Consider the following 72,089-nt stretch of genomic DNA (forward strand, 5'->3'; position numbering starts at 1 on the left):
CAGATTGGCTTCCGTTTTTTGGATGAGAACATCTTGGTTCTATTTGGGATGGCACAATTCATGCATGAGTGGATGTGCTCGTACAATGCCTTAGTGTAGGAATCAGCAGTTGAACTTTCAGTTCCTGTCTGCATGGGTGTCATGAAGTTTGTCACTTCTGACTTGAGTAGCATGAAGTTGGCTTTGGAGAAGTTTTTTATGGAGGTTTCCTTACTGGGGGTGGAGGTGGGATGCGGATGTTAAAGGTGATTAGCTCATGGTCAGACCTGACTAATGAGGGGGTGACCATAGACGTGGAACATCGATTTCCCATGTTGGCAATGACCAGGTCTGGGATATTGGAGCCCCTGGTCGGACTATGGATTAGTTGAAACAGGGCATTGGAATTTATGAATTCCAAGAACCGTTGGGCAAAGGTGTTGGTACATGAGTAGTTTTCCCAGTTAATGGCAGGGTAGTTAAACTCACCCAGTATTAGAGTGTTTGGTTCTATCTTAATATTTTCCAGTATGTTTAGAAAGTTGTAATGAGAATCTTGGGGCATGGTGGGGGATCTGTAGCAAGCTACAATTTGGATTGCTGTCTTACCTAGTGTTAGTTGCACCTGGAGAATTTCAGATGCATTGTGTTGGGCAACTAGCCTGGTGGTGTGAATATCCTTGGTGAATATTGTCACTCCTCCACCTTTAGTGTTTCAGTCCTGGTTTGGTGGCCGAAAAGTGTGGTAAGAGTTGTAGCCCTGGTATTGCAGGGGTGGTCTCTGGAGCCTTGAACCAGGTCTCAGTTACTGCACAGATATCGATGTTCTCCATTTTTAGGAGTGCCTCGAGAGAGTGCATTTTGAGGGATGAAATTTGGTTTACGTGGATTGTAAGTCTGTTCCAGAGTAAAAATATCCTCTATGAGATATACCTATCCCTTCAAACCTTCTATTACATTGGTGTATATACATAAGAAAGCAATACATACATTCAAAGCATATTATGAAGAATGATATATTAGTTCATATATTTTTGTCCATTTTCTCAAATATTTCCATTATTTTCATCAAAGAGTTATAAAGTGATGTAGGTCTGTTAGTTCTGCTCTTTAATGTAGATATTTCCATATGTCCAACTGTTAAAGAGAAGTTTTTAAATTCTTTGAATGTGGAAGAAGTTGCACTTTTCTAGTGAATGGTAATGATTTTGTGTGCTACTTCCATCAAAGTCCATAGGATTTTGAAATATTTTTTTGGCACAGTCTGGGATGAGAGAACCGAATGAAAATCATCGATTTTGTTCGTTGGTAATTATCATTAAAGACAATCTGGAAAAAAAATTATTAATATTATTCCAATACAAAGTGAGACATTTACATTCATAGAATACATGTTGACAGTCAGCTCTTGTTTTAGTTTGACATAATTTGTGTGGTGTATAAAAACTACAGTGTAAATATCTCCAGGTGAATAATCGCCAGTATAGTGACAATGTTGATTGCTTAAAGGATTTTAAGATATTCTTTTTTTCTGCTTCATTAGGAGGTTGGTTATTTATCTGTGTGTAATAATCCCGGTAGGTGTCTACAAGGTAAACTTATGTTTTTTTTAACAATTTTTTAAATATTCGACAGGTAACCACTGCCTTGATAAGGCTGATTTGTGATTATAATAAGCATTGTCGCCTCACAGTAAGACGCTGTCTGGTTCGAGTCTCAGCTAGAGCGTCTTCTGCATGGAGACATGCGTGAATGGGCGTACCTTCGTTGAAGGTTGTGCATCAGGGCTGGTAACCCAGCACGTAAAAATCAACTACCGATCATTAGCGGACCGGATTTCCACTGTGGCGACCCCTAACCAGGAAAAGCCGAAAGACACAAACAATTCAATAAATTTTGGAATAGTATGTCTGACTGTTACTTGCATTTGTTCTATTCTATTTATAAGGTATTGCCTTAGATTTTGCATAATTGGTCATTAGTTAATATTTTCCCTTGTATTACCAGTTGATGTCAATAGCTTATTGAGCCTGTCTTGAGTGTATTAATTTTCTGAATTTGGGGTGTATCAAAAATAGTGGATGTAAAGGCTATTGGAAAGGTCATAAAAAACATGAATTAATATTTGGGACTTTGTTTATGTATGTTTTAAATTATGTTAGTGTAATATTTATATATTTTGATGGCAGTTTGTTATTTTTATGTTTTCCTACTAGGTATTTTTTCAACATCCAAACAAGAGGTGATGGTAAAATGATCTTCTATATGGTTGTGATTAAGTTCCATATAGATCTGCTCATGTATTTATTTCCAAATAGGTTTGTAGTAAGCATTTAACCATAAAGTTATATTTTTGACAACAGATGATATAATTTATGTATCAACATCTGGTAAACTAATTCCCCCATCTTCCCAGTTTGGTAACTGTTTATTTAAAGCAATTTGGGGTTTGTTTGGGAATCATAAAAAGTTTAATAATAGTTTGTTATATCTCTGAATTATATACTTGAGAGGTGGCAGTGAAAAACTTTGTATTAGATATATATAATACCTTGGGAAAGATGATTGATTTAATAAGAAACAGTCTGTCTCCCATTGTAAATATGTATTTGTTCCATATAGATATTATTTGTTCTGTTTTGTCTAGTGTCTTTTTATAATTGGATATAAGTGAATCATGTAAGTCTTCAAGCAGATCTATGCCTAAATATAGTATTTTGCTGTCCACTGCTATGTATTTGGAATATATTTTGTTTATATGTTTTTTTTTAGTATTACATTGCATAATTTTTGTTTTGTTTTCATTAAACTGTAAACCCGAGACACTGAAAATTATTTATATCACTAAAAACCTGCAAAGATTTGTTAGAGTCAAAGAGGGTTAGAAGTATGTCATCTGCAAAGAGTTCAATTTAAGGTTTAAAGATTTATTAATGTAGATGCCTTTAATATTATTATCTGATCTAATTTGGTTTGTAAAGGGTTCTATAAGCAATGCAAATAACAATGGAAATAATGGATAACCTTGTTTAGTTCCTTTTTTAATTTGTATGGGACCTGATTTATGTGATCCCAGTTTAACATATTCTATGGAGTCTTTATATAATGACTGGATGAGAGTCCTAAAAGTTGTGGGAAAAGTATATGCTCCTAAGATTATTGTTAGGAAGTTTCAGTTAGAATCAAAGGCTTTGTTAATGTCTAAAGAAATTATGTTTAAATCTAAGTTTGTATGTTTACTATAATCTATTAATGATGGAATTCTTTTAAGGTTGTCACATGTATTTCTTTCTTTGCTAAAGCCTGTCTGATCTTCATGAATTAGCATGGGGAGAAAGTGTTTGATCCTGTCTGCATATATTGCCATAAACATTTTGTAATCTATGTTTAATAAGGATATTGGCCTCTGTGATGAGCATTGTTTTTCATCTATGCCTGTTTTAATTATTGGGGATATCAGTGAGTATTTCCAAAAGGGAGAAATATTTATTGTTTAACTATGGTATATACTTTTAAAAGCAAAAATATAGCTTGATTAGGTATTAGTTTAAACATTTCTGGTAGTATATTATCTAGGCCAGGTGCTTTATTTACTTTAAGCTTTTTAATTTGTGATTTAAATTCCAACATAGTAAGTGACTTACTTATAATATCTATCTGTTCTTGTGTTAGTCTAGTGGGAATTTTGTTTTCAAGGTAATTTTTTTTATATCTTCGGTGGGTATTTCTTGAGTATTTGAAGAAATATCAGAGTTATATTGAAATCTAAAGGATTCTTTTTTTCCGATAATAAATCTTTATTGTTTTATCATTTTCAATACAAATTCCAAACAAATACAAGATTGAAAATAAAAAACAACTAATGTATCTAACAATAACACCATAACATATATACAATATTTACATGAATGCTTCTACCTGCAACACAAGTTTATACAAAACGATATAAAAATAATTGAGATTGGTTCAAGTATTACACAATTTGTTTTTTCAAAGTTCTCTCACAGAGTATAAATAACTCATAATAGATTTAGGTTTAAAATATTACGCTAATATGATATTAAACAGTTGTTCCCATATTTTTGGGTTATTGATATTTTTATTGTGTTGATGTAGAAGTAATTTGTGGGCTAATATATGTCTCATAGCTAGAATTTTAAAGTTATCCCACGAAGTTTGGGATGGGTTTAACCAATTAGTAGCTATATATAGAGTTTCATTAATAAGAAGATATTAATAATTATGATGCTTTGTGATCTAGAAAGTTCTTTTGGAGGGATATGCAAAATCATAAATTTCCATGAAAGTGTTGTACTTTGATAACCCATCTTTTGAAGTTGTATTTTTAAAGAGTTCCACAGTTTATAAATGCATTTAAGCTCCAGAACATATGAAGAAGATCAGCAGGTTGGTCTTTACAGAATGGACAATTTGGGGAGTTTTTAGAATTGAATTTATGCAGGCTAAGGCGTGTATAATACCCATTATTCCACATCATAAGCTGAGTATACATCAACTTTTGAAGAGAGATAGATTTTGTTGTTAAATCTATTGCTTTTATTATTTGACTTTCTTCTATCAGTGGGATTTTCTCTTTCCAATATTTCGATAAAAGAACCTTATCCTGAAATTTAAACTCTTTTATTAATTTATTTGATACGGTTATAAATTTAACATTTTGTTGAAGAGCTTGCCACAAAGTTGAGCATTTGGTTAAATCCTCATCTCTGGGTTTAAAATTCTTAAAGTAGCTTATAGAGAGTTCCCTAATTTGTCTCAATATAACTAGATAATTTTTAGGTAAGTTTAATTCTTGTCTTATTTGATTAGCTGAAAATTTGAGATATATGTAGATGTCAATTAAAGTTAAATTAACTATTAATGGGAAATTTTTAAGATCTATTAATTGATTATTTAATCTGAAATTAGGGTTCCTATGAAAGACTTGAAAAACCATCATATGTTGAGCAAGATCTAATGATTGAAATACATTTTTTATAGATGTTATATATACTTTAATGTGGTCCATTATTCCATATAATTTCAGCTTATCTTTTCCTAGAAATGGTAATGCTTTAGGATTAATACTCAAATTTAATATATGTTTATAATTCAAGATTACCCATGTTGGTGCCCACTTAGTGCTACATACATCATAATTAGCAATTCTTAGGAGTCTATTACAGTTTATTATTAAATAGTAAATTTCAAAATTTGGCAAATCCAATCCCCCTCTATTTTTTGGTGTCATTAATTTATCATACGATATCCTTGTTTTCCTTGGCTGCCAAATAAATTTAGCCGATTCTTTATGAATTTGTTTAAAAAATTTCTTCGAAATTGCTACTTGAGCAGATCTGAAAATGTATAATAATCTTGGTAATATATTAATTTTAATAATTGAGACCTTCACCAATACTGGTAATCTTAAATTATTCCATCTCCCAATGTCAGATATTATTTGATCCCAAACTGTTTTAATGTTAATAGTATAAAAATCTTTATCATCTGTAGAGAAAACAATACCCAAGTATTTAATATTATCTTTAAACATTACCTGTCCCACCAGTGGCAAAAGCGAGAAAAGTTTGGGAGTTCTTAAGGGGAAATATTTGTTTTTTAAGATTAATTTTATAATTAGATATTTCTGCAAAGTCATCCACTGCTTTTAATAATTTTTAGTGTCTGAAATTGGAGTTGTACAATATATATTGAGATCATCCGCAAACGCTGCCATTGATATTTTTCTTCCATAAATTATTGGGGCATTATGGTATACCTTCTGTTTAATATATAAGAATAAGGGTTCTAGATATATATTAAATAATAACGGGGACAACGGACAACCCTGATGTGTTCCATTTTTAATCTGTATTCTTTTAGAGAACATTTTATTAATGTATAAAGTTGTATAAGGATTGCTATATAAGATTTTTAACACTCGAACAAATTCTTGGGATATATTAAAATATGGTAGAGTATCCAACAAAAAACTTATGTCAACCCTGTCAAAAGCCTTCTGTGCATCAATAATAAGCGCATAAATATTAAGATTTTTCTGTTTAGCATAAGCTATCAGTGTATGAAGTGTAAGTATATTGTCACTAGTTTGTCTAGTTGCCATAAAACCGGCTTGTTCCTTAGATATTATTTTATTCATTATTGTTTTTAATCTACTGGCTAGAATAGAGGTCAAAATTTTCACATTTATATTTATTAATGATATTGGTCTATAATTGTCAGGGTTTTGGGGGTCAGAATTAACTTTAGGTATAAGAATAGTTTTTGAGGCATTAAAATGAGGATCATTTATTTTAATCTTAATTATATAATTAAATACACACGAGAGTATTTTACCAAAAATATCATCAAAAACTTTATAAAATTCCACCGTCAAACCATCAGATCCCGGTGCTTTATGTGATTTCATATGTTTAATTATATATATCACTTCTTCATCAGATATCGGTTTAACCAAATCCTTCTGCATATTGTCATCTATTTTTGGAAAATTAATTGTTTGTAAGAAATCATCATTGGTCCTATGTGAGGATAGATCTTTTTGGTCACTATATATATTCGTATATATCTGTTTGAAAATATTAATAATATCTTCCATTTTAGAGTAAATTGTATTCTTAAATTGTATTTCCGTAATTTGTACTGCTGTTCTCGATTGATTAATAATTATAGCTAATGCCCTTGATGGTGTTTGAACATGGTTGGCATACCTCGCTAACATTCTATGTTCCTGAAATGTCAATCTACTATTTTGAATTAAGAAGAGGTCTTTTTGGCATTTAAGTAATTCCATTTCTGTTTGAGTATTATGATTTTGAATCAATTCTTGGTCAAGTGTCTTAATTTTAGCTTCCAATTCCTGAATATCTCTAATCTGTATTTTTTTTATAATATGAAGCTTTTTGCAAAAAGATCCCTCTTACTTGTGCTTTAACTGTCGCCCATTCAATATCAAGTGTATGTTGTTGTTTCTCTGATCTAGCCAATAGGTCTTTCAGGTAATCTGTAATTTCATGTATTATTTCCTCTTTATTTAACAGATTTGGGTTAAGAGACCAATTATAACCTCTTTGCCGCATGGTATCTCTAGGTTCTTTCGCAAAACGTAATGAGATTTTTGAGTGGTCTGATAAATAACGTGCGTGTATAGAGACTAAAGGTTCAAAATTAATCATTGTTGCTGAAATAAAAAAAAAATCCAATCTGGACCACATTTTATGACATGTTGAATAAAAAGTATAATTATTTGTATTACCAGGGTTATTTAAATACTTAAAGAGGTCATATAATTGGAAATCTTCCTTTATATCATTTATTGCTATTACTGCTTGTTTATTAAATGCTCTTTGTGGACAAGATCTATCCAACTTCGGATTTTGATAAGAATTCCAGTCCCCTCCAATAATTATATAATATTTATCATATTGTGACAAAATCGTATAAAGTGATGCTATGAAATGTTGTTGATTATTGCAAGGTGCATAAACATTTAAAAGTAAAATAGGTTTATCAAGTCGAGTAGAAGAAAGAATAACATAACACCATCTTCCTTCTTTATCTGATTTAGAGTCTAAAATCTTCTCTTGATATTGATTTTTAATAAGTATAACTACCCCAGCACTATTAGTTTTACCTTCTGAGGCGACAATTTCTCTAATCCATTTCCTTTTCTTAATGTCAGCCCATTGATCATTAGTTAAATGCGTTTCTTGAAGAAGTATAAATGACACCCTAGCCTGCAATAATAAATGTAAAAATAACTTTCTTTTCTTTAAGTTCTGGAGCCCTTTTATGTTCCATGAGTCTATTTCCCACATTTAATGAGTTATTTTGTATAATAGAGATTTAAAGGGAAAAACATAATATAAAGTCAAAGTGAGTTTAAAGACATATGTAATTTGGAAGCATTCTTGACATCCTGTCCTATACCAGTGCCTATCCACTCTATCTCCGGACCAGGACATATATAGGTCTTGTATAACGTAAAAAACTGAAAGTGTCAAAAAAGTAAACATGTGTAATGTCATCGGGTTACAACAACTCAAAAACTTCCCATAGATAGGACCTATATAAACTAATTTTATTTCTACAAAGTCTAATCTGAACATTCCCTACCAAACACTACTGTGGATCTACATCTCTTTTGTTAACTGTTATTTAAGTAAATCATACTGAAGATATAACATTAACATAAACTTTCAGTCATTTTGCTTAGCTAGCTGTACATAAACAACAGGAATCAAATAAGATAATCGACAATTTTCATTCTGAAAAATAAGAGTCCAACATAGGGACAACATTGTTCTCTATCATATATGTATCAAATGAAGAGAGAGAGAGACAAAAAAAAAAAAACACATCTTATTCATACTGTATTGTAACCCTATATAAAAAGAGGTACAAGCATAAAAACAGAAAATTAATTAACTTTCCTAATGAATAGGTCCTTCATTATTTATATACTTCAGGTCAGCTCTATCTCCTAATATTATAAAATTATGTCTAACTAGTGTAGTATATAGCTATGTCACATCTAATTAAAAATATATGAGTTTAATTATATGTTCTATTTACATAGAATGTTAATTGTAATTTCTATATATGTATCCCTCACTAACATTAAGAAAAACTCAACATGTCCTTTCAGATTAGTTCTGAAATAGTAAACCAATATCTACTTATTTTAAAAAAACAAAAAAAAGGAAAAGAAAAAAAAAGGAAAAGAAAAAAGAAAGAAACAAATATTCCCTGAACCCCAGTTATTTATTATATACTACAAGACTTTTTTGTTATATGAAAAGCAAGTATAATCAAATGTTCCTATGTGCTTAAATTGCTGTAAAATATCATCTTTTAATGTTAATCATACTTTCCAATGCTTAAAACAGTTCACTTCGGATTTCCAAGACTGGAAACCTTACAGAACCCTCACGATGGGGGGACAGTTAATGCAGATGGACTTCTGGAAGTGCCACAGTAAAAGCCTTCCCCTTAGCAGCATCCAAGGCATTTCCTGTCTCCTCGTCGATGTAAACACTTCTTGAAAGTCATAAAACTTTGGAAAACAGATGCAGATAACCAGGATCAACAAAACAAAGCCCTTATCTATTCCAAAAGAGGCCTAAAGCATTTAAAATGAAAACAAAGGGTTACCAAGACCTCGAGCCACAGCAACAGATGAATCCGACCTCGGACAGCATGTTAGACTCAACGGAAAGCCAGATCAAGTCTCAGAAGCAGGTAAACACTTAAAAACTTTCAAAAAGATGACTTTTGCCTCATTTATTGTTGAAACAGAGCATTTAGACCCATCTATTGTAAATATTAACATATTAGGATATTTAATTTGAAATTTAATATGTTTATCAATAAGAAACTTACAGTATGGAGATAAAGACTGTCTAGCTTGTCTGACTTGTAAGGGCAAATCCTGTGCCAGAGAAATTCTACTATTATTCCACATAATATGTCCACCACTTTTTTTTGCTTTTATAAGGATTTTGCTGACATCTTGGTAATTAAGTATTTTAACATACACAGGTCTTGGGCTATTCGATGCTTGTGATTCTCTCAATGCTCTATGTGCCCTTTTTATGATTATTTGTTTTACCATGTCAGAGTCATTAAGAAGCACTGTAAGTATTTGTGTTATAGATGGGATAAACTCATTATACTGTATGGATTCTGGAATTCCTCTAATAATTATATTGTTTCTCCTGGATCTTGCTTCTAAATCAGTAATCTTTGTTTGAATAGCCAGAATGTCCAGATCATGTGTATCTAATTTTTTTGCAAGTAAAGTTAGTTATCTTCATTTTCTGATATCCGAGCTTCAGTCTTGTCCATTCTTTCAAGAATTTGGGTGCAGGAAATTCCAAACGTTTGTATTTGGGTAGTAAGTTCTTTCATAGCTTCTTGAATGCGTAACAGAGCAGTCTTGATGTCTTCCATGTTTAACACTTGATCAGCTTTAGTTTTAATCCCTGGCTTTTGTTGTTCCTGTTGCTTTATAACTTTTTGTCTTTTGGAAATTACATCTTTCTCCGGTGACTGTAGTTCTGAAAGTTTTGTTTTAGTAGTAGTTGTGTCCATATGTTTTTCCTCTTTCGACATTTTATCTCAGTACGTTTCTGTAAAGTGTAAAGAGCAAATGGTTTCTTTGTTTGATTCTCTCTTCAGAGCCAGCTAATCTACTATAATCCTGTTAAATATCGTCTTATTCTTCAGTTTTTTCTCTTCCTGCAGGATAGTTGAGTGAAGTTATAATTATTTTTTCGAAGATTTGTTGTTAAAAAGTTCTTGGTATCACTTCAGGGTTTAGATTTTCTCAGGTTATATGAAGAGCTGCAGTTCAGCAGTGTTCACAGAATGGCAGCCATCTTTGTCTGAAATCTGAAGGATTCTAATATACTATTTAGATCTGTAACTTTTTTCTTTGTATTAGGAATATATAATTCTTTTATTTGCTTAGACTTGATTTTTTTTGGTTCTGTAGTTAGCTAGCTTTAGTGTGTTGGATTTGTGGAATAAGAATTTAGTTTTAACTTTTCTAGATTAATCATGGTCTTATGGTGTAATATTATAGCAATAACCCACGCCTGGGTGTGGGTAATGCTGGATTTACCCACGGTTGGCATGGTTTGGTCCCGAGGGCGAAGCCCGATGGACCAAACAAAGCCACCCGTGGGTAAATCCAGCATTACCCACACCCAGAAGTGGGTTATTGCTATTATACCATGACATTATTTAAGAAAAGAAACTATTACTTTTCTTAAATAATGGCATAGTATAATGCCTGTTTACTGTCCTTCCGCAGATGTCTGGCATCCGCGGCAGTTCTGATGTACTGCGTGCCTGCGCAGTACATCAGAGCTGTGGGCAAAAGCAATGGAGAAAGCAAGATCTCCGCTGCTTTTTACTGTTTTAAGCTATGTTAAATGGGTTTAACATAGCGAGACAGTTTAAAATAAGCAACAGAGATGTCCGTTGCTTATTTTAAAACTGTCTCGCTATGTTAAACCCATTTAACATAGCGAAACAGTAAAAAAAGCAACGGAGATCTTGCTTTCTCCATTGCTTTTTTTTTTTAAAACCTGTCTCGCGATGTTAAATGGGTTTAGCATAGCGAGACAGCTTTAAAATAAGCAACGGAGATCTCCGGTGCTTATTTTAAAGCTGTCTCGCTATGTTAATCCCATTTAACATAGTGAGACAGTGTTTTAAAAGTAGAGTTATACTAATGGAAAAAAGTCCAGGCAACCGGACCTTTTTCCATTAGTATAACTCGATTTACAATGTGCATGCTGGCCAATCAGCGTGCACGTTTTGGGGGGGTCATGGTATAATACTGCATATTTGTTATTTATTTGTAATAGTTCTTGAACTAGATCTGTATTTCCTTCCTGAATTTCTAATTTCAGTTTATCAGCTTTCTTTTGTAATTCTAGTATATCTTTATTCCATGTTTTTCTTTTATTTATGTACCAAGATATTACTTTCCTATGTATATATGCTTTTAATGAGTCCCAAATATATATATCTGAAATGTCCTCTGTGGTGTTAGATTCAAGAAAAGTTTTAATTTCTTTTCATATAATTCTTTAAAGTCTGTTAATTTTGTGACATAAGAGGGTATTTTTGTAATGGGATTAGTGTTTGCATGTATGAGCTCTATATCAAAAACTAGAGCATTATGCTCCGATAGCAGGCAGTTTATAATTTTAACATTTTCTATTTTTGTTGTTAAATTATTAGATATGCATATCCTGTCAATTCTAGAGCTATTCTTATGCCTATGTGAGTAAAAGGAATAAATAAATGAGTCTGGGTCAGCAAATTCATTTATGTCTTTTTATGTAAGCTGTGTCTGTGAACTTTAAAAATGCCTTTGATATAGGTAATTTTCTTCTTGTGATTTTTGAATATGTATAACTGTCATCTGTTATACAGTTGAAGTCTCCTGCTATTACTAGGCTACCTTTAGATAAATTTATTATTTCCTTTAAAATTATGTTTTACTGTTCCTACTCCAAGTCCTGGTATCCAGTATAAGGTATCTAAAGTGTATACTTTTCCATTTAATTTCATAGACACTAGACAAAACATACCAGATGTGTCTTGATAGGTGTTTATTATTCTGGGAGATATGGTTGCATTACAAGTTAGTATGGCACTCCTCTCTTCTTTTGTTTGCATTGAGAGCTTACTAATAAGGTGTAGTTATTGATGTTGAGATTGTTTTTATCTTTATCTAATAAAATGTGTCTCTTGAAGAAATACTATTTGTGGCTTGTGTAGATTTATATACTTGTATAGACTTTTCCTTTTACTACTATTATTCAGACCATTCACATTTATAGACAAACATTTCATGTTTTAGTTTATGTTTGATTTTGTGTGGCAGTATATGCAAATAGTTTTGATCCTTGATTTGCTTTGTAAGTATGATTTAAGTTTTTCTTCATGTAGAGGTTCTGTATGTTTCCTGTAGACACCAAATCATTATAAAAAAAAACAAATGAACTTCTAAACTTGTAATTTTTAATCATCACTCCGGAGCAGCTCTTTTGAGTGTGCACCTTTAACCCCTAGTGGGCATGGCTTAAGCTTTTAAAAACTAAGTTATCACCTTAGAGTTCTAGAAAACTCTCATTGAAAGAGGTCAAATATCAATAGAGTTGTGTTTGCCATCACATATGGCTCAAGAAAAAATATCCTGGTACCTTGTAAGTAACATGGTTTTGGAATTATTAATGCAAATATGAACAATCCATATTTGACGCCTAGAGGAGCAGTAGGGGTTAACTGCAGAAGACGCCTGGAGGAGCACTCGGCTGTAATGAGATAAGCCATTTATCTAGGTCCCCTTCAATAAACACATCACACCAAATGACATTTGACGACCTTTATTAAATTTCCATAACATAACTTTGCTCACCAAATTCATTAATTACAACTATTCATAATATAATCGATTCTAAACACAGCATAACATCCTTGTAATGTTAATTAGGGCAGCGTACCTACTCACCCTGCCCTAGTAAGCAGCATCCATGCCTCTGCTCACTTACTTTCCTTATGAAGCACCATCCTTGTAATGTTAATCAGGGCAGCATACCTACTCACCCTGCTCAACAAGCAGGGTCCATACCTCTGCTCACTTACTTTACTTATGAAGCAGCATCCCATCTCATTTCATACACATTTCATTGTATTACCTTCCACCAAATAAGCTGCATCCTTACCTCAGCTTGCTTATCTATTCAGCAAGCTTCCTCCATCTACTCATTTTCCTTTCCCCAGATCCTTGAAATGAACATTTAGACACCAGAGGGGGAACAGAAGAGAGCAAGCCTATCCCTCTTCTCCGCCAACCAGCCTGACCAGGCTGTTCTCCCTCCCTTGTACCCAAAATTGTTCAACCCACTACTTCCCATAAAGTGAAGGGTCAAGCCAAACATCATTCAGTGTACCCATCATCTGTAAAGCACCTTAGAATCCCGTCATAAACCCACCTTGCCATACTATCACTGAAACACACCCTAATGAAACTAAATAAAGTAGGATTATCATGACCCCACTGTACCACCAGAACATCCACACCCAGAGAATACATACCCTTTTAGCCCACTTCCTTCAAAGCTGAAATCATGGCTCAACCTGAATGGATTGACAACCTATAACCACAACTAAAAACACAAATTAAAACCCCTTGAACTCCAATTGAGACCCAGTCAAAACAACTAGTATCAAGTCTCAAACCCAGGACCCCATCAACTGTAGCATATCACATTAGCCAACCAACTACACAGTTCTCACCTATGCTCAGCAATGAAGTACTATAAACACCCCCAATTCACTCATTATGAAACCAATCTTAACCTCTGCTTGTCCCTGGCTTTTCTCCTCGAAAGCTCTCTTTCCTTATGTTACTTATACCCCTAGTAGGTAATTAAAAGCTGTCCTACAGCTGCCTTATCCTGCAACCAAGCTTCCTTTAAACCTTTTAACTCCCCTGTAACTACACACCCAGTTTCTAAAACTACCCCAACACAGCCACCTACCTACCATAGTTCCTAAAACCCTATCTAAAAAATTCACCCAAACCCCAAGTGAAATAATCCTTGTGCTACTCTGTAAAACCTTAACCTGATATGTAATATTAACACTACCTACTCAGGGACAAATTTGTCACCCCAAAGATTACACCCATTAGGAACAAACTCCAGCATCCTGTCAAGCATCTCCTTGGCCCTTGCCCCACATATAGTTCAAACAACTGGATGAGTGAATACAATCACCCCAAGGTTCCAAGAAAGCAAGGATTGAACTTCACTGGCTTGCAAGAGCCACAGGGCTGTAGCCTAATAAGTTCCTGTGCTCCTATGAATGTTGTAACTCTACTCATCCCGTGGGATCCCAACACTCCCCATAAACCATCCCCGACAGTTTTTCCCCTTGGCCCATCTTCCTACCTCTTCTTTACTTGCATCCTATACCAACACAATAATCAGCTCCCACTAACTAAACACAGAACTCTAACATGCCTTACTAAGGTGATTACTCAGACCCTCCTTGTGCCTCCATTCCAGTGGTAAGAACATATATCCTATCAAAACATCACCTTTCAAATCCCCTTTTCAAGCCACTGCATGATGCCTTCTGCAATTCAGCAATTTTCATCAGTAACTGTTGCTCACTTGTGCTCCCCATGTGTAACCTCCTCGCTTGCCACTGCTTCCATCATTTGTGAATTCACTGCATATCGCCACAACTGGTACTCGGCACACCACCATCTACAAAGAAAAGGACAAAGTAAATCCTGTAATTTATAAAGAGAAGGCACAGCCTTATACCCACCTATTCCAAAGTATAGCAGCAGCATTCAAAAACCCACATCTGTAAGAAAGAAAAGACATGCAAATCATCTAAAATACATAATGCACATTCCAAGACATCTTCAAAGACAAACTATCCTGCCAACCCGGGAATGAATGAAACACTGCTACACACATCTATGACAAAGCAGCCATACTTGAAGCTAGGTTTCCAATGACTCTATCAAATACCCAATATAAATTTAACTACCAGTCAAGTATGTTAAAATTAAACCCCCACGTGAAGGGACCTATCAATATCCAACCATCTGCCTAGCTCTTTCCTTCCATCTCCAAATGAGGCACACTAACCAACATATCAGATTTTAGATTACTTGATCTCCTGTACGATGCAGTTGATGGCTGGTAGTTATTGGTGGTCTCTTGCTCTATGTGATCTGCCTAATCTCATTCACTCTGTTAACATCCTGTTTCAGTTTCAAGCAATAACCTTCTATAAGATAAAATATGACCAATTAAAGGTGTAGAATCTCAAATGTGGCATAATTTAAAAAGGATTTAAAGACAACATGGATACGTATTCCAAGTAGGAGATACAATGCCTTAACAGCTAAACATTTTCAGTCTTTGCTAAATATTAGCATCCTTTGGTGCTCTATTGACCCATCTGTTCCCAAGCCAGGGTGAAACCATACAAACTATTCATCCTCTGCTTCTGACAAAAGTGATGTGATCCAGGTCACTCTCACCCCACCCCCATAAAACAAGAGTCATTTAGGTCATCATTTCAAGAGCAGCCCCTCCCTCACCATCTATTTAACTCCATAAGGGGGATGCATCTTCCCAGATTGTTCCTTCCTAGGAAGATGGAGGACTGCTATATCTGCACTCACAGTATGCAATTATTTATTTGCTGTTCATCAGGCAAGTGAGTTGTTCTGCCAACCATCTCCAATCATGACAGAATACCAACAGCAGCAGAAAACAAGGGGAGAGAATACGAAATGCATACAAACACTACTGCCTCCCCAATATTTGACAGCACATGCAAAAGAAGATATGTAAAACACATCACCACAATAAACAGTGGACTCTCCAAAGCTTACACATGCAACTACCTGCCAGAATGCACACAACAACATCTCAGCAAAAAGAAAAAGGGGTTGCATTGAAATACCCAGCACCAGTATGCATTTGCTTTGCATAATAATTTGAAGGGGCTAATGAATAACATCAGCTTCTAGATAATAACTCAAAGAAGCTGCTTTGTTTTGCTACCTATCAGTCACAACCACATTCTGTAGGTATGCTTAAAGGATAATCTCAGTAATCATAGTGTGAAAAGGAGTGTGCAGTTCACAACACATACAAGTTTCTAAAGTATAAAGAGTTAATATGCGACCTTTGAGAAAAAAAACAAATTTAATGTTTACTGGATGTGCATTTGTATATTTATTATGGGAAAGAATAGCAAATTCCTTCTGTCCCTACATCTAAAAGCCTCACAGTTTCCCTTCCTTCTTTGCAGTCTAAATGATCCCACACCATCGCACAGCGAGTCCACAATGCTCCCCCTAGAGGGAAGGCATGGATCCACCACCCAACCAAAATGCAAAACAGCCCCACCAATGAAACAAGCAATTTCTCCCTGCCATACATTGGGGCACTATCAAGTGGTCTCCCACTCTGCCACTCCGCATGTGCCAAATCCCTTCCCCCACCACCTGGAGCAACATCAGCTCACACTGCCTGCGAAACACCAACCAACCACAAAACCAACTACAGGACAAATCCCAAACTATGAAGCTCACAGCCCATGAAAACCAAGCCACCAACAAGCCAACCACCAGGGACACCCAAACCTCAATGCCGCCAACCAAACAGTCCAACCTCAAGCATCAAGCAACCGCAAAAAAATGTCTGAAAGCTGCCTGACAGGCCGCATGCAACTCTTAATGTGTACAACTAGCGCCTTTTGTCTTTTTAGTTATTTGTGGCATTTCTTTTGGTTTTTGTACCGTGTTTCCAACTGCTGACATTCATATTCACTGTCGGTAAAAGTACTCCCCAGTCTACCTGGCTCTGAATCAGAACCATCCACCTGTCACCCTTGGGCCCACATTTAAAGCATGCAAATGCCTCCAGTGGGATGGCAAATGAAACTTCTTCAGTGCACCACACTTTATACATTAAATAAAAAAGTCAAATGTAGCCTATTTTATATTTGAATCAGTTATTCCTTTAACCTGATACAGCTTCTTAATCTTATTTCTTTGGAAAATAGCAGTACTTTGTTTATTAATGTCTTCTTCATAGTATTCTTAAAAGGATTAAAGAGTGCATGGCTTTGAGTTAACATCATAGTAAAATTAACATGCTATTCCTTGCAGTGTTTAGTGTTGTACATTTCTGTTATAGTGTTGGTGTATGGAGGCTACTCATTTAAAACAGTAAGCATATATTTCCAAGTAACTTTATAAGTCAGTGTTTCCACTGCAAAGTGCTATTTAGTATTTTGCTCAGAGCTGGTGATTTATACAGCTTTATGCACTAGTTTCCAGTTTTCATACGTTAACTTCCTGTCTTAGTATTGTTGCTTTGAAAAGGCTAAGTTGTACCACAATTACTCAACAAACTTTCATGCTACTGTAGTACATTTTTTCAGTGCAGGACAGTTTCAGGATTTACTTTAAGGGATTTAATACCACAGAGGAAGCAGAATACCAGGAGTGGCAGAGGTGCAGTTCAGACACTGCACGACAAACACCAGCCACGCGCATGTGCCACCACAGCTGCTAACTGCAACATGCACTTCCCCATGAAACTGAGCACTGCCGAAGCAGGAGCAAGACCGTCCCATCCCGGACCAAGGAAAGCCAATACTATGTGACAAGCTCACATTCTAGCCAAGAAAATCCACCATCCCACGAAACAGCCATTGCAGTTCTCTGCAGCCCCAAAACACCACCGGAAAAAGTCAAGACAGTTATTTATTTATTTATTTTTTAATATCTATTCTACCAAAGCAACCACCAGCATACAGCTGCACTCACCTCACCACTCAAAACACCCAAGGAAGCAGGACCCAGGCAGAAGACGAGAAAGACAGCCAACCTGCTCCATTCCCCATGGAGCCCTCCCCCAAGGTCTGAATGCATGCATACATGCAAATACCATCATAGAGGTCATACAGCACCCCAAAACCCTCTTAACCCAACCAGGCCTCCACTCCATAACTATGCTGGGGCAACCTACCCTATCCAGCAATCAACAAACAACACCACCAGGCCTCCACCCCAAGATTATGCTGGGGCAACCCACAGAACAGTGAACACTATTACCTATATGAATCTGATAACTGACCACAGCAACGCCTCCATATAGCTGCTGTACCAACTTATCACATTCCTTCCAAGGCCTACCTCCCCACACACAACAATATCCAACAGGTCATCATGGGCATACCTTGCCATAGCAAGTTCATGCCAAAATGTGATTGCTTAACCCATCTACACTAGACTAAACCTCTTAAGCCCCTCCCCATCCTTATCTCATATCCTCCCAACAATCTCTGCCTCCACTTAACCATTCCACCTCCCCAACCTACTTAACTCCCCCTAATATCAACCTAACCCTCCATAAAAACGTCCTGGGACAACTTGGTTTGTTGCCAAATTTAATTTCCTATTGGTATGAGATAATATACCTCTTTGCTTGACTAGCAAAACTACCCAAGCAAAGCAAACCTTCTAAGCCTGTAAATAATGTTTAGTTTACTCTTTCTTGACCTCATGACTTAATATACCAATATTTACATATCTTAAGAAAGAATATAATCAGCTGAGTATATGGAAGTGTGTGTGTAAGTATTAACATTTATACATCTAAAATGTGTGAAACATTTATCTTGCCAGTACTGATTTAATTTTTATATGTAAACTTATTTCTAATAAAGATTCAAAAAACAATACTTCTGGTTTTACATTTAGAGTCGTTTGACAACAGAGTAACAATTCACATAACATTCTAATACAATACAGGAGTTTTAATTCATAGTCAAAAAATTCTGGTACCTTTATATGAAGTTTGACATAGGTACTTAGATCAAGTTTCAAATTATTTATGTTCTTTTCATATCATAGTAACATTAATCTCATTACATGTTTGAAGTGTCTTTTCACATATAAAATCTATATTATATGATACTTATGCTGTAGAAATATTATCTAACACATAGTTATGTGATTGATATTTTTCATTTTCTTCAACATGTCATCAGAGAAAATTAAGTTTTACCTTCAATCAACATTTGGAAAGGAGGCTTTCTAAATCATAAAAGAAGACTCTAAAAATATAGTGTCCACTTACATGGTAATTTGAATATGACAATCTTTACATACCTTAAAGCATAATATGATCAGGTACTAAGTAAGTGAGAGGATATGCATTTGGAAGTATTAATATTTATGCATCCAAAAATTGTAATATGTTTAACAAGCCAATATTGATTTAGTTATTATTATACATGTCTCTTATAGATATGTTTCTAGTAGTGTTGCTCTCTTCGCAAATCATTACAATTTGTTAAAACTTGCTTGCTATTAAGGTTTATGCTTGGGCATCATTTAAAAAACAGACAATTCTACATTAATGTTTCTAGAAGTATTTCCACTAATTACTAATATAATATATAGATGTACACCACCTTTTGTATATGTGTTTTATTCAAACAGTGGGAATTCTCAATATAAGACTATACTTTCACACATAAAATAATGTCCCTCTGTATGTCTAATGATAATTTAATTCAACTATGTCAAAGTAGTAAGTTTGTGTAAGGTCCTACTACAATTGGCATGTAGACAGCTTATTGAGAGATTTATAAATATCTCTTTATTAAATCTAAACATATAATTTTACCCCATTCAACTTGAGTAAACGAAATTATTAATAATTGTCAACAACATAAAGGGGACTGTGTCTTTGTGACTGCTTGTGTTCATTGTATTATAAATGTCCATTTAAATGGGTAAGCTTAAGTTTTATTTTGTTTTCTAGTGTAATTACTTAGTTAACATGCAGATTCTTCTTCCTTACTGTGTTTTGAAATGTGATTATATATTTTGTTGTATCTGTTTTACATACATTTACATTTTCAGTATTTCTGGGAGAGCTAGCACTTTAAAAAGTGTGCATCTTTGGGATTTACATCGCTGTCCTCTGATTTTAATGTTACAGTTTATTCAGAGGGCAGTGTACACAAGTTTGAAGTGCTTGTAGAGGAAAATTAAAGTGTTTGGGTACAGCTGTGAATGTAAATTTGAGGCTAGCACCTCGAGAACAGAGCTGGAAAAGAGACGGTGATTTCCTTCATCCTTCAAGGTAATGCTCATGCGAAAGTTCTAAATGCTTACAAGTAGATGCATTATGTATGTTAAAATCTATATTTTGCTATTAAGATGCAGCAAACAACATTGCTTGTACAACCCCATGTAATTACACATTCAATCAACCACTTAAGCTTGGTGAAATAAGTCACTATAATAACATTCATGAATCTAAATCTCTAATTTCAGATATCATTCAGCATAAACCCATCATCTCCCAAATGCATTTTTCTTAGAGTCAGAAAGCTTTGTTTAGAAACGCTATAAGTTTAAAGATTTTAGAAGTCTAAACACATTGCTGGATCAACAGAAATAGGCAAAGAAATATTTATATCCATTTAAACTACATAATAAGTTATGTGAATCATGGAATATATTGCTCTATGTATTTTAACATGTTGAAGGCAAATCGTACTTCTAATAACTAAATGAAGAAAGCTGTTCTTATGTTTCTAGTATTTTGCATAGATTTAGATGTTTATGATTAATTTACTTAGTTTATATTAAGTCTAAGTATGTTTAAGAAAAGATAAATATAAAAACTACCTGTTATTTAAATGAGTTTAATAACTGGAAGATTTCTTGTTGTTTTTTATGGCATTGTTTAAACTTTAAAGGTATATGCAACTTATAATTTATTTGTCTTTAATTTTTTTTCTCTTCTGTTCAACGGTCTTCCAATTATTTACTTCTGCATTTCTTTTTGGTGTGCTGTTTGTCCAGTCCATAAAATCTTCTTGTGCCAAGATGTTATTATTAGTAAGATATTTTATTGCTGAATCTACTGTTGCAAATATTTTTATTCCCTCTGGGAGGAAGATTCTAAGTCTTGCTGGAAACAAAAGATGAGTCTTTAGTTGTATCTTTTTCAGGATTTTTATTATTGGCAGAAATTCTTTTCTTTTGGAAACCACTTTTGTAGAGTAGTTGTTGTCAAATCTGATTAGAGCATCATTATATTTGATGGGTGTACTAGTCCAGGCATTTTTAAGGATAAATTCCTTGTCTTGTATAGAAAAAAGTCTCACAATTATGGATCTTGGTTTATTATTAGTTGGAGAGGAATTTCCTGAGGTTTTTAGTGACCTGTGGGCACATTCTATGCCATAGGAAAGGGCTTCAGGCAATTTTAATATATTTGGGATCCAGGTGGTAAGAAAGTTTATTATATTGTTCTCTTCAGCTTTTTCTGGTAAACCATATATTCAGATGTTGTTTCTTCTCATTCGGTTTTCCATGTCATCTATTTTCTCCAATAAGTGAGTATTCTGTTGGAGTAAAAATTCTGTTTGTTGTTCTTCTTGTAGGAGCCTGGAGTCAATGTCATTCAATGACTGCACTATGAGAGATATTTCACCTTTCTTTTGTGTGAACATTTCTTGAAGCTGTTCTAATTGTTGAGAACATTTATCTTTAAAAGAGTTCAGTTTGTTGTCCATCTTATCAATTTTGATTGTCAGCTCCTGAATATTTGAAACAAGTGAATATAATTCCTTTTTGAAGTATGAGTCCCGAGGTGAATTCCTGAGATGGCTCATTCTGTATAGCTGATGGTGCTGTTAGTTTTCTGGTACTTAATTTGACAGGAATTTTTCTGATGACAAGCATTAAAAATTCTCCTGAATATGTCTCTGAGAATTAAAAGTTAGTTGATAGTGAGAATATTGTCTTACTGTTCTTTATTACTCAAAATTCCTGTCAGTAATAGTATTGAGGTAAGAGAGCTGTGAGAAAGTGCTACCAGGTCACCATCTTGTTCATGCCCCCTCAAACTGTATATTTCTGATGCCATTTGGCTTGCTGATGAGCCATAAATCCATTGGCTCAAAGGATGCCTTGGATGCCATACACAGGTCACTTTTTAGGAGTTTGTAGGATAAAGAGTATAGTGACAGGGCAATGTTTAGACCTTGTATCCCTTTAGTTGGGTATCTCTGTGGGCATTCCAGTTGTTGCACATATCTAGGCAGATACATGCCAAAGAGGGCATTATATTCAACAATTGGCCAAATGAGGGCTGAGTAATGGGGAACAATGACTTTCCTAAATCTAGACACAGTTCCTTTGTTTATAAGCTGGGCAATGTAGAAGGACCTTCTTACAACAATAGACACATGTTGGTCAAACGTTAGGGATAATATTAGGCCACTGGTCACATACGTTTCCAAATCCTGAACAACTGGGTTATCTCTTAAGGGGTGTATTGTTAATGCAGAAGATAACCTGATGACTTCCCAAAGGATATAATAATGCATTTTTTGTCAGTTAGTTTCAGTCCATGATTTTGGCACCATTTATTTATATGGGACAAACATTCCTGTAGTAAGGCCAAGACATCTGAGGATTCAGCAACTGTTCTTAGCTTGCAGTCATCACAAACGTACTCATATTTTTAACTTCTCTCTCACCTCAGGCACTGTGTCCCATCAGCACTCCAACGTACAGTTATAATCTATCTAAAGTCACTACACCTAATGGGCTGAAGGATTATAGACCTAATTCTACCCTGTGCTTTACTATAAAATATTGAAAAATATGTTACACAAGCAACTACTTAAGCTCATTAACAGCTATGGCCTGTTATGTGATGCACAGTATGGCATTCACAATGTCTTCAGCACCTTTGCTGCCCTGGTAATGGTCACTGATATCATTTATTGTAACCTGAATGAGGCACTTATTACTGCAGGTCTCTTTGATGACAAGATAAGGACTTTTGATCTGGTATAATGCCATTCTTCGCAATAAATTCAAAAGACTCAGCTGTGGAGACATAATCTTCCACCTCCATAGCAATGTATCATCCTCTGCTGCTGTTAATACATCTGAGTGTATGTTTAGAAACAATATGAAAAATAATACCATAAATGACAACTATTTTTATTTATATTTTATATTATAATAACTACCTTAAAAGTAGATGAATGAATGCAATTGATTTATGATGCCAGCCATAATATCCATGTCTCTATATTGGATATTTGACACAGCTATTTGAATCTTTGTTTGTTGATGTGGAAATCTGATTTGATTTTATATAAGGAATTTGCGGAATATTTAAATCAAAATATTGAATTTATTCTTACCTACAGTTATGACAGGATTTTGTTAGTGAATATGGAGATTTTCTGCCTGCAATTCTTGGTATTTTATGACTGTGTGTCTCATTGTAAGAACTATAGTCACTCATTCTGTTGCTGTCTGATTTTTGTCTGCTTGTAGTAGGCAGAATAAAGTGGTAAGAAGGGAGTGCTTGAATTGTTCTGAAGCAAAGTCTTAGTAATTATGCAATTATATCTTCAGACATACGAAGCAGTTGATGTACTACTGTTGGATATGGCTTTGTTCCAAGTCGGACTTTCCCAGTAAGCAAATGCTAAATAATTTATAACTAAATTATTCCATCTGAACAGGTATAGGGATTGGCACTACCTCTAAGGGGGTATACAGCTGTCTGGAGCAAAAAATGCCGATAGAATGATATGCGACTGGAGAAAAGTAGTATACTTTGCTTTTATGATATCTCACAAGCCATGGGAGGCCAGAGGATTATAATCTCTTATCAGATAGCTTTACTCAGCAGAATTTATACTGAATTCTGTTTATCCTCTGCGAAAGTGAGGATGCTTATTCTGTATTATACTGGGGGTTGTAGGCAGGCATGATGGTGTTTACCTTACAAACTCAAGATGTGGGGTTTTATTCTCATGTGCGGGAACTGGCTGGACGTGAAATCAGCCACAGAACAATTAGCCTAGTCCTAATCAATGAAACTATGCAAGCCTATAAATTATATATATATATATATATATATATATATATATATATATATATATATATATATATACAAAAGTTACTTTTGTTTTGGATGGATGGATATTGGTCCCTGGCACACAGTGTTTTGTAGGGGGGAGGGTTGCAGAACAACAACTATATTCTGTGAGTCAGGCAGAAGAGATAGTTATCGAACAAAGGTTTTGCAGCTGGTGGTGCAAGAGATATGGCCCTACATATTGAACTTAACTCAAATGGGTGTTGGGTGGAATCTTCCTACTCAGTCAGGTGTGGTGCTCACAGGTGTTATACAGTGTCCTACATCCCTTTATATGGGAAACAAGTCATGTTTTTTCCATGTTACAACAACTGAGACAATCTATATAGCTTCCAAATATAAATCCCCTGAAAATGTGAGTGTTGATGGATGGCGCACATGGAAAAAGAAGCTCACCACTCTAGTAACTCAAAACCCCCATAAGATAGATGTATGTGACTCATTAACCAATGATGCTATGCTCAGTAATATCTGTTATACTATTCTTACTGAATTACTCTGGTCTTCTAGCAGATGCTAATGACCCTGTGTTACATAACACCTGCACAAGATAATATAATGAATGCCTACACAATGGGTTATGTGCAGCAATTATCACTTGCGTCTGAGATTGCAGATCTTTGTAGTAATGAAAATACAGTTTATTATCACGTTAACAATAAGTGCAGTGACACTATAGCACTATCACTTTTCAGGTAAAACTCACAGCAGTTGTCACTGTTATTCACATAAGTAGAAATTATTATCACATTTATGAGTGCACAAGCCAAATTTGGGCTTTTGTCTCTGTGGAGTCAATTCAAGACACCCCACCCCCACCAGTTTTTTCCTGTCAATTAAAATTTGATTCACAGTACAGTACCCTTTGTGGTTATATGCTTCATATTTTTGTAAACTACTGCAATTGAACTTCTCATGCAGTTATGTCCTGTATCACACAGAGTTAGTCCTTACAACATGGTAAAATAACTGTGCCTATGGGCTGTACAGATGTACAGATATCACAGTTTGTTTTGGACTTAGGTTATAAAAGTTATTACATTTTTTCATATTTGGCAAATACATTTGCTAAGGAAGTTGTCAACATGCTAAAAAATACCTCATTTTGAAGACAGTATCAGTACGTACAACATGGTAAAAAAATGTATCTGTCTGCTGTAGCCATGTACAGATATCAGTTTTTTAGTGCTAAGCTTATGCAAATTATGATATTTGTTTCATATTTTAGTGAATGACTTTGCTAAGGAAAGATATCAACGTGCTCAGTATCAGTACGTACAACATGGTAAAAGAAGTGTGTCTGTATGCTGTACACATACACAGATATCACAGTTTGTTTAGTCTTGTAGGATTATGAAAATTATGCATTTGTAATATTTCTCATTATTATGCCATATCTCTGCAAGGGAGCATAGTGATGACATAAATTATGCATCATTTTGAAGCTGACATTGAGCCATACAACCTGTACACTGATATGTAGTCTCTGCCTGTTACAGGTGATGAGATATTATGCTTTGTTTATTTACCAATTAATATTAATCATATTTCTGTGAATATCTCTGTAAATGAGCATTACACAGAAATTAACATTTCATTTTAAAGCTGATGTTCATACAAAGACAGTAATTACAAATTGTATGAGTGTACATGGTACACTCACCAAGATATTGTGATTTGTTTTACCAAAAATGTAAAATGATGCACAATATCAGCATCCTTGGCAAATATTTAATACTGACCTAGATACACACTAACATTTACACTGTTGGAAAGGTGAGTGCTTGCTGAACAACTTTCCCATTTACACTTTTAGTCTAGCTGTTATGGTTAAAAAGTTATGAACATTTGTTTTCTGTATGGTATTACAAATGGATTATCTGAAAATGAGCCCAGGCTGCACTGTTGTTCCTATGATGGAAGTAAGGAGACAGCATTTTTGGAGCTGCTCTGTTGTGAATGAGTTAATATAAGTGCACCACATTGGTCTGTCCTATGTTCTCTTCTCTTCATTAATGATCTTCACCTATAATTACCAAATCTTAAATTAATAGTGTATGTAGATGATACATTGCTCCTGGAATCCATTATTAGTTACTCTGACTTGCAAACCAATTTACAGGACAATTTCATTTAGTTAGGCACCTGGTCTACTGCTAACAAAGTACTAATTAACCCTGTCATGATCTTTGAATCAATCAAAAGATTACCCATATTCCTCCAATTTTTTTAACAGATCTTAATGGGAATGTAATACCTAATGTCACTAAACAGGTATCTAGACCTAATACTCACTGCTACCCTTTCCTCTACCACACATGCAGAGTTTAACTAATATTGTCTTTGATCAACTAAAGCAATGCTACAAGATCAGTCACATTCTTTCACCCACTGCTTGCATGGCCATTGCTAAAAATGTTTTATTCCCAAAATTGAACATAGTCCTCCTTTTTCATTTTTGCATACACTGCAGATTCATTCTGTTAGCAGACCCTCACATGCACAAGGATATGCCATGTCATTTGAGCCCTCAAGTCCCTTCACCCAAGGTACTGATATGACTTGGTCATTGTGCATGTGGGAGTGAATGACCTGATATGTACCTCCTTGGATCACACCACAATACCAACAAAAGATGAAACGATGATGATTGATTTTAACTATTAACTTAGTTAGTGATGTCACTCTACAAGGATATATATATATATATATATATATATATATATATATATATATATATATATATATATGTACAGATCTAGATAGATAGATAGATAGATGGAGAAATCACCCTAGGGTGCAATATTTTACAGACTTTCCTTTTTTTGCTTGGGATGGCCTGCACCACTCTTCCCCTCACATTTGTATATTGGCCAAAATGTCTCCATTGCCATGGTATCAGTTTTAGGCAAGGCCAGTCTCCTCAGACTACCAACATAGTCAAACAAAAAAAAAAACAAGGCTATATAAACATACTGCTGTTCCATATCAGAAACCTGAATAAGAAGTTACACAACTAACAGTCCTTCCTGATGCTTGAAAATATTGATATCTACATTATTACTTAAACAATAGTTTCAGTATAGAGACAGTACCCTTCCGTACCTGGTTTCAATGCCTACCACTTATACAGATCCACCTCAGAAATACATGTCACTAACAACAACACATTGATTTTCGAAAACTCCAAATCATATCAAGACTCATAAGGCAATACCAGCACTATGGCATAGTAGGATAAAACCCGGACTATATCTCAGGCTTCCGAGGTGCTGACAGGGAGGAGGTACTTGTCTAGGCATTTCCTGTGGGAAGGCAGGATTCATATAGAGGGGATTAGCTCTCAAAAATCATAGATAAGTGTAGGGGAAGGGGGAATAAGGGTAGTTCATTACAACACCCCCCCCCAACAGCAAGAAAGACATCTTGTCCTATGATGCCTTAATGATCCTTGTTGATCCCAAACCTGGGAAATCATGTCTGGAGGAAATTACAGAAGGTATGCAGTTCCAAAGTAGTTTGGCAGCACCAGGACGGGCTGATGACTGGCCGCATGGGGGGAGGATTCATAAGGCATGACAATGACCTTGAGCTTTTCCATGTATTACATACCATTAATAAAGATCTGTACCATATCATGGTCAACCACCAAACCTCCTCCATGTCACCAACAGCCCAAGAGGCATATCTAAGCAAATTGCAATCCCTTCCAATGGACACCAGCAATATTTTCCTAGATAACTTCAGCTATATGGGAAACCAGCCTACCATTAATAAATATGCATATCACTATCTAGATTTCATAGATGCTATTTCCTTAGACCAACTAGCTCACATCCCATCTATGGACTCAAAAAATTTGGATCTAGTCCTAACCAATATAACACTACCATGCCCTACACTGCTTGTTGCTCTATCACTGGTCAGATCTGACTACTACTTAGTAATATTCACTATGTGGATGAAACCTAATCTATCATCAAACCCTTTTAAATTTAAAGATTATTCAAGGGCAAATCTATTACATCTAGCTGATGACCTGATGAAATCTACACACCCCCTCCTTTTTATTGACCACAAATGACAAACTGCTACATTAAAAAACAGTTTCTATGCTCACCTAAATTCCTGCCTTGAGGTATCCATCCCCATCAGATACATATATTATACTATTTTCAGAGGTAAATCATAATGATTGCATCCTTGTAAGAACAAAATCTACAATAAATGGAAGAAAGTAATTGTCTATAAGAATAAATGAAGTACAGTAGGCTCGAAAACTGAACTTAAAAGTGTATTCCTCACTGGAGAGAAGGGAGGAGCAGCTAACTGGAGAGCAGACGTGTTTTTTTCTCTCACATCAGTGTGAGGACCTGAATGCAACTGACTCTCTGCATTAGAGAGAAAGGAAGAGGAGCACCCCTTTTGAGTACAGACCTTTTCTTCTCCTCAAACTAGTGCTGAAGGGCACCAGATGAGCCAGCTATGGCTCTGTAGACTTCCAATATGGAATTATTTCTCAGGAATCAGATTAAGATTAATGCTTCTATTTTACCTCTGGTGAGAGAAGGAGCACATGGGAACTATTTAGGTTCATAGGTAGGTACTAGGCTATCTGCCCAAGGGCATTTATAAGCCTAGCCAGAGTGTGTCAGCTTTTGCCGCCCCATTGATTAATTAACTGAGCCTCTGTCAAGAAGAGCCAATGAAGTGATCCCAGGGGTGTATTTTCTGTTACCCATCCACTCGTCAAGGTTTCCCTTGAAGAGTGTTAGTGAGGGGCCTCTGCCTAATGTAGTTAGGAATTTTTTTCCAAAGCATGGGGTGTCTCTGTAACAGGAATCTACCCTCCAGCATGTTCTATTTATTGTTGTGGTGAGGTTTAGCTCACTAGAGCGAGTGGCTCGCAGTGACTTGGATTTATTTAGGTGGAGCATGTCCATCAATTCTGCGTTGGACATGGCTTTGTAAGTCAGGCAGAGATCACTTCTGAGTAAGCGATATGCCACTGAGTACAGCCAGAGTTTTTCCAGTCGGGCTGCATAGGACATATGTTTGAGGCCAGTAATCCTCTTGGTGAGGTACTTTTGTGGTCTTTCCAGCTGTTGGAAGTGTCTTATGAGGAACATCCCAAATGGGGCATTGTACTCTATGATGGGTCTGATGAGTGACGAGTAGAGGGGCACTATAACCTCTTTATTTCTAGATGCGAACCCTTTAGTAATTAGATGGGCTACATAGAAGGATTTCTTAACTACTTTGGCAATATGATTGTCAAAGGAGGTATTACTATCTACCTGGGTCCCCAGATCTGTTATTACCTCTTCTGTATTAAGGGGACTGCAACCTATGAGGTAATTCATGGGTGTTTTGTTTTTCCCAAATGGGATGACTATGCATTTTTTGGCATTTAGCTTGAGACCATGACTTTGACACCAGGTGTCCGTCTCAGTAAGGCCCTTTTGGAGAATGTCAGTGTCAGCCGGAGGGTCAGTTATGGCTCCCAGTTTGCAGTCATCGAGGATCTTGGTTAGCCATAGTCCTCCTGTTTTTGCCTGTACTTCTGAGAAGTATATGCCGAACAGTAGGGGTCCCAGGACCGTGCCTTGTGGGACACCACTTGTGACTGGTTTAGAATCAGACCCGGAGTCTGCTATTCTTACCGTGTGAGTTCTGTCTGTAAGCCAGTTGGCAACCCATCTCATGACATAGGGGTTTATGTTCAGGCTGGAGAGTTTTTCTATAATTCCCGAGTGGGGAATGGTGTCAAAAGCCTTGGCGAGGTCAAGGTAGGCTGTGTGAACCACCTTCCCCTCATCTATGGCCTTGGTGACTGTCTCAAAGAAGTCAACCAGGTTTAGTAGGCATGATCTGCCCTTAACAAAGCCGAACTGGGTCAGGTCAAGTGTTTGGAGGTTCCCAATGTCTTTGTTAATGAGTTCCATGATGATGCACTCCATAGCCTTGAAAACCAGGCTAGTCAGGCTTATGAGGCGATAGTTACCAGGGTCAGTTGTGGCCCCTCCTTTGTGGAGTTGAATAACCGTTGATGTGTGCCATTCTATGGGCACATAGCCTGTGGAGAGGCTGAGATTGAACAGTGTCTTTAGGTGGGAGGTTAGTTTGTTCTGTAGTTCATGCAAGATGCAGCCTGGGACACCATCTGGCCCCATTGATGCTGTGCTTTTGGGTTTTGAAAGGGCTGTTTTCACCTGTGCATCTGTGATTTCTGGGACACTACACTTTTCCGGTACTGTTGTGGGCCCTTTTGGGGGTGAGAGGGGGGTGAAGTTTGCACAGAATCTATCTACCAAGATGTTCGCAAGATCAGTATGTTCAGTATATTATGTGGTATTTTGCACTAGCTCAGAGCTTATCTGTGAGTTTCCACTTAGATTCTCGACATAGCTAAAGAAGGCTTTGTGGTTATCTTTCAAATCCTTGGCTATATTTCTTTCGAAGTTAGCCTTGGATGATTTTATGATGGACCTTAGTTTCTTACTGATACTGATCAGGGATGTCTTTCCTTCTTGGGGTTTGCTTTTTTTTTTTTAACTATTTTCCTCCTTCTATTGTATAGCCTGTTTATGGCAGGGGTCTACCAGACTGGTTTCCTTCTCTCAGGGGAGTGAGTCTTGGTTTTGCTAGGGATGGCACAATCCATGCATCCTTGTAGGTGCTCATAGAGTGCATTTGTAAAGGTTCCTGCAACTTGGACACTGTTATCCTTTAGCGTGGGGGCTGTGAAACTTACCACCTCTGTCTTAAGTAAGGTGAAGTTTGCTATAGAAAAGTTTTTCACTGTTGTTTCCTTGGTTGGGGGTTGTGGTGTGGTGTGGACATCCAGAGTGATTAGTTTATGGTCTGATCTAACCAGTGATGGGTTGACCTCCGGTGTAGAACACCTGTTGCCCATGTTGGTGATGACCAGGTCAAATATGTTTTCACCTCTGGTAGGAGAGTTTATCAGCTGATCCAGGGCATTTGAGTTGATAAATTCCAGGAAGTGCTGGACCTGGGAATTTGTATTTGAGTAGTTTACCCAGTTAATGGTAGGGTAATTGAAATCGACCAATATCAGGGTGTTCTGTAGGACCTTCATGTTTTCCAGTGTCTTCAAAAAAGCAGAGTGGTGGTCCTGGGTCATGGAGGGTGATCTGTAGCAGGCCACAATTTGCATTGCAGATTTGCCTGATGTTAGTTGCACATTGATGATCTCAGAGGTATCATGCTGCGCCACTAACCTGGAGGTGTAGGTATCCTTGATGAATATGGATACACCCCCTCCTTTTGTGTTTTGGTCCATGTTCTGTGGCCGAAATGTGTGGTATGAGTTGTAGCCCGGTAGTGCTGGGGTGCTCTGTGGAGCCTTGAACCAGGTTTCAGTTACTGCACAGATGTCGACATTCTCCATACTGAGGAGTGCTTCGAGCACATGCATTTTGAGATTTAAACTCCTGGCGTTGTGTAGCATACCCCTCATTTTTTATTTGTGCTGTTTACGGAGGTGGGTTTGACTTTTGAGCCTTGCCTAAAAAAGGCACTATGGGGGCAGCAAGATCCTTGGCCAGTATTCGAAAGCCTAGGGGTGACAGGTGCAAGCCGTCTCTTGCGAAGCAACGAGGTTTGTCGAGCATGTCATTCCAGGCTGACAGACACTGGATCCCCCTTGAGTAACACCAGAAGCTTAGCCAATTGTTGAAATTGATCATTTTTTTCTTTATACTGCGGTATCATTCTTGGTGAGGGCAGGATGCTACTCAGGGTCAGGGTCATACCCGCCTGGGATACATGATCAGAGAGCTCTTCCATGTCTCTTTTCATGTAGTCCAGAGAGGTACATCTCAGGTCATTCACACCAACATGAACAATGACATAGTCATATTTGTACTTGTTCTGAAGTGACCTGAGTGCTTGTGTTATGTGGTGGATTCTGGCATTCTGGCTCCCGACAGGCAGCTAACAGTAACCTTCTCCTTGTCCAGCCTAGTGAGTGAGACATCAGTGTGCCTGACTATAGAGTCGCCTATTACTAGTGTGTTAGGTATGTTATTTTGCCTTAAGGGCTGTGATTGTGTGGCACACTGATTTTGTGTTTTATGTGCTGTCTGGTTTGTGACGGGAGGTGCAGGTTTTTTGGATGTCTACTTTGGAGGTCTCTGATGCTTTTGCAGGTTTTTATTTAGAGCCTCCGAGTATGATTTTTGTGTATTTATGTGTATTTTTTGCCAGTGCTGGTTTAGTATGTCTATGTGAGGCTGGAAGTGTGGTACAAGTGTTAACCTTCTCATGACTGCTGCTGTTGCCTAATTGGTCAGTGTTTATCGGACTTCTTTGAGTGGTCTGGTTGCAGTTTTGCTGAGCATCTCATCAGGGCCTTTTTCTGCTTGGATTTCTGCTGCATTCTGCTGTAATAGGTTGTGTCCAGACTACTTACCAACATAAGACAATAGCAATTGTATTGAACCCCACTAGCATCTGGGTTAACACTAATTCAAAGGAAGAATCTTGGGATTAGTGTTAATCTTTGTCTTCTTGTAAGATTGGGATCAAAGGATTATTGATTCCTAGCCGTATGTAACTGTGCTGAGAGCAGCACATAACTTGCTTAAATAATAAGTATGTTATAGAGCTATCATGAGCAGTGAGCTATATAGATAAATAGTCTAATTTGAAATTTGTAGCAATTTTGCTATAGTTTTGTATAATGCAACCAAAGATTTATACAAAAGAAAGTACATCGTGGTTATAGGTAGATAACATAACAAGCACCACTTTGTTGACTATTTATGGCAGAACAGGATTAGCCCACCACAGGCCCATACTGTAGAAGAACATTCTCTCATTCTCAGGTAAGTACATCATTGTTTCCTGAACATCTCTCAATAAATTATAGCTCATAAAGGTGAGAATATCTAGAACTGACTGTAAACTAAAGTCTCAGCATAGATCTTTACTTGGAATGCTTAGAAATAGGAATGCATGACTAAAAATACCTTTTGTGACTGTAGAGAGTGACAGATGAAAATGAAATGTACATTTTATTCTTTGTTTTTAATAATAGATAGGTGTGTGGGAGAAATGAAAGGTTTGATTACAAAATGGAAATTTCTAGCTAAATACCTGACTTGATGTAATACAGAGTTCACATCTTGTGCTTCTTCTGCATGCTATGTATATGTTATAACATTAAACAAAACCAATGTGACATGCACTAGTGCTTCAGATTTTTTTTGCAGTCTCCTGTACTCTATTTTTTTAAGAAGCTCAGTTATTGTAAGTTTCATTCTGTTATGTGGATGGTCTGTAAGAAGCTTTTACATTTTCCTGTGGAGTATATAGCATTAATAAATATATCATTCAGGATATAAACACAGCAATCTTCATTCCTAAGGCTCGCAAAACAATGTAAAATATCTTGCAGCGTTTTATAGGTAGGTACTAGGCTAGCTGCCTTTGTGGGCCATTAAAAGCCTAGCCAATTTCCCTTTTTGTGCACGAATTAACCTATCCCATTCATAGGATCATAGGAGGTTACTAGGCTAATGGCCCTAGGACCCTTACAAGACTAGTCAAGTCCTTATCCTTATTGCCATGATTCGCACCTATTGCCCCTGTCCAAGAGGGACACAGGTGGAACCCCCAGGTTGAATTTACGGTCCTGCATCCAATTGTCCAGATTGCATTTGAAGAGTGCCAATGAGATGCTCACTTTGACATGAAGTGGGAGTCTGTTCCAAAGGTGTTATAACTTCTGAGAGACAAATCTGTCACTACAGTAGGTTTTATTAATGTCTCATACTAGGTTAAGGTCTTTAGATTGAGTAACCCTTGTACCATTTGACTTAAGGATATGCAGCATTTCCAATAATGCAGTGTCAGAGATTGCCTTGTATGCAAGGCAGAGATCACCTCTGAGTAGTCTGTATGAAACAGAATAAAGTGACAGTGATTTCAGATGATCCCCATAGGACAGATGCTGAAGACCTTGAATTTGCCTTGTGAGGAACCTTTCTGGTTTCTCCAGTTGTTACAGGTGCTTAGAAAGGCACATAATTAAAGGGGTGCTGTACTCAATTATTGGCCTGTTGAAGGAAGAGTACAGGGAGGTTATATCTTCTTTTTTCTGGAGGCAATGGCCTTACTTATGAGATGAGCAATATAGAATGCCCTTCTTACTACTGTTGAGACATGGTGGCCAAAGGTAAGGCTGCTGTCAACCTGTGTGCCCAGGTCTCACACCACTGACTGTATACATATGGTGTTGCTATTAATGTGGTAGTTAGCAGAAACACTGTACCAAAAGGAATGATAATACATTTTTTGCATTGAGTTTAAGGCCATGACTTTGGCATCAGTCATTTATTTGTGTAAGAATCTCTTATAGGATGTTGACATTATATGTAGATTCTATGACCGCTCGCAGTTTGCAGTCATCAGCACATTTTGTCAGCCACAGACCTTTAGTTTTTGCTTTTACTTCAGAGAAATAGATTCCAAACAGTAGCAATCGAAGGACTGATCTCTTTGGACCACCACTGGTCACAGTGGTTGGAGGTGGATTCCCCTATTTTGACCATATGAGTTCTATCAGTGAGCCAGTTAGTGACCCATCTAATGATATAAGGATTGATACCTAGCTAAGTGAGTTTGTCAATGATGCCTGAGTAGGGGATAGTGTGAAATGCCTTGGAAAGTCCAGGTAGGCTGTATGTACAGATTTCCTCTTGCCCAGGGCCTTGATGACTGTCTCAAAGAAGTCCACTAGGTCTAGCAGGCATGCTCTCCCTTTGGCAAATCCAAACTGAGTGGGGTCAAGTGTTTGGAGATTACCTATAGCTTTGTTGATAAGGTCCATGATGGTTTGGAGGGACAACAATTGGCCTTACCCATGCCATGGTCAGGTCATATATGAACTCTAATGAGAATAACTAGGATCATACCATAGATAATTTGAAGAGACCTGTGCATGGGATAAAACATTCAAGAGCTGCCTATTTCCATTAATATTAGAGAGGGAAGTCCTGAGGGGAATTTTTTGTTTCCTGTCCATTGATCCAAGTTGTGCTTGTATACAAACTGGGATAAAATTTGGTTTATGTGGATTGTGAGTCTGTTCTAGAGCAACAATATCCTCTGTGAGATATACCTGTCCCTTTAAACCTTCTGTTGATGTTGCAGAAGAGTTTGAGTTCTCTAAACTGTGCATTTCTGATGCCATTTGGCTTGGTGATGAGCAGTAAATCCATTGGCTCAGAGGATGCCTTGTATGCCATACACAGGACATTTTTTAGCAGTCTGTAGGATAAAACGTATAGTGACAGGGCAATGTTTAGACCATGTATCCCTTTAGTTGGGTATCTCTGTGAGCATTCCAGTTGTTGCATCTGTCTGGGCAGATACATGACAAAGAGGGCATTATATCCAATGATTGGCCAAATGAGGGCTGAGTAATGGGGGACAATGATTTTCCTAAATCTAGACACAATTCCTTTGTTTATAAGCTATGCAATGTAGAAAGACCTTCTTACAACAATAGATATATGTTGGTCAAACGTTAGGTAAATTTTGGTCACTTTTCACATAAGTTCCCAAATCCTGAACAACTGGGTTAACTCTTAAGGAGTGTATTGTCAATGCAGTAGAAAACTTGATGTAATACATGTTTATTAAAGAATTGAAAGAAACATTACACGAAATAAAACCTTTTAACTATGTACAAAAGCAGACTACATCAAAGAAAAATAAAGGCAACACAAACAATCCGAAAAAGTAGGCCCTGAGATGACTTCCCAAAGGTATAATAATGCATTTTTTTGTCAGTTAGTTTCAGTCTATGATTTTGGCACCATTTATTTATAAGTAATGAAGGTAGCAGCCCAGGAACCACACAAACCAAAGTCCAAACCACAGATCCACTTTATTGACAGCAAAAACAGACCAAATGCAGTGCTCAATATGCCATGAATAGGTTGGCAAAGCTCGGGACACATGAGGCACCCATTGCCACTCCACTCATTTGTTGGAATAGTTGTCCTTCAAAATATAGAAAGTTGTTGCTCAGGACTGATTCTGCGACTGTGATAGCCATGTTGGTGTCATTGTTGTTCAATAGTCCTATGTCAAAGAGTATACTTCCCACCCAATCAAGTCCCTCCTTGTGTGGACTGACTGAATAAAGATCTTGTACATCTATTGTGACAAGTATACAATCCGGTGCAAATTGTAAATTTTCTAATCTGGATAAAAAATTCCATGAGTCTTTACAGATATGGGTAATGCAACTGGTGGATGGCTGAAGTAAATTATCCACATATTTAGCTATTTAAAAAGTTTTGCTCCTGCCTGCATCCACAATCGGTCTCAGTGGTGGGTTTCGGATGTCTTTATGAATGTTCGGTATCCCGAATACACCTGCCACCACCGGGTGTTCATTAGATAGGTATTCACAGGCACTTTTGTCAATTTGTCCCTGCATGACCATGTCTTATAAACAACCATCAGTTTTAGAATAAGCAATATTCAGTTCATTTTTTGATACCTGCATACAACTGTTAGTAAAAAGGAGCTTGAACATCTTATTGTTATAATCCTCAACATCCATGATGACAATGCCCCCTCCTTTGTTGGGTTTCATTATTCTGATTGTTTTTTTTGTGAGAAAGCTCACTAAAAATTTTGTTTCATTCTCTGACAGGTCATTCTCTGACAGGTTAACTTTATCATTTACATTAAAGTATTGGGGCCTTGAACAAAGTTTCAAATTTCCCTTTCACAAAGTTTTTTGAACAATACTAGCCCATTATTCAAGGCCGGGTTGAAAGAATTGTATTTCTTGAGACCTGTATTCAAGTCAGCCCTAGTGTTAGTACCTGCCGACCTAAACCAAAGGGCTAAATTTAATTTATGAGTAAATAATTTTAAAACTATGAGTGTTTCAGCTGGTGCAGTGGTTAGCATTGCCACCTCACAGTAAGAGGTTCTCCGGTTCGATTCTCGGATGGGGTGCCTTCTGTGCGGAGTCTGCATGCCCTCCCTGTGGTTGTGTGGGTTTCCTCCGATTGCTCCAGTTTCCTCCCACATCCCAAAGACATTCAGTAGATGGAATGGACACTTTAAATTGGCCCTAGGTTTGAGTGTGTGCATGTGTGTGTCTTCTGTGGAAGGTTGGGCACCAGGCTGGCAACTCGACACTGTAAAACTCCACTGCAAATCATGATGATCTGCTGTGGCGACCCCTAACCAGGAAAAACCGAAAGAAGAAGAAGAAGAAGAAGAAAATGAGTGTTTCAACTAGATTGAATTTCCTGGCTGGTACAAAACTCAAACCCTTACTCAGAACATCAGCATGTTCTGTTGAGATGTTGACATTGATAAAATTATATACTGTAAAATCGTTAGTAGAATTTTGGATGCATCTAGGCCCTATGTCATTTTCCTCTGTACTGCTATTCGTATCCTCTACTACTAAAAACCATGAGTCACCAGCAGCTAGTTCAATGTTAATGGATTCTGTATTTTGATGACTGTTGTTCTCCTCGGTCACACTAAAAGGCCCGATGCAATTCAAAAGTAGATTTCCATCATTGGATTCACTGAAATGTGAATTATCATCTAAGGTAGGTGAATGACTAAATGATATGGGTACACCCATTAGGATCCTCTCCATCTGTGTTGGTGTGGGGGATAGAAAAGGAAGAAGAGAGAATAGGTTGATTATAAGGAGACACAGTTCCAGCCCCTTCAGTGCTGGCTCTTCTGTCATTAAAAATACAAGAATTGTCAAACCTATCTAAATCGTTGTTTGTAGTACTATCTTCCAACCCCTCTAATACACTACCCCCACTATCAGTTATAACAGCAGACATAGTACAATTGTTTTCATAATTTGAGGTACATTTGATAATGGGGCAGTTAATGCCAGTTCCAGAATTCTCTGACTCACCAGGATAACTAAAGTTATTATACTTAACACTGGTAACTTCCTTGTTAAAAAATGATGTAACCGAATCATTCCAAATAGTCTACCAAACATGAAGAAGTAATCAGCATTGATTGTGTATCATAGTGCAAATCCAATATTGTCCCATTAGAACAATTATTAACGTCAGTAAAATCATTACCAACAGTTTTAAAACAATCAAAACCAATTGTACTGTTTAGGTCAGTGTAGCCTCTTTCAAAGAGGGGTTGCAAGATAGTACTACAAACGACGATTTAGATAGGTTTGACAATTGTTGTATTTTTAATGACAGAAGAGCCAGAACTGAAGGGGCTGGAACTGTGTCTCCTTATAATCAACCTATTCTCTCTTCTTCTTTTTCTACTCCCCACACCAGCACAGATGGAGAGGATCCTAACGGGTGTACCCATATCATTTAGTCATTCACCTGCATTAGATGATAATTCACATTTCAGTGAATCCAACGATGGAAATCTACTTTTGAATTGCATCGGGCCTTTTAATGTGACTGAGGGAAAAGACAGTCATCAAAATACAGAATCCATTAACATTGAACTAGCTGCTGGTGAATCATGGTTTTTACTAGTAGGGGATATAAATAGCAGTTTGGTGGAAGATGACATAGGACCTAGTTGCATCCAAAATTCTACTAAAGATTTTACAGTATATAATTTTTCCAATGCCAATATCTCAACAGAACATGCTGATGTTCTGAATAAGGGTTTGAGCTTTGTACCAGCTAAGAAATTCAATCTAGCTGAAACACTCATAGATTTAAAATTATTTACTCATAAATTAAATTTAGCCCTTTGGTTAAATTGACAGGTACTAACACTGGGGTCGACTTGAATACAGATCTCAAGAAATCCAATTCTTTCAACCCGCCCTTAAATAATTGGCTAGTATTATTCGAAAAATGTTGTGAAAGGGAAATTCAAAAACTTTGTTCAAGGCCCAATACTCTAATGTAAATGATAAAGTTAACCTTTCAGAGAATGAAACAACATTTTTTTGTGATTATTGTAACAAAAAACAATTAGAATAATGAAATCCGATAAAGGAGTGGGCATTGTCATCATGGATGTTGAGGATTATAACAATAAGATGTTCAAGCTCCTTTTTACTGACAGGTATACACAGGTATCAAAAAATTAACTTAATCTTGCTTATTCTAAAATTGATGGTTATTTATACAACATGATCATGCAGGGACAGATAAGTGCCTATGAATACTTATCTAATGAACACCTGGAGGTGGAAGGTATATTAGGTATACTGAAAATTTGGTTACCTATGAAAACATCTACTCTTCATAACATCTAAACTCAAAGAATCAAGACCATACCATCAAAACTTCAAAACATCTAAAACTTATAACATCGAATCTCAAAACATTGAAAACTACAAAGCAACTATAAATAACATCCCACACACTGTTTGCTACATTTATGCAAGGGGGCTAGCCCCCCTGCACCCCCCCACACTCCCTGTAAATTAAATATACCAACTTCAAGGTCGCACTACAGTGGGGTTGGGAAATTAACTTTTTCTCCCACTGTAGTGCGACCCGGAAGTTGGTATATTTAATTGATGGGGGGTGTGGGGTGCAGGGGGGCTTGCCCCCTGCATAAACATAGTAAAACCTCTGTGGTGCGTTATTTATAGTTGCTTTGTAGTTTTCAATGTTTTGAGATTTGATGTTATAAGTTTTAAATGTTTTGAAGTTTAGATGTTATGGTCTTGATGTTTTGAGTTTAGATGTTATGAAGAGTAGATGTTTTGATAGGTAACCAAAAATTCATAAGGACATCTGAAACCCTCATGTGCCCTGAGATTTGTTAACCTATTGATGTTATATTGGGGACTACATTTGGTCTGTTTTTACTGTCAATACATTGGATTTGTGGTTTGGACTTTGGTTTGTGTGGTTCCTGGGCCTCTACCTTCACTACTTGTTGCTCTTCTTTCTTTTCTTCTGGACCTTTTATTTAAATGGGACAAACATTCCAGTAGTAAGGTTAAGACATTTGTGGATTCAATGACTTCTCCTAGCTTGAAGTCATCACAAACTTACTCATATATTTAACCTCTCTATCACCTCAGGGACTGTGTCCCATCAGCACTCCAGCATGCAGTTATAATCTATCTAAAGTCACTACACCTAATGGGCCGAAGGATTATGGACCTAATTATACCCTGTGCTTTACTATAAAAATATTCAAAAATCTGTTACACAAGCTACTACTTAATCTGATTAACAGCTATGGCCTGTTATGTGATGCACAGCATGGCATTCACAATGTCGTCAGCACCTTTGCTGTCCTGGTTATGGTCACTGATATAATTTATTGTAACTTGAATGAAGCACTTATTATTGCAGGTCTTTTTGTTGACAAGACATAGGCTTTTCATACGGTATAATTCCATTTTTCCTCAATAAATTCAAAAGACTCAGCTTTGGAGACAGAATCTTCCAACTCCATAACAATGTCTCATTCTCTGCTGCTGTTAAACTTAATATATGTGCACCACAATGGTCTGTCCTATATTCTCTTCTCTTCTCTTCATTAATGATCTCCCCCTAGAATTGCCAAATCTTAAATTGATAATGCATGTAGATGATATGTTGCTCCTGGAATCCATTATTAGTTACTCTGACTTACAAACCAAGTTACAGGACAATTTCATTTAGTTAGGCACCTGGTCCACTACTAACAAACGACTAATTAAGCCTGTTATGATCTTTGAATCAATCAAAAGATTACCCACTATTCCTCTAATTCTTTTAACAGATCTTAATGGGAATGTAATACCTAATGTCACTGAACAGAGGTATCTAGACCTAATACTCAACCCTATCCTTTCCTCTACCACACATGCAGAGTTTAACTAATATTGTCCTTGCTCAACTAAAGCTACGTTACAAGATCAGTCACATTCTTTCACCCACTGCTTGCAGGACCATTGCTAAAAATGTTTTATTTTCAAAATTGAATATAGTCATCCTTTTCTCATTTGTGCATACACTGCAGATTCATTCTGTTAGCAGACCTCCAGATGCACCATTGCAATTTGCTAAAAAAAATTCCAAATGGCTTTCGGTGCCATATAGGGTCACTTTTTTCTAAGTACTCTAATTTACAGGTTGCTAAAACACAGTCACTTCCCCTATTTAAGAGAAAAACTACCTTCACTGGACAACCCTTCTTTACCCAGAAGTACACAGGGCAGCAATTTCTCTCTAATACACTCACCATTTAAAACTGCTGTAGTTGAGATAGCCTTTTCTAGACCAAGACTTGCTATCTGGAATCATCTATCTACAGACATCAAAAATGGAGAAGCCATTGAAATTTTCAAAGATGCATTTAAAGAGCATTTCTTTATTGAATCTACCTGCAACTGCTGCCATGAACATGGTTAGGAAACTTACCATCCCTTATCATGAATAACAGAGTACATTTAATAAACTTTTTTCAGCCTCTTAATGATTCATTATATATGCAAATATTTCACATGCATATAGGAGTTTATGTATGATATATATGATTGCACCGTGTCAGTGAACAAATAATAAATAAATAAATAAATACAATCTACTGTTTATGTAAGCCTCTTGGGTACCTGTTCGTGTAAACTGTGTAAACTTGTTAACTCACTACTGCATTTTGAGTAACCTATCTCCTATGTTTTTTTTCCCTGCCTTGTCTATTGTACTGTCTTACTTGACCAGCAAACCTTATCCTCTCTCCAAGTTAACACCCCCCTTACAGTAAATATCATAAATACACAAATATACACACACGGTACTACAAACCATCAGTAACCAGCCTGCTAGTACTAGGGAAACTGAGGCTGTATAACAACTGCATTGTGCTTACTGAGAGCTATTTGCTTCTTCCTGTAGATGAATCTTTACATGAGAGGTACATGAAGGTTGGAGGTCAGCTCCTCATCTAAACTTACTTTCAGCATCTACTGTGTTGTCAGTATACTGACACCCACCTCACACAATCACACCCAACTTGTCCTAAATCAGCAAATAATCCAATTTATGCTGAATTACATTGGAAGTCTAAGCACAAATCTCAAAGATCTCCAAAATGGAGGTTTGGTAAATAGGATTATCAATGTCATACTTATAAGCAAACCGTATATGCAAAAATAAACAACAGATGAGAAAAATGGGGGTCATCCAGCTGACAAAAAATTATCCTAAGGTAGCAAGACTAAGGCAATACATGAGGTGATGTCCTAGTTCTAGGTGACTCCACAGTTGGATACACAGACTCATCACTCACTAGAGTGAAAAAATAGACCTTGATGGTAAGCTGTCATTTAGATGCTAGGATATGCCATGTCATTAGAGCCTTCAAGTCCCTTCACTCAAGGTACTGATATGACTTGGTAATTGTGCATGTGGGAGTGAATGACCTGATATGTACCTCCTTGGATCACACCACAATACAAGCAAAAGATGATGATTGATTTTAACTATTAACTTAGTTATGGATGTCATTCTACAAAGGTCTATATATATATATATATATATATATAAGGGTTCCCTACGTTAGACTGACAGCATGGAAGATTGACACTCAAAACACATCTTCCGAGCTGTCGGTCTAACATAGGGAACCCATATAGATATATATTGGCAGTAGATTTTCACGAACGCCGAGGTGCCAGCTCGACGTTCAACCTTCAATGAAGGCACGCCCATTTACGCATGTCTTTCGAATGCCCACCCAACCGAGGGGAGGACATGCAGACTCCATACAGAAGGCACTCCCCACACTCCAGCCGAGAATCGAACAGGAGAACCTCTTGCTGTGAGGCAACAATGCTACCACTGCACCTGTAGTTTTTTTAAAGAATTAATATGATTCGGTTCTATTTACTATGGATATCAGTTTAAAAAATTGCTAACACTAAATGTATAACAGACCCTTTCAATGTGGAACATGGAGGAACTTGAACTTTTTAAGACCTCAAAAGGGGAACATTCCTCGTAATGAGGCACACTTGATTAGTTTGCCCAGGTTAATTACAGCAGATTTCAAAATTAAATGACAATGGGCATGAAAGACTTCAGTGTCTTTCTTCGAAACAGACTCTTCTTCTTCTTCTTCTTTCGGCTTTTTCCCGGTCAGGGGTCGCCACAGCGGATCACCTTGTCCGCACATTGAATGGCAGTGGAGTTTTACGGTGTCGAGTTGCCAGCCCAGCGCCCAACCTTCCACAGAAGGCACACTCACACGCACACCTAGGGCCAATTTAGAGTGTCCAATCCACCTGCAGCATGTCTTTGGGATGTGGGAGGAAACCGGAGCACCCGGAGGAAACCCACGCGACCACAGGGAGGACATGCAGACTTCGCACAGAAGGCACCCCAGCCGGGGATAGAACCGGAGAACCTCTTGCTGTGAGGCGGCAATGCTAACCACTGCACCACCGTGGCCGCCCTCTTCGAAACAGACTCTAATAGAGTTAAACTTAATTCTTGTGAATGTTTAGTTATATGGACAATTCCATTTCTAGTGCATCATCCAAAATTGTGTAAAGATTACATTACTAAATTTTATTACAAAAAACACAGATTAACTGTGGGCTCAGAGTTCTAGTCTTTAGCTATGAGTACACATGCAGTCTGCATACATATTTTATGTATCTCATGCGCCACGTATTTTGGAGGTTGTGTATATTGTTCCAAAGAAACACAGAAGACATTTCTGATCTTTAACAATGAATGCATAATCTCAATACATATTCATAACACCCACAGAAACATAGTGATTGGATACATTTCATTAGCTTGTGTATTTCTTGTTTGAATTCCACTGGCTCACTAATGATTGCTCCAGTTTACAAGTACTCACAACTGACATGTTGACAATAAGTATTTTTGTAGGGGAGCAAGCCCTCCTGCACACCCAGTGTGGATTCTCTGCCTCTACACCCCGTATCTCTAAATATACTGCATGTGAAGCTGCAAAAACTTAAAGAAAGCATGTTTACAGAAAATGTCTGCATTCAAGTCTCTCTGTCTGTGAGCATCTGACAAACAAGCAGTTGGAACATGAAAATGTTAAAGACAATCTTGAAATTTTTCTTTCCATGGAAAATTAATTTAATAATTATGTGACTTGCATGGAGCTTCGACAGTGGTACAAACATGCAGCAGCTATTACTCCCATAACTATACAAAGTTTATTATCTCCCATTTCTATACAATGTGTTGCATTGTTCTGTTCAACATGAAGACAATGCCTTAGCCAGTTATATGAAAGAAGTTAACATCACCTCATTTTAGTCAATTCAGCAAGTTTTTGTTTCTATCAATGTGCTGGCTCAAAGTGTTATGCAATTTCTAGACATGTGGTGAATCGCAGAAACTGGAACATATTCTTGTTCTTTTGTGGTTGACTGCATGCTGATTACTGGTCACTCAGATATGGCCTTGTAGGAAGTTTGTATGACTTCTAAGCAACTTAAGTTGGTCTTATGATTTGTACCATAAAAAGGGTGATGCAGACTGTCGGGGGGGGGGGGTGGGTGGGCATGATTGGCATGTGTGAAGTGACTGTATTTGGTTCAGAAGATGGCACAGCAATTGTAGCTGCTCAAATAAATGTAATTATTAGCTTATCTGTAGCCAGGACCATCATTGGAATATCACATTTTGTTTCTTTGGCCACTGAACTTTGGGTTGAGGAGAGGCAGCAGTTTGGGGTATGGCCAGGGCACCAACTGACCTAGCTATGGCACAACTCAAGCTTAGAATAAAGCTGATCAGATCTGTCTATTTTAAGGTAGGCAAGATAGATATGATAGCCAGTCAAGCTCAGATGAAATACTTGGGAATGAAGGTTATAGAAACAAGGGAGGATACAATTAAAGTGAAATTTCTAATGACAGTTCTAACAGAGACATGGTCTGGGAAGATTGTCAGGCAGGATCGGTATGGTACAAATCATGATATTACTAAAGGCTTTATATTTGTTAAGGCATTTATAAGTAAATTCCAAATATAAATGTATTTACAGGTTAAAGGTTATAGATAATAAGTTCATGTAGGGGAAGGGGAGCAGAACCTGGAGGTTTATAGGTTCATAGGTGTTTACTAGGTTAATGACCACAAGGACCTTTTTAAGCCTAGCCATGAATCTCAAATGTCTGACAACTTCTGGTACCCTTAATAAGTGTAAGTAGGGGCTCGGGAAATGAAACATTTACAAGCAGGTGCCTGGGAGAAAAAACATTTACAGGCTGCCTATGTCCATTCGAGAAATAGGTGCCAAACCAGGCATAAACTTCCTGTTCCCATTCTATTTGTCCAAGTTACACTTGAACTGAGTTAGGGAAGAACTCTGCTTTGCATGGATGGGAAGCCTGTTCCAGAGAATGGATAATCTCTGGGATACATACCTGTCTCTCCAGCAGGTCCTATTTATATCATTGGCAAGGTTTAAGTCTTTAAAATAGGTAATTCTGGTGCTGTTTGATTTGTGGATACTCAGAAGATCCATCACGCTTGGGTCTGAAAATGCCTTGTATGCCAGGCATAAATTCCCCCCTCAACAGCCTGTAGGAGGCAGAATACAGGGATAGGGACTTAAGGTAGTTTGCATACAACATGTTACTTACTCCCTGTATTCTTTTACTGAGGAATATCTGTGGACATTCCAGTTGTTGGATGTACCTGGTTGGGTACATACCAAAGGGGGCATTGTACTCAATGACAGGTTTGATGAATGTTGAATACAGTGGAACAATAACTTCCTTGGTCCTATACGTTGCACAGTGTTGAATGATTCCCTCACTACTGTAGACACGTGATGGTCAAAGGCTAGATTACTGTATGTGTTTGTCCCCAGTCCCTGACTACTGGGTCAGCTCTTAGGGGTGTGTTGTCAATATGATAGTTAGCCACAGTGGATGACTTCTCGAAGGATACTGTTATAAATTTCTTGGTATTTATTTTTAATCCATGGCTTTGACACCAGTTATTTGTCTATGTCAGTCCTTCCTGGAGAATATTTGTGTCAGTGGGGTATTCTATGATTGCTCTTAATTTGCAGTCATCATTGACACTGACCATGACTTCAAAGAAATAAATGCAAAAAAGGAACAGTCTCAGGACCCCTTCCATACCTGTGTTTAATGCCTACCACTTCATCAGAAAGGGTCAAGCATGAGGTGATGTGACTGGCCTTTTTTTTAGAGGTGGACTTTCCAATTCTAACTTCCTGGGTCCTGTCTGTGAGTCAGCTGGCTATCCACTGGGTGACATAATGGTTTATTACCTAACCCCTAGGGTTTGTTAACAATGCCCAAGTGGGGTGTCATGTCAAATGCCTTGGCCAGGTCAAGGTAGGCAGTATGAACAGTTTCCCCTTATCCATTACTTTAGTGACCTTCTCAAAGAAGTCCACCAGGTTGAGTAGACATGACCTGCCCTTGACGAAAGCAAACTGTGTTACGTCCTGTGCCTGGATGTTTCCTATGTCATAATTGATCATTTCCATGATAATTATTTCCATTTCTTTGCATATAAGACTAGTGAGACTTATAGGGCTGTAGTTTCCAGGATATTTAGATGGCCCAGCATTGTGCAGAGGGTTGACTACTTGTATTTCTGTATTTTACCAAAGCAATATGACAAGTTACGACTTTATAATTTGTTCAACAAGTGCTTCTTACGTAGACAGTCCTTTTGATTTAACCCATGGACAGCACTTACTTTAGGTTAAAAGTAATATGCTGAAATTCTCTTTCCTCTGAAAAACTCTTGAACTCAATGCATGTGTATTGAAGACCACTGAATAACAGCAAAACATCAGGAATAACTAAGCAAATGTAGGTTTCAGTGTAATAAAAAATATATATTTGACTTGCATCAGTTTGAATGGTAATCAATATAAGACAGGTAAATACTTTGCTGATACTGGAAAGGATCTGTACCTATTTCTGCTTATACTTTTCTGAAACTGGTTATGACATTAGTTGTTTCTGGATTACTAATTTACCATGGGCTGCACTCAGCAGTCAGGACAATGTATTACTATTTGTTCTATCTCACCAGACAGATAACACATTATGTACTCTTTCCATTTATACACTGGCTTCTCCCAAATGCAGTATATGTGTTTTACTCAAAATTGATTTTCTCAGCTGGCTTAGAACTATTATTTATCTGTTGTGTAACTTACCTCCTGTAGGTTTGAAATGTAAGGCTGAATGCCCTTGTGAGTGATATCTTTCAAGTCAGCTTCCTTGGAAGATGAAGTTACCATTCACATTTCTTGATCTTCATAAATGTATCTCTGAAATTCTTTAAATTTCTTTTCAGTCATGGGTAACTGTGGTATAATGCCTTCATCACCCAGTTTATCTCCATAGAGATGGTCTTCCTTTTCCAATAAATATTAATGAGTCAGTATATATGCTTTATGATTCTGTCCTTCTGGTTTGCAGCTCACTCTCATACCAAATTTATCTAACCATGACATCCTTCTTTTCAACCTTAGTGGAACCTTGTACAGTTACTCTTTAAACATTCTGCATTATCATATAGCGACTTTCAACTTGAACCTATTTTTTCAGAAATATCCTAGTGAAACATTTTGCATCCCTACACACCTTCAAGCAAATCCTTCTCAATATAATTATATATTTTAATAGTAAACAACTGCATGCAAGTAATAAACAGTATATTTCTCTTCCTGTGGAATAACTGATCTAACACTGTTTTGACAGATATCAGTTGATAACAAAACTGGCGTATTTGTGCCACAACACCTTCATAGAGGTGCTATGATAACAAATGAAATAAGCAATTCAGATTTTTTTCAGTAATGCAGCAACATGCCCAGAAACAGGCATGATGTATAATGGTTTTAACTGTACTACAACTCTTGCCTTTTCATCCTCTGCTTTCAACCCATTTAAAATTAAATCAAATTTTCTAATTTACATGAACCTGCTCATTTGGCCGAAATAGACAATGTGCTTCTCAATGTTTTAGCATATGATGATAGGCAACAAATGATTAAGAAAAGGAAATTAGCGAGGGATATGGCTGACTTTAAGAAAGGCCATATTTTTGTGTGGCCTCGGGGGTCTGAACAGACAGCTGTTACATATAGTGGACATATCTCTTCAGCTGACACTGAACAGGCACAGCTGACATTATCACAGCCCATTCATCAAGAACTTGATATTACTACAAATGCTGCTTACATACCATCTACTGTAGTTTCTTATAATGTATTGACAACTACTGTTTTGCCCGTAGATCCACTCACTGCCTCAAATTCACTGAATGGGGCTAGACCTAGGTTTATAAATACTGCTTTAATTTTCGACAGTGTTTTTTCAAATTTTCCTGCCCCTTTCAGGCTGTTGTAAACATTGTGGAGGAGCCAGAGCTCCAGTTTAGGACAGAAGAGGTGGAAACCTTCACAAGAGAGCGAGCATGCCATGGAGGAGAACAACTGCAAGAAGACTCCACACTAGTATATAATCTTTCTTCCTGTTCTCTGACAGCAGCACAAGTAAGTTTACTTGACAGAGGTCTTAATTTTATACCTTCTCGACCAATTTCTATTGAAGATGTGATACTTGATGTCAAGCTTTTTGCCAGGAACATTGCTTTAAAGTTAGTGTTTGAGGAGCAATGTGCTGTGGTTGCTCCCCTCAAACGCTCTAGCTTATTTGTACCACACTTGAGCTCTACACTTGAGACATTTGTCAAGATAGTTGAGAAAGAGCTCTTTAAAGTTGATATGAGGAAAAACAGTTTTCATAACTTAACATATGATGATTATTTGGCTCTACAACAATTGTGAACTAACGATAAACTGGCTATACATCCAGCTGATAAAGAGGGATCCGTTGTGGTTTTGGACACTGTTTTTTATGATATGCGTATACTTGAAATGCTTAATGATGTTGATACTTATAAACACATTACACAGGCTGAGTGGAATATGATTATTAGAGGTACACATGATCAATTATATGAATTATTAATGGAACAAACTATTGATAAAGGGTTATATGATGTTATGTTTGTATTAGAACCATTGACACCGACTATCCATGGTTTGCCTAAGGTGCATAAGTCACTTTTGAACCCACCTCTTTGACTGATAGTATCGAGAAGGGGATGGGCTACTGAATTTATATCCATTTATTTAGAAAACCAACTTAAAACCCATTGGAGAAAGTTGCGGTTCTGAAAGATACAGAACACGTTTTGAGTACCTTAGGTGATTTTACTAGGGAACATGGTTTGCTCTCAGATAGCACCATTTTGGCTACCATGGATATTCAAACACTTTTTAGTATAATACCCCATGACATTGTGATTTCATCCCTTAAGAACATTTTAACAACTTATACTGAATATTCTCATGAACTTATTGATTGCTTAGGGACACTGATGGATATTATTTTAAGGAATATTTTTTTTTGTTTACCGATGTCTTATACAGACAAAAAGTAGGTGTAGCGATGGGGTCTCCATGCACTAACAGTTACGCCAACCTTGTGTTGGCGGACTGGGAATGCATTGTAGTTCTCTCTAATCATGAGTTTTCATCACAGCTATTATACTATAAAAAATTTGTGGATGATATTTTTATTTTATGGCGTGGAGCAGAATCTGATCTTTTGAATTTTGTGCAGCACCTTGAATCTTCTAGTGACTGTTTTAAGTTTGTATTGAATCATTCAGGAACTTCTATTGAGTTTTTAGGTACTAAGATCATGTTGGTTAATGGTACCATCTGTAGTTCCCCACATAGAAAACCATGTAGAAAAAATGCACTTTTGCACTTTAATAGTATGCATCTGAAACACATTTTCAATAATATTGCTAAAGGCCAATACTTAAGAATGTCTAAATTGTATACAGATGATGATGAGTGCAAAGAGGCTATGTTTCATCTGAAAGATGACCTGCTTGGTAGGGGTTACAAGGAACAATCTTTGGCTAGCACCTTAAATTAAGTTATTGTGATGCGCTCAGACAAGGGTAGATCATTTTTTTAATCTTTCTTCTACATCCATGAAATCTAATACAATAAATAATTTAGATAGCAGAGTTAGGCTATCTCTGAGTTATGGCAATAATGTGCACCGGGTATGTGACATAGTGAATAAATATTGGCCAGTGTTACTTTCCGATGACAAAATTAAAGGGATTGTAGGAGATAAGACTAGTTATACTTTTAAGAATAACTCATCACTTAAGAGACTTTAGAGCTGTACTACAAGTCAATCATTAAATATTCTGTTGTGTCTGACTGCACTGGCACATTTCCTTGTAGACTATGCAAAGCTTGTTGTCATATCTCTTCTGAGATTGACTTTAAGCACCCCACTATGGATTTTTTGTTTTAAGCCAAGATTTTATTCAGACTGTAAGTCCAAGGGCTTGATTTACTTAGCGAAGTGGAGGGTCTGCACCTCGTTTTATGTGGGGTAAACAGCTAGGATGCTGAAATAACGAATATTGCAGCATATAGGAGACATCAGGTGTATGAATCTACTTAACGCCGTGACTAAACACATCTCATTGCAACCAGGGCATACCTTTGAATTTAGAGTATTGCAGCTTGTGCATGTGAATAAAAGGGGGGTGATTTTAACAATAAACTTGAAATTGCTGAGACTAAGTGAATTGTTAGATTGCAGGCAGATAAACTGCCAGCTATTAATGCTGCTGTACCTTTAAAACCCATTCTTAAAAAACAAAGTATACATCAGTGATTATTATGAGCTTTTGATTGGCTGTTCAATTTGTGTTTTATTATATAATTGTTTTTACAATTTTTAATTCAATAGACATGATGAAGCACATTGTGTGTGAAAGCAGTTATCTTGTGTAGTTTGAATTAAAGTTTTTTATGGTAACAGCTCTGGTGGACTCTTGGTTTGTTATTTTTTCTGTAATTAGTCAACATAGTTGTACATCAGATCATCAGTGTTCACTGCACATCACAATTTCCTTTTATCATTCTGAGTTTCTGGTAAGTCATATAATCCAGTAATGGAGATTTGGCTTCAACTAGGTGAAACTGTATCTTATATTTCTTATATCTGAAAGTAAATAATTTCTAATCCGGTCATACCACCTCATGGCCAATTAAGTATCTTGCATACAGAATACTTTACCTTGCAGTTTAGCCTCATCAGCTCAAACTTTTGAACAAATTCCAGCATCTTGTTTAAATATAACAATGTTTGAGATCTTTGAGTCAACTTTTTCCTCTGCTCTATATGCAGTTTCACACTCTTGCACACCATGGACATTTTCAGCATTTATTGTACTAACAAATTATTTTCCTGGTTTTGTTTCACAGTATACATTTGTTCCATAGGCCACATGGTTTTCTTCTGCATTTCATAAACTTAATGAAATGGCTTCTTTTACTGTGGATCTAGCAGATCTGACCCAGTACAGAGCATAATCTTTTCCTAACATTGTAGCCACTCTTTTTTGCAACGCTTAGCTGCCATAGCTTTCATACCATATTCTGTTTATCTTCTTGTCTGATTAATTGTCTTTCTTTTCATATGTAATTTACATACTTCACATTCTTGCATTAACTGTTTAATTTAATTTGAAGTAATCCCCATAGCCCTGTACATAAATATGGTGTTGTTTAATGTGAAATCTACTACTCATGGTAATTTCTTACTTTTGTGATAATTTTATATACCACACTCAATTCTGTCGTTTCCTATTATATGACTTTCTGCATGCGATTAGTAACATATCGGCCAATACTTTCCATGCAGTCTTGCACTTTCACCGAAGAACAAAAGGCAGATATATGTCAGATTTATTTTCCTTTGTCTCATAATAATCCCAAAAATGCTGTCATCACAAATGTAGCAGCCTTTATTCCATATGAACACTGAGATGGACTGCATACTTTAATTGCTTCTTCCCCATGAATCATGCAGAAGCCTGACATGCTATACCTCCCTAGGCTTCCAGATATGCGGCATATACTTATGAATGCATCAATATTCTTGAAAGGTGGTTTTCAGACAAATTGTGTTGCAGGCAGTGACATGTCTCAGAATGAAACACTTGTTTAGCTCTTACACTATATGATATTTTGGTTATGAAGCCAAATAAGAAAGAATCAGGCAAGAGGTGATGTGTAATCAGCTCATAAAAGTTACAGGCCAGAGTGTGGAACTCTCTTAAGAAAAGGCACTAACAAAAGCAACAGTATCATATGATACTGTCTTTATTTTGTCAGTGATGATGAGAAAGTAGAAAATGGCGGCTATCACCAGATTCCACCTGCATCCTAATGATGGACAAATGCTGGTAAAGGCATGCAAATGTAGAAAAATGTTAGCAAAAGGAAAATAAATTTATTTAAATATATGCATTTTAAAATCTATGAGTATTTTTTCCAGGTATAGTTTATAATGCTACAATACTTGCAAAAAGACTATTTTATTTTATTTCAGTTCATTTTATTTAGTATATGTTTGTTTACTAGGGTAGTACATTGATCCCTGTCGAGCAGTTTCAGGTATACCCAAGGTGGCTGAAATCACAACAGCAGGAAAAAATGAACTGTAAGAAAAAATACATTCTTTAATATAAACAATTACAACTGTTAGACAGTCTAAAACCTTAATACCCCCCCCCCCCCAAAAAAAAAAAAAATGAAAGTTTTTTTACAGAAACAAGCCAACTGGTTTAAAGGGAAGATTTGGTGGAGGATGAAAAGGCTTAGAAAGGTGCAAGTGTTTGAGTGGTTTAAGTGATATTTACTGCATAAGAGCCTCTACATCAGGCATTATTGTGGAGGTGATGTTTTAGTTGAGATATAAATTCAGGATAGGAGGGGAGGTCTTTTGTAGGGGTTGGAAGGGATTCTCAGAGTTTTGGTGGAAGAGTGGAGAATGCATAGTTGGTGCAATGAAGTTGAGTTTTTGGTTCTAGTAGGGTGGGAATCAAATGTGTCAGACTTATGAGATTGCAAACGAATGCTGTTTTAGTCAGTTTACATATAAGAGGTGAAAATGTTTCGGAGGTTAGGAGATTACAGAGTTGTGTGCACCACATAAGAAGTGCTATCTGTAAAAGTGGAACTTATTTGGTTTAAGAGAAAGTCAGGCAGTTTTGTTGCTCAGAAGGGGATTTAATGCTATTTTATTGGAGTCAGTGGTGAGATGGATGTCCTTTTTTTGAGGGTGTGATTATTAATAGTAGACCACATTCCAGGTTAGGAGGACTTCTTTACATATGAAAGTGATATTGTGTAAGGAGAGATCTTCCTGACCCAGAGTAGAAGTGAGTATATTTTGCTATTTTTTTTTGTTCTACATAGATATTGAAGAGTATGGTCTTGGCAAATCCACAGGTAATAGAAAAAGGCTGCTGTTTCTACTGGGGAGTATTTTTATTCTCTATAATATCCAGGCACTTGGGTGCTTTGTCTATCATTTATTGAGTACCAAAAATAATAATTTTAGTATTAGAAAGGCTCAGTAATAGTTTGTGCCAGACTATGTGTTGATTGGAGATATGCAAGTTGAATTGTAGTTGAGTTTGAGTTTGATATGGGGAGGGTGGGGCTGCATAAGAAGATGACCCATGTCATTGCCATGTAGAATAAGAGAAATGTCCTGAAGGTTGTGTTGAAGTTTGCTAAAGAAAATGGAAAAATGTAAGGATACTACAATGGAACCTGATCACTCCCTTTGTGTATGGGTCTGCGTCAGAAATAGAGGATTTTTTTTTGACATCGTAGAGTCCATTGGAAAGAAAGTCTTTGAACTATAGAAATGCTTCTTTACTTGTACAGATTTCTTTTAGTTTGTTGAGCATTAGTGTGTGTTCTATAAGATCAAAGGCCTTTGTGAAATATATAAGGGCTACTTCTGTAAAATTGTTTTTGTTCGTATTGTTAGAAATTCATCTGTTAGGATCCATGGGGCTGTCATGGTTCTGCTCCTCAGCCAGAAACTAAGTTTTTTTTTTTTTTCGAGAGGAAGTGGCATTTGTATGTATGAAGAAATTTGACATTTCTTAATAAATTTGCCTGGGGTGGTAGGGATTCTCTAGTTTCTGGTTTTTTTTTTTTTTCATGAGATCTTTAAGAATAAAAATCATAAATACAGAGATAGAAAAAAATTACGTGAAACCATACGTAAACTCTATGGATCACTACATGAACTAGTGGAAATGATCAATACTTCAAACCCATATCTGAGACATCCATTTTCTTCTGAGGTCACATAACACAAGAAATGTATTTCTTTTTCATCTGAAGTACAGTAAAACTGATGATGGTATTAATCTGTAGTTGTGTTGGAATATGGGTGGGGCTTTTGGTGGTCTGTGACTTCACATGGGTAAATGTTCTTAAAAAGACTTTAAATGTACTAGGTCATGTAGTTTGATTCATGCAGCTGTCCTCAAGCAATATACAGTACATCAGATACTACTTTTATTAATTTGGCTTGAGAATATATTACTGTTTCTATGCTGTGTGTTGCTTTACATTTTTAAAATGCATACTCTATTTTATGAGTATATGACTGCATTATACTTTGAAAAGTCGACATTTAGTGCATTAGTGGCCTGTTAATGGGTACAATCACAGATGGCTTTATTACTCATTTTAGAGTAACTTGAAACTCTTGCACTCATAATTTTGATTTGTTACTTTCCCTTGTGTTAAATATTTATCAAAAAATTATTATCTATTTAATTTTTCTATGTAAGAGAAAAAGCAGCTTTATCCTGTAGCGCTCTTTTCTGAGTCCGCAATTGTATTAATCTTGTCTCCCTGGTGGCACTACATTTGCTGCAGTACTTTTTTAGGTAGTATCCATGATCAAGTAGTGCTTAGTGTGTCTAGCTTGTATTTTGTTGTATTAGTGCTCTGTTTAGAGGCAGCATCAGTGAGCTTTGCCTCCGTGCTTAAAGAACCGGAGTTACAGGATTTAATTTACTGCTCTGTTCTAGATACTGCATCTGTAAAAGTGCTTTGTTAAGTGCCTTCATATAAGTGCTTTGTCTCTGTGCTTAAAAGAGTGGAGCTACTGTGGTGGTAAATGAACTGGCGCTCTAAATCAGAAATTGTTTTAAACGGTCTCTAATGCCTAAAACAAGTAACTACCGAGTGCTTAAAAGAACTGGACTGGTTAATAACTTTACTGCTCTGGCCTGGTAAAAGCATTAACACTCAAAATCAGAAACTGTTTTAAATGGTCTCTAGTGCTTAAAATATGAAAGTGCTGAGTTAGGCTTTCAAAATGTGGCACTTGCGCTCTGTCAGGAGCTCGCATTAGAGAGTGTAGTCACTGGGGTTATTTTGCCAAACACCCTCGATTTTTTTTCCAGTAATGCCAGCTGTTTAATGACTATAGTAATTTCTGCTAAGCCTAGTGCCTGCTATCCTAACTATAAGCATGATTGTTTGTTCCTGATGAGAATTCCTATTTATGACATTTTTTTTAAGTATCTGACCTACTGATATCTGATTCTTCTACCTAACCCACCCCACTAAATACGCTGTATTTTTGTTTCCTCTAGCTCTCTCCCCGTTTCTGCACACTAACACTGAATCCCAGACCAAGGCTCTGATAGTTTTCTGCTAAAAACAGGAACCTGACATACCTATACCGAAAAGAAAATCTCGAGAGACTGGAAAGAAAGTATGATTATCACCCCCTGTAAATGTGTTGTTATTAATCTGAACTCCTTTCTGTACACATTTACCTTATTCCTCCCTGAAATATAGGTATCTGTAGCCAGTGTGAGCACAGTACCATGGGAACCTGAGGTCCTATACTGACCTCTGCACCCCTCTCTTAATTACACCTTAGCTATCTCTCTACCCCTATATAATATTACCTAGCTACTCCCTGCAACTTAACTGAAGCTTTTCATTTTTAGCAGGAATCCTGACTCATTCTGGCTTAGGGCTGAATGATGTTTTTTTTTTTTTTTAATTCAGCAGCTACTCGGTAGGGCCCCGCTCCATTCGCCCACACTACCCCTCCCCCCCTTATTGTTCCAATGGGAGTCCCCCAAGGATCCATACTTGGGCCACTGCTCTTTAATATTTTCACTAACCTACTTCACACCTCTTGTCCCCACTTTACACTTGTACAATATACAGATGATTCTACTGTCATCACCATTGCAGACAATCCAACTGACCTCCACTCTAACACCCAAGCATCATTCAATACCATAGAGACATGGCTTTGTGACAACAAATTATTTCTCAACCCTAAGAAAACTAAGCTTCTACTCTTCCTCCCCAAAAACCTTATCAATCCCAAAACTACATTTTCCATCCTATCAAGCAATAACACTTCCATTACTGCTGAACCCAGTACTAAACTGCTGGGAGTCATAATAGATGACCAGCTTAAATTTGATCTCCAAGTCACTAATGCTATCAAAAAGACACCAGAAACTTGTACTCCTTTATCGAAACAAGAGGCATTTAACCAACACAGCCAGAATAACTCTCTCCCATGCATTTTGTCTTCCCACCCTCCTTTATAGCTGTCAGTTATTCACAAACCTTAACACCACACTCATTACAAAACTGGAAACAACCTATAATAAGGTGGCCAGATTCGCTGCAAACCAAATCTATAAATCTCACCATTGCTTATCCCTTAAACAATTGGACTGGCTTGAATTCCCTCATTTATTCCTACTACATCGACTACAAATTATCCACTCTATCCTCTATCTACCATCTTTCTGTCCTAGCCTTCTATCTATTATATCTGAATATACTCCAACCAGGACACTATGTAGCTCAGACCAAGACTTGCTTCAGATTTATAAACCCAAAACCAAAACAGGATGTTTACTGTATAACTATAATCCTGCTGCAACTTGGAACCAACTCCCCCAAGAAATTAGGTCCCTTGACCATACCAAGCATTTCAAGCTAGCCACTCAAAGATACCTAACAAACAAATGATCCTGTCACTGTAGTCATCCTCCCTGAAACTACCCTACCCCCTATTTTTAATACCTCCCCTGCTATCAGCCCTTTCTTTCCTATATTGACCTCTTCTCCCTCTATATGCTTCCCTTCTATTCCTTCTCCCTCTTTTTACTCTCCTCCCCTGTCCATCATAATTAACTTCTACCCCTCTGTCCCACTGTATAAGCACCTCATCCCCTTGTTATTTCTTTTGTACTTAAACTGTATATAACCTAACAGGAATTATGAACGCATTATTCCTTGATGACATTGGACCTGAGTGTTTCTCTGTATGATTTATTGTAAATGTTTTCTTATAACTGTTTGTTTCATTGCAAGTATGAATTCTTAACTGTCATATGTAAAATTTATAAACTCACTGTGGAGCTATTCTCCTCGGGTCTCCACTGAAAATGAGCCAAATGCTCAGTTGGACTAACCCAGTCAACAAATGTAAAATAAAATAAATAAATAAATCCTTCTGTTTGCCAAACTTCTTATCATATTAACTTTCTGTACTTTTATGAACAAGTTTACACTTGTATTTGTATGAAGTTTCCTGGAAAGCAGCCAACTTCAAGCAGCACCCCACATGCACCCTAGCTTTTCCATTCTTATTAATGGGATATATCCCCTGTGACCCTATCACATGTACAGTTATTGGTATTGTCTAGCTTGTCCCCACTGCATTCACTTGCCCCATGTTGCATCATACAGTCTCTAAGCCAGGGAAGTGCCTGTCTGTCCACATCTGTTTACCTTTGGCATGCTGGATTGGGAGGGGGGGTGTTCTGCAAAAGAAGACTGACCTGACCTGCTCCTCTGGTTTTATTGTATGGGACTTCTCTTGTATGGGCCTTGACACTTATTGATAGCAGCACCCTTTTCTTCTCTAGCAGCAGTGGCCTGCCACTCAACTTTATGAGGGAGACATTGAACAATGCTCAGAATACTTTATCTAGGATATGTCTACCATTATTCAAACACAAATATACCAGGTTTCTTCTGGAGTTTTACCATAGTTTTATTTGCATACAGTACCTTTTATTCAGTCAGTCATTCACATTTGCTGCAGGTATTATATTTCTTAGCAGTTGCTCGTACCATTTATTTTATCATTGATTTATCAACTTTTATTTTAAATGATATATAACACCACTGCATTGATGTCAACCATTCTAGTGTTTAGAGGGGAAGGATGCACCAACCCATTCATATATACTTGTTTATCACTCAGAAGGCATACACCTATTTATTAAAATGATACATTATTAGCTTTAGAGATAGCAGCCTGTTCCTATTTTTACTTCACAGGTTCTTTTACTCAGTTATTAGACCTCAGACATTTCTGTTGAAAATGATGAAGACAACTTGATTCTCGGTTTCCTTTTATTTGATTATCAGGTATTGACCCTATCTCCCTGTTCTATATACAGTCATTGGCCTTCAACAACTTCACACCAAGCCTGTTAGAGGAATTGACCTATCCTAGACTGCATCCTGTCGTCTGACATTTTGTGTCCATTCACATTTGGCACTGCCATGACAGTCATTGCTCAAAAGAATTGTGACTTGTTTCCTTTCTCTTAACTCACTACATCCAAGTGACACCTCCAGGTGCATCTGCAGTTAACGCCTACTGATGCCTATATACATTAAATATTGTTTGTTCATATTTGCATCAGTAATTCCAAAACCATGCTCTGTACAAGGTTTTAAAAGATTTCATCTTAAAGCTTACACAATGGCAAACTCAACTTTATTAAGATTTGAACTCTGTGTAGTGCAGTTAAATGGATATTAACTTGTTTTTATGATATTAATTTATATAGATATAATTTTCACATTTTTCTAAATATCTCAACAGCCACGTGGCGCAAACAGAATTCCTTAGCCTTATATGAAAGCTCTCGGCTACATGAATAAAATGCTGCTGAAGTATATGTGTATCATGAGTGAGATATTGTAAGGTATTTGCAAAATATTACAAATGTTATAATTACTTTGTTTACTGTGACTTATAAAATTCTGTTTAGACCTAGAACCTAAACAATACAACCAATATAAAACTTGTTTGTGCTGAAGATTTTGTCATTTACACTTCTATCATAAGTGGTTCCAGAGATAAGAACATTTGTTTGAAATGTGAGGACATCATTTGATTTTGTCAAAATGCTTAGGCTTTGCCCATTGCCCATTAGTCCGTGGTGGTGCAGCGGTAGCATTGTTGCCTCACAGCAAGAGGTGCTCCCGTTCGATTCTCGGCTGGAGTGCGGGGAGTGCCTTCTGTGTGGAGTCTGCATGTCCTCCCCGCCATTGGGTGGGTGTTCGAAAGACATGCATAAATGGGCGTGCCTTCATTGAAGGTTGAACGTCGAGCTGGCACCTTGGCGTTCATCAAAATCTACTGCCAATCATTAGCGGACCGGAGTTCCGCTGTGGCGACCCCTAACTGGGAAAAGCCGAAAGACAACAACAACTTAGGCTTTGCCCATTGGAAGTTACAGAGCAAACTTCCTGACCTCCATTGGAGTAAATGAGTTAATAATCTACTTTCTCACACATTCTCTCTCTTTCTTATATTTCCCAGCCCCTTGTTTTTTTACCTCTCCTTATTACTTATCTATTACTGTGCCATCATTATTACTTATCTATTACTGTGCCATCCTTATTACTTATCTATTACTGTGCCATCCTTATTACTAATCTATTACTGTGCCATCCTTATTACTTATCTATTACTGTGCCATCCTTATTACTAATCTATTACTGTGCCATCCTTATTATTTATCTATTACTGTGCCATCCTTATTACTAATCTATTACTGTGCCATCCTTATTACTAATCTATTACTGTGCCATCCTTATTACTTATCTATTACTGTACTATCCTTATTACTTATCTATTACTGTGCCATCCTTATTACTAATCTATTACTGTGCCATCCTTATTACTTATCTATTACTGTGCCATCCTTATTACTAATCTATTACTGTGCCATCCTTATTACTTATCTATTACTGTGCCATCCTTATTACTTATCTATTACTGCGCCATCCTTATTACTAATCTATTACTGTGCCATCCTTATTACTAATCTATTACTGTGCCATCCTTATTACTTATCTATTACTGTACCATCCTTATTACTAATCTATTACTGTACCATCCTTATTACTTATCTATTACTGTACCATCCTTATTACTTATCTATTACTGTGCCATGCTAAGCTGATATGTAGCCTGCTCACCTAATATCTTCTCAATTACCAGGTGAGTGGTTGTGTTGAACATGCCTGTCCTTATGTCCATTAAGTGAACAATATCTGGCCTGTACCACAGGATGTCTTTAGCTGCAAAATCAACGTACAAAAGTTCTTTGAAATATAACACTCCTGTGTTTTTTTTCATCCTCCAGTTGACAACTTTTAAAAACTAGTGTTATTTGGTTTCTAACTTACCTTCAGGCCAAATTGGAAATTATCTCTCACAATTAGAAGTATAAGCACATAAAACAACAGATAAAAAACAATCCATGCAATATTTATTCCATCCTCCACATTCAACACTTATTGTCCTATTAATGCCTTCAGAAAACAAAAAACATAAAACAAAACTTTTCATGTATACCAGTAAAATCAACATTCATTATTTAACCCTTTAGAGTTCAGATTGTCAAATTTTAAATAGTGTATCCTTTTTCATTAACTGCTGTTTAGCTATACCATCTCCAGCTTGTATAATTTGTTCTAAAACTGTCATTTTTAAATCTTTAACCTTTCCTTTGGGTATCTCCAATATACAATTACTAAATGACTTTCCTGTCCTTTTGTTCCTTATATTACACACACGTTCCTGCATTCTGGCTAAAGTTTCCTTGTCACAGGAACATATAACTAACTCCATTTGAGTCACATGTACATTTTATGCAGGGAAACAGCTTTAGCACTTCAACTGAAAAAGATAGGCAACAGAGTAAATTATGCACCAGGGGCACTTTTTACAACTTACTGCATTCATTTTTATATGACAGTTCCTACTTATTATGGTTTAATGAATTTCATTATTTTATACACTGTTATTCCTTTAAAGTTTGTCTAAACTTTGTTATATTGTGTCTCAACTTTTTCGTGGAGTTTTTTCCTTTGACCTTTGTTGAAAATAGACAGTGTAACCAAGTCAGACTTTCCCAGTGAAGAAAATATTTTCTTATAATTTGAGATTCAGTAGATCAGTACTACTAGACAGCAGCAGGAATATACAGAATGGAAAGTAACACTGGGACTTTGCAAAATAAAAACAGGAAAAAAAAAGTGTGGCCCGGGGACAAAGTAAGAGCTAAATTACTCAACAATTAACTTAAATGTAGAAGGGTGAAGGCAAATTTTCACTGTACTCTAAAATGTGTGAGGGGAAAAGTATTTAAAATGTTTACATAATTAATATAAGGGGTCTCACAATTTTTGTTTCTTTAGTGGTCAAGTATATTAAATGTTTTTTACAGTACTTTTCTTTTAGCTTTTTTATTCAATGCAGGCAATAATGTGTCTTTAGAAAACCTTAAAACTTCCAAAAGTGAAAAATGTACTGTCGCAGGATGACAAATATTTTCTGTGCAATGTACATGGTGACTGTTAGGAACTGGTTAAATAGCATGCAGTTATTTTCCCTTGTACTTTTTGTTATACTTGGAAATTTCTTATAAAGTTTCACCAAAGTAAACTATAAATAACGTTCTGGGGCAGCTTTATGCTTTATTGATTTGAAGTAAACTTCCCAGAAGGCACAGTGGCTCTATATACACAACTAAGTATGCTGAAAAAAAGAGTTTGTATTGCCAAGTGGTGGTACATTACAATAACTCAGTCCTTAAGCACACAGAAATGCCATTGTACTAAATCAGTTCTGTTGTTTTCTGAGTAATAGTAAATACTGCAATGTGATAGGAATGCTTCCATCTGAAAGAGTAATGGACAAGCTAACCAAACTTTGCAGGCTGCATGTCAAAAAAATTCAGCAGCATTAATTATAATTTAAAACCAGTGTTACAAACCAAAAAAAGAAAAACAAAAAGAGAAAAAAAAAAAAAACGACATAAATAAATAAAAGCAAGATAATTCAAAATAAATAAAAATAAAAGTGTTATCCATGTTAAATCTAATGTCAATAGTTATATATATTATTGTATTCGGTGGGTCGCGGCATCAGAAATCATCAAACTCTGAATGTACAGTGCACAACTGGTGCCAAGTTGTCTGACTTCCAATGTACAGAGCATCAAATAGGAAAGGCTACAATATAATTGAGGTGGTACCCCATGCTAAGCAAACAGTATAACTAAAACCAGTTAAAGTTAAAGTTCTGCAAAGTGGCTTCTTATAGTCTGTTAAGTTAAATAATGAGTTAGTTGAGTTAATAGTAAATATAAAAGCAAAAAGCAAAGCTAAAACTTAAGTAGAGATTCAATGATTGTTAATTGTGTTTCAGGATACTGTCAAATTATACTGTAAAATAAAAAAGAAAATGTCAACATTTTTTTTTTTTTTGCATTTCATCATGATGCTCCCATGTGATAAGGCAAGAAAGGAGGTAGGTAAAATGGAGAAAGAGAAGGTACCAAGACCAAGCACTTGGCGCAGAAGAGCCATCTTAGGTTTATGAAGAGCAATGAAGACATTAGCTAAAACAATGAGGTTCCTATTGAACGACTTAAAAACACAAAAAACAGTGAGAATTTGTGTTGTTTGAAACAGTGTCACAAATGTTCACAACTGAAAAGAAATTATTACTTCAAAATTAATGACATAAAAATTAAAGTTGTATGACTGAGAAAATAATGAAGACTTTGGGATGTGAAAGGGGCAAGAACCTATGAGAAGCAAGAACAGCACATGGTTCAAGATAATTCCAAAGAATGATGTTTGGTATTCATGGGATTACAAAAAAGAAAGACAAATCATAAGGACCAGAATAAATTCAAGTATATACAAAAATGCCCAGAAACTGACATATGACACATAAAACATTAACCAATAAAAAAATTGCATAATAATTATATAACTTTTATAAAGAATTATATGCCTTTGAACACTAAGAGAAGAGCTGCAAAGTATTAAATACAGATTATATAATGTTTAAAGAGGATTAAAAAGATTAGGTAGCTGCTTTAAAATTATTAAAGTGTTGATGGTGTGTGTATTTATATGTAATACAATAATGATTACAAATGCATAAATAGCTGTTAATGGTATATCAGAATTTAAAAAATTTACAAATGTGCATGGTTTGTCATGCAACACATACCTACTGACATGCCTGGTAACATTTTATAATATATTTGTGATACATTGGAAAATTTGAGCTATTCTTAATAATTACTTTGTATAAATAAACTTAACAACACTTCATCTTTCTGCCACATTATCTTCTCTAGGCTAATGTATTGTGCATGCATATGGGACTTACATTCCATGTTCAGTGTAGGAGAAAAGAAGAAGGACAGTAAAGTTTGAGGTTTAAAATCAGAATTTTAAATTTTAAAAAAAAGTTTAGAAGTTTATACCTGATTTGTCTTGTGTTTTGCCTCCCAGCATAGATATTATATAGTTGTTTTGATATACCTGCTTGACTGATGACCCTTTCTTGTCTGATTATGGAACTTTAAAGACCAGACACTTTTTCTGTTAGTATATACTTGATTTCTACTTCTATATACTAACTTTTGTTTTTCTGTCCAATCAGTGTGCTTGGTTTGGAATAGCAGCAAGTAGTTATTGTATATTATACAATGACTCCCCCCCATTAATATTCTAAAACGTGCACGCTGATTGGTCAGCATGCACATTGTAAATCAGAGTTATACTAATGGAAAAAGATCCGGACGTTTTCCATTAGTATAACTCTTTTTGTAAAGCAACGGAGAATGCAAGAACTCCATTGCTTTTTACACACTGTCTCGCTATGTTAAACAAGTTTAACATAGCGAGACAGCTTTACAGAAAGTAACGGAGATATTCCTATTTCCGTTGCTTTTTTTAAAGGTGTCTCACTATGTTAAACTCCTTTAACATAGCGAGACACTTTGTAAAAAGCAATGGAGATCTTGCTTTCTCTGTTGCTTTTGCCCACAGCTCTGATGTACTGCATAAGCATATGCATGTGCAGTACATCAGAACTGCCGCGGATACCAGACAGCTGCGGAAGGGCAGCAAGGAGGCATTATACAATGCCATTATTTAAGAAAAGTAATTATTTTTTTTCTTAAATAATGTAATGTATAATAGCAATAACCCACTTCTGGGTGTGGGTGATGCTGGATTTACCCACGGTTGGCTTTGTTTGGCCACTCAGGCTTCACCCTCGTGACCAGACCACACCAACCATGGGTAAATCCAGCATTACCCACACCCAGGCGTGGGTTATTGCTATAATAGCCAATATATCAGGGTTAACCAGTATTGTAAAAAAAACACTGCAGTAAATGGAAGGGAAAGTAACACCAACATTTTCACATCCATAGAGGTATGACTTTCCCCCTTGCAGATCTTCCTTTTTATCTTATACTGTCTGGTTTTCTGACAAGTCTGCTGTGCATAGGCCTAATGGATTACAATCTTTTGTCTGACTTGCCCAGAAAGATTAACATTTTTATGGGTCTATCAAACCAATCAGCTGCCAGACATCACCCTTCTCTGGCATAGCTATGTCAAGTACATTGTGCCTTCCAAACCTGTCAGCTGACAGAGGTGTGAGCATTCTCTAGGTTAGTTATTTCAAGGACTGAGTGCCTTACCTACTCCTTCAGCTATGGTACAAAATTCATCTCAGTAATGTACTGCTGTCATGTGGATATCGCACTTTCCCATATCCACTGCAGTATTGTACTAAATTCATAAGGATGCCAAATATCACAGAACAACCTGTTGATAATGTGTTGTAAGAGAACTGTCCATCCGTTTTCCTAACAGCTACCACAGTGGTTGGGGTGAGGTGGGACATTGGGCAAAATGTTTAAGATGATTACCTTACAGACATAAGGTGCAGGGCTTCATTCTCACATGGGGTAATTGGCTAGACTTAAAATAATCCACAGTTACTCTAGTTCTAATCTCTGAGTGTCTAGTGTGGACAAAAATGGGTTATTGGCAGTCGGGACAGGTCTCATCTCATTATCAAAATATATGCAATGCATTTCTTAAAGAAATGTTTTGCTGTCATTCAATGATAATCCCTTAGTAGAATTTTAGATCAGATCTATGCCAGTTTTCTCCTTGACATTGCTTTGCTGCACTAGACCTACTGACGCATCCCTAAAAGTTGTGGAGGATGCATACAGATGGGTCTGTAATACTACAAGTTTTTATTTCCTTGTCTAACAATTTGCTCGTTAATTCCAGTGCTGACTTGCACCTCCTATGTGCATTTGCCATAATGGGAAATACTCCTGTATGGAAAACACATACTGAAACACCAGCTCTCTGAAAACTAAACAATACATTCCGAGAAGTCTTCAGTCATACTTGTAACATTTTCATTTTAGAAGTACACATGCCACTTTAAAATCTCTGTAATATCTCTAATGAAATTGCCTGTCCTTACAGAAGAACCCTCTGTTCATCCCTGCGCTACATTGCTAAGTATTCCCAGCCCCCAGTCTTCCATTCTTCTTTTATTTGCCTAGCTGTAGGATCCATACTATTCCTAAAACACTTGTGCCTGACTGTTCCCTTCTACATGTCATTTGTACAAGGGCAAAGTGGCAATTTGGCTACAAGCAACTAGTTGTGTTTTACATCCAAGATGTCTACCCATCCTTTGTGGGCTCTGCACTTTGAAACCTATCCACCATTGTGCACAACCCAGTACTGGATTAGTGGGCATCCCATCTCAGTGTTTTACCTACAGCTATCTTCTTTGTGAATCTGCTTAGCATCCACATTTTCTCCTTCCTTAATATGTGCATCTCATAGATTATGAGGAAATATGACACCGTTGGTACACCCTGCTCTTTATTATTACCAGTTGTAATGCATGTGAGATATACAAGCCCCAAATAAGACAATACATCTTTTTCTTTCCAAGGGCAGCAAACACTACTTCAAAGCTTTTTCTTTCTGGTTCATCTTCCTTTAGAAGTTTTTGGACTTCATTGTAGTCTATAAGTAGGAGTAGTTGCTACATATTTGTCCTTGCATACCTTCTTCAAGGCTGGCATGTGTGTGCTCTTGCTTTATGCTGGCAGAACTTCACCACCTTTATACAATTTCTGAGGTTTTATTTTGTTGTTGTCAGTAGGGCAAAAGATGGAGGTCTTCATGACTTGCACTATAATTGTCCATCCCTTAACTTGAGGGAGAGTCAGATATTGAACTTGATTGCCACCACCATGTCTTTTCACTTCAAATCCTTGCAGTAACCATGACAGTACATCAGCATCTGCTGAGTTCTGCCCTTATCATCTTTATCTGAGTTCCCTTTTAACCATTTTTTATAAACAATCTTCTTCTTCTTTCGGCTTTTCCCAGCTAGGGGTTGCCACAGTGGATCACCTGTCTGCTTATGATTGGCAGTGGAGTTTTACGGTGTCGAGTTGCCAAGAAGGCACATTTTTTATAAACAATAAATATCTTTATCAAATTATCACATATGACATAGGCAATCTTACATTTATATAAATGAAAACAAACCATAATGACACAATTTCAGTTGCAAACATGCATTACAAACCATTTTGACACAATTGTAGTTGCAAACATTACATAATCATTATCAGTCAAACATTACATAGCTCATTCAAATCCTGCCTTCTTTTAAACCTCGTTCCTCCTCTGCATGTGTTGTTCCCAGAATTCCCATGTTTTCCATTCTCTAAAGATCCCAAGTTCAGTTGTTTTATCTCTATTATTATATTTACTACTTCTAGTAAAGTTGGTTTACACTTTCATTTCAATTTTCTAGTAACTGTTTGTTTTTTTTTTATTTGCAGCCTCCATAATTAAACTCAGCAAGCCCTTATTATGTCTAGGCAATTCTGATTCTGTATCATAGCTCAAAAAATAATTTCCTTAGTCACATCCATTTGTTCACCCAGTATCTCTGACAAAGCAGCCTGCAGGGAATCTTTAAAGTCTGCCAACTCATTACAGTCCCAGAAAATATGTTTCCAGTTACCTCATTCCTCCCCATCACAACTCCAGCATTTGCTGTCCACCTGAGGAAAAAATCTTTCTAGTCTACTTGAGGTACAAAAATATCTATGTAAACACTTCCAAGAAAAGATCCTAAATCTTCTAGACTTTGTTGCATATTTGGGAAACATACATATACCCCATTGTTTCTTTGTGAATTGCTTTCCCAATCTCCTTTCTCAATCCTTTCTAACCTCCTCTAATTGATTCTTATAGTTATCATGCAACATTTTATATGATTTATTAATTATTCCTTTTTTAATCACAGCTAAATTCTATTAAAATGTCTATCAGTGCTGGTCTTTCATTTAGGACCCCCTATTTATTTCACTTTGCCTATAATCTGATATCAATCCTTGATAGGGAAGACAATCTCTAACCTGCAATCCAAATAAATTCTTGGCAGCTTCCCATTCTATTACATTTCCCTCTATAGTTATTTGCTCCCAGTACCTTGGTTCCTTTGCTAATTTTCTCCAATAAATTCCAGTCCCATCTTTCCTATTGTCTATATCCTTAATTGCAGTCATCTTTACTGGCAGAATCTGCTTTCTCCATTCCTGTGTTGGCTTAGTTCTTAGCATACTTTCTGCTACTTTATGAATACAATACTCTGTATGATTATTGTTATTCTCCTTAAAGGTCTGCATTCAAAATCCCAGTCTCTCCTTGTTTCTTGAGCTTCCCTTCTGTTTCATCTCTTTCCACTTTGAATTATAATTTTCTTCTTGTGCTATGTACATGAGCCTTAACTGGGTTGCTCTGAAATAACCCTTCAAATTGGTTATCCCAATCTGCCTTGTTCTATTTGAAGAATCAGCTTATGCCACTTGACTCTTGCTGTCTTCTCCTCTCAGATAAAATCATTCAGCTGTTTATTAATTGCTATCCACATCTTCTCATCCTCTGGTTGATAAAAATATGCCTGACCTGTGTATTAGACTAAAGGGAGTAAAAACATTTTAACTGCTTGTATTTTTCTACTGATATCCATATAACAGAGCTTTCTTTTCCTCAGTTTTTATATTATCTTTTGTTTAGTGTCTTCCCACTTATCCTTAGCTGCTGCACCAAAATCATTTTAATCCATACTCCTAAACAATTCATTTTATCATAGCCCCATAAATATGGATATTGCTGAACTATTTTGTGTGTGGGTACATACTTTACTGCTATTACCTTTGTTTTAGGCTCATTAATTTTGTATCCCAAAAAGATTTGAGATTGTCTCAACATGTTCTACAACACTGTAATGTCCCCTTTTAGCTATTTCTATCCTATTTCAGTATAGTTAATCTAGTGAAGGAAGCTTCTACATATTCATATATTTGGCAATAATTCTAAACATTCTGTTCTACATTACCTGGAATGAGGAATACCATCATTTCAGCCTCATCACTACATGGTTGCACCTTGTGTCCACCAGTCGGATCAAGCAGCATGTCTGGTGCTCAGGTGCCTCAGTCTTTGTAGACATCAAGACATGGCACCTTCTGGACCTTGTTAATCTTCCAACACTATACTTAATTGTTTTGTCTACTGATATACAAATCTCTGCCAAAAAGCTCCATTGATTTGGTTGTGGGGGTGGGGGTGTTGGGTACATGGCTAATTAGCCTATGCCACTACCCCATAATGTCTTATTTGCATTTGCAGTAGGCTGCAGAGACAGCCTTACCTTGAAGTAGTGCAGCAATGTGGTAAAGCTGTCTCTAAACTGGAAAGTATTAAAGTGAGTTGTAGACCAGGCCTGCACCTCATGGTAACCTTTCAGAACGTGCGACTTTGTAATATCATTGATGTTAACAGAAATTTACAAAGGTTCAGTTTCAGGTTCATTTATCACCATTATGAGCTAACGGTCTTCATTGGACCTGATGGTCATACTGTTGTTCAGTATGTAGAATAATACACACATGACAAGAAAGCGTATGAAGAACTGTGAGGAAAGAAGGAAAAAGTGACAGACTGTAAACTGAGATAGCCAAGAGCACAAAGAAGAAAATATCTAGGGTGGAACAAGAATGGAATGAAAAACATAATATACAATATAGATGTGAAGGGCAAATAAAGAGGCAGAAATGAAAATAGACTGGAAAAAAAAAAGAAACACATGCATACAATATATACAAATATATACTTTAACTGGAGACTGGGATAATCAGCAGGCGGTATGAGCACAGCAGACTGTATCAATTAGTATAATAGGTAGGATGCCTAACATGCATCTTTAAAACATTTGCCTTAATATTCTTGTAGTAGTTACACTTTTAACTTGTTTGCTTGACAAGAAGAGGGATCTGTTTACCTAGCTTACCTTTTAGATCATGCAGCATTCTAGCAACTGCTGTTGATTATTAGGAATTCTTCCAGAAGCTTAATGTCCCTTTCCTTGTGTGGCCTCTTAAAAAGCACACTATAGTAAAGGTATGCCATGACCTGAGCTGATAAGAATCAACTATTTGTTTCTGGTGTTCATTCCCTTTAGATACACCCAGCATTATTTTTCCTGCTGCAGTACTTTCTCACTTTGCTTGCTGTGAATCCATCAAGGTGTGTCCAGCATCCACTGAACCTTATCCTGCTCTGTTGCAGTTAGGTCTTCTCTTAGCTGATACCATGTTAAGACCAGGATATTTGCAGTTTTCTACACTACACCTCATCTGTTACCTCTCTGCACAAACATTTTTATTTCTAATTCTACTACAAACACCATGGCCCCTCCAAAGGTGCACTCATCTTTGTGTCGTTCTTGAAAAGATATGCTCATGTTTTGTATTCCATCAGATATGTCTGATTCAAATGCATTTAAAAGGATTGAACTAGAACTGAGCCCTATGCTACTGCAATAGAACCTTTACCTATTCCTGACATTCTCTCTCTTACAATATTCCACATTGTTCTGTCCAGCAGCTTTCAGCTGTCCAGTGTCTCATTGCTGGTCATACCCCAACTTCTACAGCCTTACTAATAGCCACTAGTGAAGGGCAAATACCATGGTGTTGGTCAGCACCAGTCTGTAGTCTCTTATCAGATTTTCCTATAATCTGGTTATTAAACTGGATCACGATTGACTGCAACCTCCCCCTGTTCAGGAAAGTATGTTGATTGTGATCACTAGAAATGCCATTCTCTAAAAAACAAACACCACTCACGTAACCAGTCTTTTTTTCTGATACGCAATGGAAAGACCCCTTCCCCAAGAATGAGACTGAACTGCTTGATTCTCAAATACTAAGGCTTTATTGCTTGAATTGCTTAATGCTTATATTTATATATTTATTTCATATGAGTTTGATGAGACAGTGCCACAATATCCATGTGTCTGAGCTTGCATGCCTAATAGGATTGAATGTTCACATATTCCCAGTAAGAGACGTGTTTTTTTGTTTAGAAGATCACTTTTTCATGAAAGTGCAAAGACCTCAAAGTCAGAATAATAAAAAGCTGTCAGTATGAGGATACAAACTCCCTTACAAAAAGTATTGCTTTGACTTTTGCTGTGTGCACTATCTGCCATTAAGCTATACAGGGTTGGATACTTGAGCTATAAAGCATCATCTTGATATTCCTTATGTTATACCTTTCATACTCACTCTACCAAGGCCAAGCCTACTACTGCCATCCACACCAACAAAAATAAAATAATTACTGTAACTTACAGTGCTGACTGTTAGAATTCCAATATTCATGTAGAAAGTAGTGTTGTAGTGTTTCTAAATGTGGGTTTGTCGCTTTACATTTTTATGGGAAGTATATAAAGTAATTTGGTGAATGTTTTGTGCATTCCCAGCAGTAGTGGCAGCATGTAGAGTACTGTAAGGCAAGTTAAAGGTATATGCCCCTTTCCCCACTGTAGTGTGATCCTGGAGTTAGTATATATAATTAGGGGGGTGTGGGGGCACAGCCCCCCAAATTACGGGGTGTCGGGGGCATAGCCCCTCACCTAGTTTGGTTGCACATTGTCCCATTTCTGTTAAGATGGTAAGTAAGCAATTTTTAAGTTTTGGAAAGGGTTAGTTATTGGTGTTCTAAGTGTGCTTGTCTATGTTTTAAGATTTACTATGTTGAAATTCAGCATTGTAAGCTGTCAGTGAAATGCGCGTCAGTGAAATGAGTTGTCAGTCAAATTAAATTTAGGTCAGTTGGGTGCCGGTCAAATGGGTGTCAGTCAAATGAGTTTTAGGTCAAGTGAAGTAGATCCATATATGTATATATATATATATATATATATATATATATATATATATACATATATATATATATATATATATATATATATATATATATATATATATATATATATGTGTGTGTGTGTGTGTGTTGTTTGTATGGTTGACCATTGCTTTGGTAGACACCTGGAAGAACAGGTTTGTTTGTTCAAATGGACATAACTCTAAAAGTGTGCTTTACTGAAAAAAAGTAAATGGGATGAATATTAGGGGGTGTATGTGTGGGGGATTAAGGTTAGAGTAAGGGAGAGATAAGGTGTTAGACTATGTGTGTGTGTGTGTGTGTGTGTGTGTGTGTGTGTGTGTGTGTGTGTGTGTGTGTGTGTGTGTGTGTGTGTGTGTGTGTGTGTGTGTGTGTGTGTGTGTGTGTGTGTGTGTGTGTGTGTGTGTGTGTGTGTGTGTGTGTGTGTGTGTCTATGTGTGGTTGTTATTGTTTAGGGTTAGGATCAGGGTTAGGTTATTAGGTTAGGGGATAGATTTAATGTGTGTTTGTGATGACTGTCCAAGCTCTCTTAGTTAGAAGTAGTATTACAGGAAGGATATTTTTAAAGTAAAGATGCATGTTAGGATTAGGGGCAAACTTAAGGTGTACATATATTACTAAGGTAGATAGAGAGGCTTAGCCCATGCAACCTATCCTCCACTTTTC

This window comes from Protopterus annectens, chromosome 6.part1 (assembly GCF_019279795.1).
Source record: "Protopterus annectens isolate FY-2018-M chromosome 6.part1, PAN1.0, whole genome shotgun sequence".
Lineage (NCBI taxonomy): Eukaryota > Metazoa > Chordata > Ceratodontiformes > Protopteridae > Protopterus > Protopterus annectens.